At 40.0% G+C, this 72,089-nt stretch overlaps 3 protein-coding genes across 3 annotated transcripts; all 3 read right to left on the bottom strand.

Moving 5' to 3' along the window:
- Positions 1 to 2,723: 2,723 nt before the first annotated feature.
- Positions 2,724 to 14,836, bottom strand: LOC127228904 (glycine N-acyltransferase). Its single transcript, XM_051194009.1, has 6 exons — positions 14,744 to 14,836; positions 10,589 to 10,683; positions 7,994 to 8,101; positions 6,625 to 6,751; positions 3,966 to 4,137; positions 2,724 to 3,186 (listed from the first exon to the last, which is right to left on the bottom strand). The coding sequence occupies exons 2-6, from the start codon at positions 10,667 to 10,669 to the stop codon at positions 2,784 to 2,786; spliced, it is 891 nt and encodes a 296-aa protein (XP_051049966.1). The 5' UTR covers positions 10,670 to 10,683; positions 14,744 to 14,836; the 3' UTR covers positions 2,724 to 2,783.
- A 4,505-nt stretch (positions 14,837 to 19,341) lies between these two features.
- LOC127228905 (glycine N-acyltransferase-like protein) lies at positions 19,342 to 39,928 on the bottom strand. Its single transcript, XM_051194010.1, has 6 exons — positions 39,776 to 39,928; positions 31,405 to 31,500; positions 29,442 to 29,549; positions 24,185 to 24,311; positions 23,235 to 23,409; positions 19,342 to 20,242 (listed from the first exon to the last, which is right to left on the bottom strand). Exons 2-6 carry the CDS (start codon positions 31,480 to 31,482, stop codon positions 19,840 to 19,842), a joined length of 891 nt encoding a protein of 296 aa, XP_051049967.1. The 5' UTR covers positions 31,483 to 31,500; positions 39,776 to 39,928; the 3' UTR covers positions 19,342 to 19,839.
- A 10,433-nt stretch (positions 39,929 to 50,361) lies between these two features.
- Positions 50,362 to 58,394, bottom strand: LOC127228889 (serine protease FAM111A). The gene is made up of 2 exons (XM_051193996.1): positions 58,244 to 58,394; positions 50,362 to 56,216 (listed from the first exon to the last, which is right to left on the bottom strand). The coding sequence occupies exons 1-2, from the start codon at positions 58,322 to 58,324 to the stop codon at positions 54,462 to 54,464; spliced, it is 1,836 nt and encodes a 611-aa protein (XP_051049953.1). The 5' UTR covers positions 58,325 to 58,394; the 3' UTR covers positions 50,362 to 54,461.
- Between the last annotated feature and the right edge of the window lie 13,695 nt (positions 58,395 to 72,089).

Raw genomic sequence — 72,089 nt, 5'->3', positions numbered from 1 at the left:
CACACACACACACACACACACACACAAAGAGAGAGAGGGAGAGGGACTAGATAAAACAGAGATGGAACATGCTACTCGCACCCTATGGGTAGGGACCTGGCAAACAACTTAGCCTCCAGAATATGGGATCATACAGTGATACATGTTCAAGGTACCAAAACAGAGAAACCCTGCTCTCAATTGAGCCTCCAGGGTCGCGGATGTCAAAGTGTGGGTGTGTGTTCATATGGGTCTGTGGAAAGAAAACTCAAAGACACTTTAAGAATGGATTTTAGCCTTTGTGGTTGCAGAGGACTCCAGCTTCAAGGAACTGAAGTGCATTCCCTACCTCCAGGGTATTTTCATTTTTCTCTATATTTGCACTTTAGCCAGTTCATTCCTATAAGCTCAGAACAACTTAAATGAGACTTTTGAAAAGACAATGCCATGTGTAAACACTGAATTTGTACGTACCACAGTTTTCTGGACCAACTTTTGCATAGGCCTTTGTCTTCTTGGGAAAGTCCCAAACAAAGTTTACTTAAGGGGAAAAAAACTATCTGGTCAGTCAAAGGATAGATTAGACTAGATGCTAGCTCACCAGAGCTAGGGCAGGTGTCACTCAGAGGGTGTTTAGGGCTAGTTTCTATCACTGAAGTGCCAGACTAGAAGGATACAGCAACACTCTTGTGCCTTCACTTCCCAAGGAATTAAACCTCAGCCATTACATTGGACTTGGTGTAGGACTGGATCTCCATTTCTGTAACATAACACCACGGTAAAGATGAAAAGCAAGGATGTCATCTTCCTTGCAGGGTACTCTGCTATCCAGTGTTGCTACTGGGACAGAGAACTGTCTTAGCAAACATGTCCCAACATAGGAGCTCTTTCTGGCTGCTCCCATCAACATGCCTTCCCATGACATAACTGTTCTTACTAGAGTTCATAATGTCATATGAAGAGCTGTGACTGGTATATATTCACTCATAAGTGCATGTAAAGCCAAGCATAACCAGGCTACAATCCACAACCCCAGAGAAGCTAGGTAAAAGGGAGCCCTAAGAGAGACACACATGGAGGGCCCCAGGAAGGGAAAATCGTCGAGGTCTCCTGGGTAAACTGTGAGGGGGGCGAAAAGGGAGGGGATGGAGTATGGGAACATGAGGGATCAAGAAGTCTGAGTTGGAGGAGAGACAGAGCAGGAGGCCAATGAAAGAGACGTCTTGATAGAGGAAGCCATTATGGGGTTAGGGAGAAATCTAGTGCTAGAGAAATTCTCAGGAACCCAAAAGGATGACCCCAGCTAAGACTCCTAGCAATAGTGGAGAGTGGAGTGTCTGAATGGGCCTTTGCCTTTACTCTGATTAGTGACTGCCCTAATTTTCATCATAGAACCTACATACAGTAACTGTTGGAAGCAGATGCTGTGACCCACAGCCAAACACTGTGCTGAGCTCCTGGAGTTCAGGTGTATAGAGGGAGGAGAGATCATATGAACATGGGGGATCAAGACCATGATGGGGAAACCACAGAGACAGATGACCCAAGCTAGTGGGAGTTAATGAACTATGGACTGACAGCTGGGGAACCTGCCTGGGACCACACTAGACCCTCTGAATGTGGATGACAGTTATCTGACTTGATCTGTTAGGGGGCGCCCTGACAGTGGCACCAGGACCTAACTCAGAGGCATGAACTGGCTTTTTGGAGTCCATCCCTATGGTGGGATCCTTGCTCAGCTTTGATACAGTGGGGAGGGGCTTGACCTTACCTTAACTTGGTATCCCAGACTTGGTTAACTCTCCAAGGAAGGCCTTACCTTCCTTGTGTATGGAGGTGGTGTATGGAGGAGTGTATGGAGGTGGAAGGTGAAGGTGAGGGATGGGAGAAGGGGAGGGAGGGGGAACTGGGGTTGGTATATAAAATGAAAAATAATTGTTTTAATTAAAAAAAGAATAGATGTAACAGTAAATGTCCTGGCTGGGCTTTTCTGCCCTCAGTTCCTATCTAGATGTATCTATATTTTACTCTCCATACTTATCACCTGCTCTTCTTAGCATAAGCCATAAAGCTTATGCTTGTACAACCAACTACATACTCTATTTACTCTTTCAGGGTTACAATAGGCTGAGAAACCAAGCCTTTGAAAGTCACATTGCATCGTTTTTCTTGGGGCTAAGAAGGAGCTGGTAAAAACCTGTTAGGCTTTTCCTTAGTATCTTCCTTTGCTATTTTATATAGATTGTGTCTGATAAACTATATTATCCATGTATAATGTATTTAATATATATATATATATATATATATATATATATATATATATATATATATATATATATATGGCAGCCAACAGAGGGGTGGCTACTTTCTTAAGACCTGATGGGGAGAATACATTTGGTGATTACTGGCATAAAAGCCACAGAGAGAGGAATAATACACAATAGCCAGAAAGTAAGATTAGCAGAAGTCTCCAAGTTGAGCAGTAGGGCTTCCAGGCTTCCAAGGTAACCATTTGGAGCTTTGTACCATTGACAAGGGAGTGTCATATAGATCCCAGAGATGAGAAGGGACTCAATTACCGGAGTTCAGTGCAGGAGGACACTGGCCTGCTTGAAAACCAGTAATTTAAGAGGAGTCTAAGAGCAACGTGACAACAGGAACTATGAAAGATCTGTTAGCCATTCATCCTGCTTCCCCAGAATACAGACAACACCATTTCTTTGCATCTGCTTTCCATTTATTCTCTTTTTAGTCACCTCTACCCCTTGTCTGACATCCAATTACATCCGTGTGCAAGGCTATCTTCACACAGGCACACACTTCCATTGGTTCCAGGCACAGGGCATGCGGAAATGCTGCAGTGAATGGCTCATTTTTTGCATGATAGTATTGCTTTTGTCTGTGTGAGAATAAACAGGAAAGCCGTGTTTCCTCATAAGCTTGTCTTGTGAATAGACAACAAAGGAGACAAGACCTTGGGCCCGGTACTCAGGCATGGTGCCTCCCATTCGCATCTCTCCAGTTTGGTCCATTAGGGTCCAAGATGCAGGGGTTCCTTCAGGCCCCAGGACACAGGAACTTGGGAATTTCTTTATACAGCGTTCAATGAATCTCTGGCTCAATTCATTGCCACCAAAAAGCCAGAATTTATTCACCAAGGAAGCATGGGTGGTATCCAAGGATGAAAGTTTAAACATGTCTTGATTGCTATAGAGGGTCCAAGAAGAAAGCAAAGTCTGTGAGTATAAGGGTGCATGTTTGTTCTTACCTCTATTATCTTGAGGGGTGGAACATTGGTATCAACAGATGCAAAGTTTTGGAATATAGATGGGCTTACACTAGAAGGGCAGAAGGGCAGTGTGATTGGAGGAAATGAACAAGAATAATAAATGTCAAGCAGTGGACAGAGGATTTTATTCTTACAATGAGAACAAAGAGGAATATGGTCAGACTTATACTTTTATAGATTATCCTGTTCATTTTTTATTTTCTTTATTTAATGACTTTGTGTGGGGTGAATAGGAGGGTATGGATGTAAACTGGGGATCAGAGAAGAACCTGTGGAGATGGTTCTCCCCTTTAGCCATGTTGGTCCTGGGTATTGAATTCAGTAACTCAGTTTGTCAGTCTTGGCCATAAAAGCCCTTACTTGATGAACTATCTTGCTGACACTACTGGAATTCAAACTTTTAAAAGTTTATTATTTAATAATTCCATGGATACGTGTCACATATGTTAGTTTTAGGCATTCTTAACTACCTTCATCCTACCCTCCTCCCCACTCTATTAACCTCTTCTCAAAAAATTCCTCTCCTTTCATTTCTATTGTGTTTGTAGTGTGACCAATTGAACTTTACCAGAGTTGCTTGGATGAGCATGGGTGGGGTTCATCTACTGGAGTGTGGGCATCAAAGACCAGAGTAAGACCAAGGCCAGGCAGTGGGGGTTGTAAGACAAAGATGTGAGGTGCCTCTTATCAAACTCACATGGCCTTGAGCTTGACACCACCTGGCAATAAATTCTTTGTATCCAGCAGGGAAGGAAACAGGTTCTTGATTGTCTCCGCTGCTGCATAAAGGATGTTTTCTGAGTGGTTGACTTGGAAAGACTGAACTTTTGCAAGATTTTGTATCACTTCATTCAGGCTGGACTGGGAACCTAGATGAATTTATAAGGAAACATATAGTGAACTTCTGAGGAGAGAAGTAATGGTTAGATATCTCCTGGATGGGGATGCTCCAACAGAGTGGGAAGTATGAAACTTAAGATAAAAGCTTGGTTATGGTCATGCTGATGCTGCTGTATGTAGCCATATAGTCATGGCTGGCATAATGCTCTCTGTCTTACAAAAATGAAATCATGACAGGAGATGAATAATTCATAGTCATTTTGTGAGTAGATCAAGATTGGAACTAAGTTTTTTTTAAGCTGTATAATTGTGTAGTTTTGAAAATCAAAGAAGATGAGCTACAAAATATGATAGCCGGCATCTTCTGAGTCACATCTCCAATGTGGTGGATTATTGAAGCAATGGTTTAGAATTTAACCACAATTCCTTGCATCTGTTCCCTGGAATAGTTCCCTTCTATACTCTGTCTGATCAATGGGAATATAACCATATGCAAGGAGAGGCTTAGCAGTGTTAGGCCTTGGGATTTCTTTTTTTAAATCCTAGTTACCTTGAGACCAACTGCATATAAGGTAGCCTAGGCTAGCTGACCAGAGACACATTGTACCATCATTACCAACAACATCTGGCATCAACTGACAGAGCCATCATCTAAACAATTGAAGGAATATATGGTGAAACAACATGTACTGTTCTCCAATCAACATATGGTACATGAACAAATATAATAGAGACCAGTAATGAGCTGCTACAAAGCCCAAACTGAACTGTTAGTTCACTTCATTATGAGTTTTTTATTATAGCAAATGTTAACTGATCTATCCCTCTGTTCTAGTTTCATAGAGTTGTTACAAACACCATAATGAAACTCAGCTTGGGACAATGGGTTTATTTGGGTTACACTTCCAGGTCACAGTCCATCATTAAAGGAAATCAGGGGAGGAACTCAAGTCAGGAGCTATAGAACTGCTTGCTGTCTTACTCAGTCATTCACATTCAACTAGTTTTCTTATACAGTCCAGGACCAATTGTCTAGGGATAGTATTATCTATAGTGGTCTACCCCCCCATTAATTAGCAATCAAAACAATGCCCTACAGGCATGCTCTCCAAGCCAATCTGATCTTGGCAATTAACCAACAGAGGCAACTCTTCCCAGGTGACTACAGCTTGTGTCAAAGTTGGCAATTAGGGCTAGCTAGGACACCCAGGATTACATTTGGTTCTTCCTGTTCAAACTCCAATGTCTTATATTTTAAGAACTCCTATTAATTTGATAGGTATATCCAAAGACTATGATCTCAGAGAGGGCAAGACACTTCTTAAGGATCAGATGGAGAGGAGCAGATAGATACCAACTCAGGGAGTCTGACTCGAAGACCATTCTTATCATCAGGACAGTTGTTATTGGTAACCTGAGAGGTACCCTGTGACACTGTAAACTGTCAGTATCATTACAGACATGGGATTCCATAGGTGAAGCTGCAATCCTGCACCCACTTTTGCTAAGGATTCTTGATGGGAGATGTCATTCTGTATATGTTTCTCATACTGGTTAATAATAAAGCACTGTTGGCCAATAGGATAGGAAGATAGGAGGGACTAGGAGACAAGGAGGAAATAGGAAGTAGGAAGGAGGAGTCAAGATAGTCTGGAGAGAGCTGGACACCAGCCACCTCCCCGGTAAGAGAAGGCCATGTGAAAATACATAGATCAGCAGAAATAGGTTAATACTTAAGCCAGAGCTAGCCGATAAGAAAGTAGTAACTGGTCAACAGTATAATATCAAATACAGAGTCTCTATGTGTTATTTGGGGTTGGCGCAGCAGCAGGACAAGACCAGCGGCAGCAGGCAGAAAAACAGTACTCGTTACAGATTCCCACACATTTCTGGGACTAGGGATTATTGTAGTGGTTGGCCTCAGCTGTCAACTTCACAGGATTTATAACCATCTAGAAGATATACCTCTGGAAGAGTCTGGAAGAAGATGGCCTGAGGGAGGAAGACCAGCCCTTAAGTTGTTTTGCACCTTCCAAAGGGCAGGCCAGATGAAGAGAGCTGTGAGGAAAATTCAATGCCCCCAAATTGTCTATTGACTAGCCTCACTGCTGCCATCCTCTGCTGATATCAGATTTGGTCAATTGAGCCTACCAAAGTGAGCACAGTACGCATAACTCCCCAGGAAATGTCCAGTCTATCAGCAACAAACTGAGACTGCTAAAGTACACAGCTTTTTGGACCAGGTAGCTACCAAGTTCTCTGCCTCTCCAATGTGCATATAGCCATTATTGGTCTACATAGTCCCTTTTATGTAAACCAAGCTAATAAATGCCCTTTTATAATATATAAATATGCATGCATTCCATAGATTCTGTTTCTCTGAAGAACTGTATTTCATACTTTTCTCTTTATAGGTAGATTTAATGATGTCAATACATGGAACTTGGTGAGAGAAGAACATAGGAATCTTGTAAGGCAACACAGAAGGGACTGAACCCATTTCCCATTGCTCTTACTTTGAATCTGCAAATGCTGTTTCCAGTTGATGACATCTGGGGAGTTCAGGAATTTGTGACAGTTCTGGGGGTCTTTAGAGAAGATCTGGTAAGTGTTGGTGTAGTAATCAAGGTCATCTGCCATGTCCTGTTAGCATGGAGAGAGGAGAGATAATACTCACTGTTTATTGTCTATGATTGCAGTGATACTTCCATTATACTTTAACATTTTACATATTATTTTAACAGTTTATGTGTTTGGGTGTTTTCCTTGCATGAGTATCTATGTACCTCATGCATGCTTGAGCTTAGGGAGGCCAGAAGAGGGCATTGGAGCTTCTGGAACTGGAGTCACAGATGATAAGAACCATCATGTGCATCCTGGGGATTAAACCCAGGTCCTCTGGAAAAGCAGCCAGTGCTCTTAACCCCTGGGGCATCATAGAATGTGATTACACAAACTAAAATGGTTACAATGCCATTATGAGATTACTAAGCACACATATGTGTGTGCAAGCTCTGTGTGTGTGTGTGTGTGTAGTTACATGTGCAGGTCTAAGGAGAACCTTGGGTGTCCTTCCTGAGGTGCCATCCATCTTTTTCTCTTGAGGTCAGGTCTATCATTGGCCTGGAACATGCCTAACAAGCTAGCTGTCTGGTTAATGTACCTCAGAGATCCATTTCATTTCCTCAGCACTAAGGTTATAAGCATACAACATCATACATGATTTTTTTTCAAGCAGGCTAAGGAGTTCAAACTTTGGCCCTCATGCTTTCATACCAAGCACTTTACTCACTAAGGTCTGGCCCCAGCCTAGGAAATGTGTTTTGATGGGGATATTGCCATACATTTGGTTCATAACAAATTGAAATTGCCAATGTGTAACATATAGATATGTAAGCATGTACGAGTGACATGTAAAAACCTAGCTAATTAAAATATAAAGAAACTTTTGGTATGAACACTTTACATTTCTCACTATTTTCAGAATAAAATGTAATTAGCCACTATACTGTGAAATAGATCTCTTTAACTTATTCTTCTCTTTAAACTGTAATTTTGTATCTTTTCATGAGTATTACCCCAATTTCCCATACCATCCCAATCTCTAGAAACTACTATTATATTCTTGGCTGCTATGAGACCAACCCTTCTTTTTTAGATTATACTATAATTACAACATTTCCCCTTCCCTTTCCTCCCTTCAAAACCTCCCATATACTTCTCCCTTCTCTATTTCAAACTTAGAGCCTTTTCCCAATTAATTGTTAATACACATACATATGGATATGTATATACATGTGTATTCCCGAATATAACATGGGATAAGTTTTTTAGATTGTACATAAATGACCATAGAAGCCTATTTGTTCACACATGACTTCTTACCTGTTCCTGGGGGCGAACAACCACTGTGTTAAATTCAGGCCACTTGTCAACTAGGGCCTTTAGATTGAACGGGTTTCCATGGTTCATGTGATAGACAGTCCCATAAACCTGCAAGGAAGTGAGATGGTGAGTTTATTAAGAAGAATTAACCTTATTTGGTCAGGACAGAGATTTATTCCTATGAAATTGTGACAGTTGGTGAAGACAAAGAGCCAAGGAAGAAGCTAGGCCAAACAATCTCATGCAATACTTTTTTCCAACCTCAGTTGATGAAATTTTTGCCTTCAAATATGAACCATAACATATATAGTAAAATGAGTAAAATGTTCAGACCAAAAAAATGATTTCTTTATGACTATTCCAGACTTCAATTAATTAGGAGAAAATGTGTGTTTTATTAAGTGATTAAAGGGTTGGGTATTCTCTTATAAAATCTGAGAAGTTGAGAGAGCCACCTCACTTCACTTCATGGGCTCAACAATACTGCTGGGAAACACCCAGAGTTTTCTCAAAATGTTTGATATTCACTTTTAACATAAGGAATAGAGGAATTTACATTTTAAAATTTTGTATCACAGAGCATGTTAAAAAAAAAGGCTTTTAGCCTTCAGAATTTCTGAGAAAGTTGTTCAACATAAAAATGACTCAAGCTTGTTGTCCATAAAGTGTCAAATGATACAATTTCCAGGAAAAAACAAAATGCTTTCTGTCTGGAAGACTGCCTGGTTCTTGTGGATTACCAGGTTACATAGAAGGTCTTGGCTTATATCAGTGGGCTTTACTAAAATGGACTTTTTGTTGTAGTTTGATTTGAAGCAGATTTAATTGCATGTAAGTAATAGGACTGGATCCCTCATTAGCTTATTATTAATAAAATAAAACAATCTACAAATAAAAGAATGCCAATATTTTTCTTTATAAAAAGGGAGTAGCAAATCTGCTAGAGAAAGAAAGGACTGAATCTACTCATCTTAAATGCATTTTATAGAAAACGTCTTGTAGAGTGGCACAAATCTGGAAATATTTTTCCTAAAACGCATACATATGCATGCACACAAACACAAACATTCTTACATTCACACACACAGAGAGAGAGAGAGAGAAACTCTGTGTGTGTGTGTGTGTGTGTGTGTGTGTGTGTGTGTGTGTGTGTGTATCAGATAACTCTTAGAATTTAGTTCTTTCCTGACATCATGTGTGATCTGGAGACCAGACCCAGACTGTCAGGCATTCAGACAAGCACCTATCTCCTGAGCAGTCTTGCCTACCATAATGTCTAAATTACTTCTTTATATCTCCACATTCTATTTTTTTTTCTAGAGGTAAAGTCTCACTATATATCCCTAGCTGGCTGGGAACTCACTATGTAAACTGGTAGCCTTGAACTCACAGAGAACCGCCTGCCTCTTGACTTCCAAGTGCAGAGATTAAAGGTATGCACTACCACACCTGACTATCTCCATATTCTTAACTAATGACACAGATATAATGGTAAATATTGAAAATAAATATTGTAAATTAAATGGTAGAAAATATGAACTATGGATTGGCTCAAAATAATACTACACAGGGGCTGGGGCTGGGAAGATGGCTCGTCTCGATGGATAAAGCACTTACCACACAAGGGTGAGGACTTGAGTTCAGAGTTCTGATCCTCGGTACCCACCCAGAAGCTGAGAAGTGTAACATGATAAATAAAAAACCCACAGAGAGACATTGGGGTTCAAACCAAGTAGATTATCAGAAAAGCAAAGCAGCCAGCCACTAGCTCTCACCTTTAGCTCAAGCTGATAGGGCTGATCCACAAGTGCTTCACTAAGCCTCAGACTGCTGCCTCTCCTCAGTGTGTAAAGAGAATCCTGAGACTAAATGAGTGTCTTCCTATCCTCTATGTGACTGGAGAATGAATGCCTGATACTGACTACTGAAGATCCTGCTTCAACCTTTATAGTGCTGGGATTAAAGGCAGGTGATCCAAGCAAGGTGTTGAGATCATCTTTGTGTGAGCTGTTTCTCTTTAGGACTGGATCAATCTTGTGTAGATCCGGGTGGCCTTGAACTCACAGAGATTCGTCTACTGTTAATCCTGAGTCCTAGGATTAAAGGTGTGTACCACCACCTCTCAGTTTCTGGCTGCTGGAATTAAAGGTGTATATCACCACTGCCTAATCTCTATAGCTTGAGACTTACTTTGCTTTCTGAATCCTCGGGCAAGCTTAATAAATCATAAATAATGTATCACCACAGAGGAGTGCTAACAGCCTGATTGTAATGCCATTGCTTGGTATTACTGGGGAATTTCCTAGATAACCTGACTAGCTATACTAGCTGAATTGGTGAGCTCCAAGTTCAGCAAGAGACCCTGTCTCAGTATATAAGGTAAAGGGGGATCAAAGAAGACACAGAACATCAACCTCTGGCCTCTTCAAGCATGTGTATATTCTATTCATGCATGTATACAACACGACACGCATGCGTGTGCCCACATACATGTTCACACACACACACACACACACACACACACACACACACACGGAAAGTGAAGCATACACGTTAGGCTCTCTCTTTGCTGCCCTTAGATTTTCCTGAGATCACCTTTAAGGATTCCGGAAGATACTTCCTCAAAGATTTCTCCAGCATCTGCAGCATCTGTGCACCTTGCAGTTGAACAATCATGAGGACACTTTAGCCTAGAGAAATAATAAAGACAAAAACAGTTGTGTATAATTACCCAAACCTTCCTAGGCATACATGAGCTTTGATGTTCCAAGCCAGAGAAAGGCAACTGTGTACTTTTTAAAAACAGGGGAAAGATTTTCTGCTTCTGGGTAATAGTGTCTGGATTTATCTCCCCACCTAAAATAATCAGTTTTCATATTGTTCTAGTCTGATTTGGGTCATTGTGATAAAACACTCCAAACAAACGTAACTTAAGCAATGAAATGATTTGTTTCATCTTCCAAGTGGTAGTCAATAGCTGAGGAAAGTCAGGGCAGAAACTCAAGCAAGAACTTGAAGCAGAAACCATGGGAAAACACTGTTTGCTGGCTTACTAATAGGCTCATGCTTTCTTATCCAGCCCACAGAAGATGCTCTCCTTCATCAATCAACAATAAAGATAATTTACCATAGACATTCTCACAGCTCAATCTCATCTAGGCAATTTCTCCCTTAGATTGCTTTAGGCTGTGTGAAGTTGACAGTGAAGGGTAACTAGGACACATAAGTTGCCAAATGACAGTAAAGCTATGGTCTTTGAGAGAGGAAAGTAACCAGAGGCTAGAATGGTTTCACTGGCAAACATGGTCTACCATGTTCCAGCTCCTGGGATCCATACCCACAACCAATTTCCATCAGCTTAATTTGTGAAGGAGGTTTCCAGTTTGAGGCACTAGGTGATGGAGACAGAGGAGAGCAAAACATCTCAGCTTTGAGTATACAAAGATTGGAGATTGAGGAGGTCAAAGTAGTATGTGTATGAGAGAGAGAGAGAGAAAAAAACAGATACAGAGAGACAGAGAGAAAGAGAGACAGGCACAGAGACACAGAGACAGAGGGGAAAAAAGAGAGAAAGAAAGAAAACACCAGCTAAAACAGTAAACAAAAACCAACCTAGAATAAAAAATATTTTTTAAAAGACCAGTATAGTACTCATGGAAATGAAAACAATGCAACATTTGAAACAAAAAACACATGGTATGTGATCATCAGCAGATTAGACAGGGAGAAAGAAATACCAATCAAGACAGATTGTTGAAAGTATACACAGTGGAACACACAGGGGGAAAATCACAAGATCTTTATTGTTAGGATAGGGACTAGAAACATAGTTCAGCAATTAAGAACACTTGCTTCCTTTTTATAGAACCCAAATCCAAGTTTCCAGCACTCATCAGCTCACAATTGCCTGTAACTCCCAGCTCCAGGGGATCTGACACCTTTCCTTGACCTCCATGGAACCCACACACATGTGGCACATAAACAAACACATCTAAATAAAAATAAATAAATAAAAATTGATAAAATCAGTTATGAAACAGTCCAGATTCCATTTGTAGGAGGGAACACAACTGATGAGGAAATTCACCAGTGTAACCCTTACTATTAATAGAAAGCTAAAGTTATCAAGACAGAGTGACTTGGCATAAGGATAAACAAATAGATAAACGGAATAAAATCAAAAGTCCAGAATAGACTGGACAGTTGTTGTGTACCAAAGTTCCAAGGAAAAAGCCATGTCTATATTAAATACTCTACAAGGCTGGATGACTAATCAGAACTCTGTGGTTGTGGTGCGCTTAGAGCCAAAATCATCACTAGCTATCTTCAGAACCCTTAATTGCAACACAGTTCTCACCTTTGATTTGTATCTAAGATTCTTTTGATGTTTTAGATGTCAGGAAAACCTGTGGGATGTATTAACTTGGGAGACAACTAACATCTACCAACCTAAAAGCTAAGGTTGCCATCAAATATCATCTGAGACCTATAGCAGAAATGTCCCCCACTTTGCTGTGACCAACCTACCTGATGTTTCCATCAACTTAGAATTGCCTTAATTTATTTCCTTTGAGATGACAGCTGTGTTTTGCCAATGTGATCACTTAATCTTCTATGAAGACATCTAAGCTAATGCAGACCACTATTGTTCAGCAGGAAGGGTGCCTCGGGCAGTGATAAATTTCCTATTGTGGGTTTTAAGAAAGACTAAATCAATACTTGTTTCTGTCCCCTGGGTTGCTTATCTAATCAAAGATTTCTATTCTATTTTCCATACTTTGTTATCTTAGATTCTTTTCCTGTCACTATGATAAACTATCCAGACAAAAGTAACTTAAGGAAAAAAGGGTTCATTTGGGCTCACTGTTCAAGGCGCAGTCCATCATTTTGGGGAAGTCACAACAGTGGCAGCTTGAAGCAGTTGGTCTCATTGCAGCCACACTTAAGAAGCAGAGAAGGGAAAATAAATGCATAGTGGTCAGCTCTTTCTCCATATGTACGCGCTAGGATTCTCTGCCTGAGGGAAATGGCCCCATCCACAGTTAAGTCTTCCCCCATTAATTAACATCATCAAGATAATTTCCACAGGCATACTCCAAGACCTATCTCCCACATGATTCTAGATTCCACCAAGATGACAACACCAACCATCACATTTAAAAATTTGAGAAACATGGTTTAACAAGAAAGTAACATCAGACAAAGCCAGTAAATGGCCATAATGGAGTCAGACCAAGAGCAGAACAACAAACCTAACATCTTATTCAATAATCACAGATCTGTCATATCTGTAAAAGTAGCCCACAGCCTTGTGCCTTGCAGCATACTCAGTTCACATGCAGTTGTTACTTCTACAACTCTCCTGCTTCATTGATAGAATCACCCTGAATTCTGTCAGGGCACAAACTGGAGGCATAGACATTCCCTTGGTTGCTTCTCCAAAGCTCTAACCTCAAACTCTCACACACTTGCTGAGGCAGACCATGTTCCAGCATGGCTGGCAGTTCATCTTGTAGGGACAGAAGGCAAACCCAGTTTGATCAGATTTCATTTATGTTCCCAGTTGTCAAACGCTAGAAGTTTCCATCATATTTAGTCACTAAAGAATCAGGTCGAACTACTCACTTCCACATCCCAAACCTCAGCATTATCTCCTTTTCATGTGTTCCCTCAGCACTGCTGGTCCTATCAGGAGTTACATGAGAATAAAATGCCATGTATAGCTGTATGTTAAATCTGTGGTGTGCCAAATTGCTGAGTTTCTTGAATGGTGTAATTTAAAACCACTTTTTAAGATGTATAGAAACTAACCATCAAGCATGGTGCCCAATAAACAGGATAGATTCAAAGCTAGGTATAGTCAGATTTTCCAGAAAGCCTGACACAGGGTAGCCAGTAGCATTGAGCAACTTCTAAGTGAACTCTGAATTTGCTAACCCTGCCATACCAGGAATGGAAATTGATCTGATAAAAGCAATCTAAAAGTACAGAACAGAGCAGAATTTTACAAAGCTATGCAAACACAGATACATGTTAAGTAGGGCTAACTCCAGTGTTTGTGAATATAGAAAGGAAATGTAAATAGCGAAGCACAATAACTCTAAGGCATTAACCCCATGACTACAGGCATGATTACAGTGAATGTGGGTGTGGGGCAAAGTATTAAAGTACAATCAGAACATATAGGGAGTAAACTAGCTTCTAAGTAACATGCAATGAAAGAGTTTAAGAGAAAACTTAGGTAAATTAAAAATTAGACTGTGGTAGTAGTCTTCAGATGCAACCTTTGCTTGCTATCTGATTAATAAGTAACATCACTGTGCTGTGTATTCTTGTTACCTTTCTAACTTTATACTTAATAAGCCTCTTACTAGTGGTGGGCAGAGAAACCCATCTATCCTGTAATGCAACTGGAAAGACTGAGCACAGTGGTATAGTACCTCCACACAGTAGGTTCTGATTTCATCCACTTACAAAAACCACAAAAACCACAAAACATTTCCTCATTTACTAGAAGAAATATCTGAGAACCTTTCACTGTACTCGACAAACTAGCTTTTACAGAATAAGTTTCTCCAAGTGAAATTACTATTTTTCCCTGAGGTATTTTTTGGTATATGTCACTCATTATGATCACTTTGATATTATTTAATTGAGAAGAGGTGTAACACAGTTAAGACCCAGAGACAGATATTGGGGTTCAAGGTGAAGACCAGAGAAACAAAGCAGCCAACCCACTCTAGCTCTTACCTCTACCTCAGGCAGAAATGGGTAATTCTGTCTCCACAAATCCTAAGAGTACAATGCCTCCACCAAGCCTGACGGCAATCCTCTGAGTTCCTGTCTCCTATGCCTTTTACCCCTCTCTCCACCCAGCCATACCACTCCTGTCTCCACTCACCAGGGCTGATATTAAAGGTGTGTGATCCCAAGTGCTGAGATGACCTTTGAATGAGCTTATTCTCTTTTAGACTGGATCAATTTGGTGTAGCTCAGTGTGGCCTTGAACTAACAGATCCATCTGCTTCTATCTCCCAAGTCCAAGGGATTAAAGGTGTGTACCACTACTGCCTGGCCTCTATGGCTGTGGCTACCTTTGCATTCTGAACCTTCAGGCAAGCTTTATTAAATTATAAATAATATATTACCACAAGGAAGAAAATGTTCAAACACATTAATGACCTTGATGCTTTGTATATTTAAGGTATACCATGTGGTCTTATAGAACACAAACACACAGTGCATAGCATTATATTAAAGTTGTGGGGGCTGTGTATTTGTGTATGCTGACAGACTGAAGCAATTAACATAGTCCATTATGTCAATAGGTACTGAGATTTTGTTTGTTTTTTTGTTTGCATGGTTGATGAACACAGATGACACCATGGGCTGGGAAGATGAGTCAGCAGAGAGATGTGCTTACTACACAAGCCTGGTGAACAGCGATTGATCTCCAAAGCCCACATAAAGGTGGAAGGAGAGAATCAACTCTACAGAGTTGTCTATTGTTCTTCACAAAAGGACTATGGCCCACTTGTCTTCAATATAAGTAGATAGAAAGAGAGACGATAGATAGATAGATAGATAGATAGATAGATAGATAGATAGATGATAGGTAAACAGATAAATGATGGGTGAATGGATGGATAGTTGGATGGATGGATGGATAGATAGATAAATAGATGGATGGATAGATGATAGATAGATTTTAACAAACAGCTAAAAGCTACTCATTGCCCATGCATCCCACACAATCATTTTATGAACTAAAGTTCTTAAGTTGTTCATTTGGCTTCCAGACTCTTTTATCCAACAGATCTGCTACTTTGAGATAACTCCTCACCTGGAAAGCTGTCTCCACAAGCAGTCTTTGAAAAAATCGATTTCTGGGATGAGAACGTTCCTACTGATGCAGCAGGCTCAGTGGAAACCTGAAGAGTGAGTGGACTTTGGTGTGTCTTTTCTAGAAATTAACTGAGCTGAGGCTGGAAATGTGGACCTTGCACTAAGCACATTGACTAAAACTTCTTGTTGTTAGCTCTAGTGAAATCTAAACCTTCCCTCCTTCACTGATCTCATGCTGCAGGAATTGGCTCTGCAAGATGAGGCTAACATTTGCCCTCTTCCAAACATCACCTTGCTCTTTGCCCCACCTGCCACTAGTATGCCAAACAAAGGTACGGTAGGCCAGCAGAGCAGAAAGGGACAGTTAAGTAGGCAATACCCTCTTCCTTCCCATTTTTGCCATTAAAAATCAGCAACAGCACAAGACAGGAGGTCTAATTCATAGAGCTCAATATATCTCTTTTTTATGCACGACAGAAAGGGAAATGATTTGCCTGCAGTGTTAGAGCAGTAAGAAACCCATTTTCCATTGTCTTTTCTGCCAATGGAGACTGTGTTGGTGTTCTTGGCCTGTGCTTCCTCAAGAGGCCATATTGATGTCCATAGTCTGGCTTACCACCAAAGGCCATGTGGATGCCCTTGGTCTGTGCTGCTGCCTGAAGTCAGGTTGATGTTCACAGCCTGTGTTGCCACTGGAGGCCATGTCCATGGCCTGTACTGTGGCCAAGGGCCATAATAGTGCCTGTGGTCTATGCTAAGGTCAAGAGTTGTTTTGATGTCTGTGGTCTATGCTGTGGCCAAGAGTTATTTTGATGTCTGTAGTCTAAACTGCTGCCAGAGACTATGCTGAGGTTCATGGTCCATTCTGAAGGATGCTGGAGGTCATGTGGATGCCCTATGTTATCACCATAAACCATGTGGAAGTTCATATTCTATGCTGCCACTGACTGTAAATGTCAAGGAAACTTCTTTTGCAGTGGTATCTATGACTGTAGATTCACATTTGAGAATGAGAGACATTGAAGGCTTCTGTAACAATCTCTCCCCTCTACTCCCATCTATCTCCTCAAAAAGAAACAGTATAGACAGGAAGCAATTGAAGAGAACTCTTAATCTCATTTTATAGAGTCCATAGAAGTTTTATTCTTTTTTTAAAATTCCACAAAGGAGCTACATTATGATATTCCCATAATGTGTAAGATATATTTTGACTTTCCACAATAGTAAATGATATGTCAAATTTGCCTTCTCCTTTACCCTTGCTTATCTCCTCTCCCTTTACCCTCTTTCCTCATAATACCTCTCTTTCTTTACTCTCATATCTATCTTCTACATGACAGAAAATACTTGATACCTATGTCTGAGAGCCTGCCTGTTCCACTGATGACCCAACCCAGTTCTGTACATTTTCCTGCAAGTAATGCAATTTCATTCTTCTGTATCACTGAACAAAGCTCTGTTGTGTGTATATATAACACATTCCTTTTATCCATTCATTCACTGATGGCTACCTATTCTGATTCACACCTTGGCTATTGTGAATCATAGATATGAGGGCATCTCTGTAGTAAGCTTTGATTCTCTATGTCCCTAGTATGGATGGAACAAATGGTGTTGTTTTTTATTTCTTTCACAAGCATCCGCATTGATTTCTATGGTGGCTGAACTAGTTTAAGTTGCCACCAGCAGTGTATAAGGGTTCCTTCTCTGCTTCATTGTTGCCATTTTCTATTTTGAGCTCTTAAGGCTAGTAATTTTGACTGGAGTGAGAAGTAAACATGTTACAATTTTGATTTGAATTTTCCTGGTAGCAAAGGCTTTTCTTTCTAAACTGGCAACACATTAACATTTGATCCACCTTTCTAAGAACAGACAAGGCTCATTGAGAAGTTAGTTTTCAGTCTAAACTTTACTATGGGAAACAACTAAGGAAGAAAGTTTGACAGTCTCCAGATTCTTGTGATCAGTACCATTTTCCCAGATAGTCATGAGTTCTGCTAAGGAAAGAAAAGATGCTCAAACTAGGGGACCGGAGAAACGAGTAGCTATTACCTACACAGAAAGTCAAGAGTTTGTATGTTCTTTCAGTCAATGGACTGGCACTGTGTAAGATTGCACATATTTTTCTCTGTCTTCTTTTGGAATTCTTTGTTTTCTTGGCACATTAATTCTCATTCCCATTACTTGTAGTTTGAAGCCATTGTGATTAGCCTTGACTTTCTCTGCACTGAATTGTTTAGTTACCATCAACAGGGTAAACCCATGGATTCCATAAATCACAAAAGCTGACTACAAAAAAGGACTGGGGTCTTCCTTTACCCCAATTATAGAAACAGACCCCTCCACTTCTGTCTTCCTCAACCCACTTACTTAAACATGTGGCCAATCAAAAAAACAAAAATGTGTCCTCTCTCCTCTTTCTATGGACAAGTCTTAACTTATTTGATGCTTGGGAAGCAAATGTGTTGGGGTGGGTGTGAATGCAGTTTGAGACAGTGGGAGCAGATATGATCAATATATATATTGTATATATGAGTGCAATTCTCAAAGACTAAAAAAAAAACCTGTTGGAATGGATATGGAAAGGGGAAACTTTTTTTGCATGGTTGGTAGGACCATTGATTGGTACAGCTATTACGGAAAATTGTAAAGCTACTTTAGAAGAAATGAAAAAACAGAACTATCATGTTCTCTATAAGTCCTTCTTTGGGGCATATATACAACTTCATAAAGACAAACTCTCTGTGGAATTATTCATAAATTGCTAAGACAGGGAAATAACCTAAATGTCTGCTGATAGACAAATGGAAAAAGAAACTATGGCATGAAAAATGTATATCACAATGTAATAATGTTGTCCTTTACAAGAATAAGTTTTTACTATTTTCCATAAAGCGAATATTGGGTGATATACCAGGTGAGATAAGTTAGGCATAGAAAAACTAACACATAAATTCACTTATATATGAAATTTAAAGCAATTTTTAAAAATACAGAAATAGAGAACAAAATGCTAGTTACCAAGATTATGGATGAGGTGACAAAATTTCTCACATGTTAATAAGAAAATCTATAGGTCTTCTTATACCATGAATATCATAATAACATTGAGATTCAGTATGAGATTTTAAATAGTCTTTTGTTTATTATTTATTCTTATTTTATGCACATTAATGTTTTGCCTGCATGTATGTCTGTGTGTGCATGTCAGATCTTGAAGTTATAGACAGTTGTTAACTGCCATGTGGGTGCTGGGAATTGAATCAGGGTCCTCTGGAAGATCAGTCAGTGCTCTTAACTGCTGAGCCATCTCTCTAGCCCCGAGATTTTAGATACTCTTAATGTCAAATGAGAATATAGTAAATATGTGAGGTGATAGACATGCAAATTTGTTTCACTATAGAAAACATTGTTACTGTCTATTTCTATCCTCAAAGCCTCATGTTGTACACCTTTAACACAAAAAATAAATTTTCTTAAAAATTAGTCTTCCAGATACCATATCCAACTAGAATAATATATTTATTCATGTAATATTTAACATGGTTATTAAATAAAAATCAAAGGTCTACCAGTAAAGCAATCCACTCAAAGTGCCTGTTATGAAGAGCACTCAAGCTCCTAAACTAAGGAAATAGTATGAGAGAAAAGCATATAGTATTCACAAGTCAGCACCATACCCTGACACATGGGCATTAATTCACATGAGGATAGTAATGTGCAGCAGAATAGAAGTGTCACTGACATCCAGAGTGTATAACACTGAACAAAGCCAGTGGCTCGGGGGAGAGGTCTGGCCATGCTTCATCTGCTGGATCTAAGAGGCAATTTGAGGATAGGGACTGTAGTATACTGTTGGACATTCAGCCCATTCCTCCAAGAGGGCAAACAGTGCCCTCTTCTTTATTGATCATTACAATATGTATTTTCTCTATGTCTATCACTCACTCTTCCAGCTTTATTATAGCCTACCCAACACAGCCTAATATTCTGCACCAGAATTACAGAGGTACACAATTCCACTGATTCCAGTCACAGGGCATAGGAACATGCTGCAGAGTATGACTCATTTTCTGTATGGTTTTGTTCGCTCTGTCTGTATGATTATATACGGGATAGCCAAGTTCATCCATAACCAGGGTCTGAGTGTGAATGATATGAGAGATGAGACCTTGTGCCCGGTAATCAGGCACAGTGCCTGCCATTCGTATTTCCCCTGTTTGGTCCATGAGAGCCCAGGATACAGGGGTCCCTTCAGGTCCCTTAAGACATGAGCTAGGAAAGGTTTGGATACAGCGCTCAATGAATCTCTGGCTCCTCTCGTTGCCCCCAAAATACCAGAATTTATCCACCAAGGCAGCATGCATAACATCCAGCGATGAGAGCTTAAACATCTCTTGGTTGCTGTTGAAGAAAAAAAGAAAAACAGCAGTCCTAAATACCATGCACAGTGAAGTTTTTGTCCCTCCCCACAAACTCTGCTGTGAGCTGTGAGAACTGCGGTGATGGTATGCATCAACTCAGAAGTGTCTGGCTAGCCATGTGACAGTAAGCAGCTAACTTAATGCCCCTCTGTCCCCCTATTGTCCTCTTCAGAAGGGATGAGTTAATAGCTATTCAATCAGAAGACAGAAATTAGTGTTATTAAGAGGTCTTGTCTTATAAGTAACCAGGACTGGGCAACATAAGCAATTAATCTTCACAGAAACTCAGTGCTGTTCGCAACATAGCTGTGACCCATGTGTCCATAGGAAATAGAGCAGATGATGTCCCATAGATAAGAAAAATGAACAAATAAAAAATAAGTACTCAAAAGCACATGCTAGCAAGTAAAAAAGCAAGATTTTAGAAACATGGAATTGTGTGTGTGTGTGTGTGTGTGTGTGCACGCTTGCACATATATGTATATGTTTATATACATATACATACATATGATTGTTGGGTGGTTTTCTCAGTCTTATTCAGCCTCACTCACTGAACCCACAGATCATTCATTCACTAACTGTCCAATGATTCCCCTGTGATCTTCTCAATTCTATTACATCAGCACCAGGATAACAGGCACACAATCACATCTGGCTTCTTTTGGATATGCTAGGGATCTTAACTCAGATCTTCAGGCCTGCATGGAAGGCACTTTATAGACTAAACCTTCTTCCTAAACCTCATATTATGAAATCTTCAATACTGGTTTCTGAGAGTCCTTGGCTGCCATATTGAGGCAATTCAGGATCAAATAGAAGTTCAAAGGGTCAACAGTATGGCATATAGACAGTGCCTTCTATGGATACTAAAGTGTGAAGACTCCTGTAATGGGGTAAACACTTTTCTCAGGATGAATAACCAGATGTTCCAGACTCTGGTCACAACCATGCCTTTCATTATCCTCATCAGAGCCACTCCACCATCAGAGCCTATTTTTTGTTGTGAACCATAAAAAGGGGGGGAGTCTCCTAGTCTCCTGTCCTGACTGTCCCCTGACAAGTGGACCCAGTGCTGCTCAGGGTGGGAATGTGCTCTCTATGTTCTAATGCCCTTTGCAAAGAGAGCAAAGTGCTTTCAGGCACACTGAACCAGGGGCAAGGCGCCTGGGATTGAGCGCCTGCTCATCAAGTTCCCATCCCATCAGCTTTCAGTGCTGTTCTGTGCTACCCTGGAAATCAATGGAAGCAAACACTTTACCTAGATGTTCTTAACTGGAAAAAAATTTCTCTGTGAAGTGGATTGATTAAACACATAGTTACTAAGAACCAACATAAACTGACAAGCTAACATGGAAGGGGGAAAATCTCATTGGGCCATACCTATAAGGAAGCACAGGAAACTAACAATTGCTGAGAGCAGAAGAAACAGCCTTCTCCAGGGATGAGCCTCCTAATTGTTTATCCAACCCTATTGGTCAGCCATGTAATCATATTCATACAAGTAACATCAAACAGTCTGAGAATGTTGTAGTGTGTGTGTGTGTGAATCTATAAATTTGAGAAGGAGCAAGGGAGGCACAGGATAAAAATGGGGAAATGACATGATTATACTTTCATTTCTAAAACCAGAACTTATTATGTATTGGGTACTGTTCTGCCCATTGCCCATTGTGGATCTCTCTCTCTCTCTCTCTCTCTCTCTCTCTCTCTCTCTCTCTCTCTCTCTGTCTTTCTCTGTGTGTGTGTGTGTGTGTGTGTGTGTGTGTGTGTCTTTCTCTCTGAACAACACAAAAGGGATTCTTGCTCTTTTTTAAAAAAATACATTTATTTATTGATTGATGGGACACACAAGTGGAGGTCAGATGACACTCTGTGAGAGTGGGTTGTCTCCTTCCACCATGTGGGTGGGTCCCAAGGATTGAACTCAAGCAAATGCCTTTACCCACTGAGACATCTCACTCACTCACTCAATATTCTTACCTCTATGAATATCTAAACATTGTGAAAGGCTTTTAGCAACACACAAGTGAATATATTTTTAAAAATAAGCTGATTTAAGCTAATGAAAGTACAATAAAGGAAATAAAAATAGTTTTCATAACAATTGTGAGTGACTTTTGATGGGGTGTTCTGAAAAGAATTGCCAATATAAATAAAAATGAGACTATAAAAAACAATAGCAGGCATGCATGAGAATGAGAGAGAGAGAGAGAGAGAGAGAGAGAGAGAGAGAGAGAGAGAGAGAGAAAGAGAGAGAGAATGTGTGAAGGAAATTTTGGTCAAGGAAAAAGTAAATGCAGTGCCCCAGAGGCATGTGTGAACATATGAGGATCACGGAGCAGAAGGACAGAGCTGCTGGTGGGAGGGAAACAGGAACAAGATGATGGCCAATAAGGGGTGAGTGCTTGTCTTATGGAGACCAAAGTGAGTTTCAACTTCATTTAAAATGTGCTAATAATTAACTTGTGACTGGATTAGGGAATAGTTCAATCCTTTAAGTGCTTACTACACACAGAACATGAGGTCTTTGATATGATCCCCATAGACCATGCTTGTTAAAAACTGGCTATAGCAGTACAAGTCTGTAATCATTGCTCTGGTGAACAGGAGACAGGTGATTCCTGGACCTGGCTGGCCAAACAACCTGTCCTAATCAGACAAATTCCCATGAGAGTTCTCATCTCAAAAGGCAAACAAACAAAACCAGAAAATGGATGGTGCCCAAGGGAGACAGCGCCTGAAGTTATCCTCTGACCTACGTATGTGTGTGCACATACATACAAACACATCAACACATACATGTATGCACAGATAAAAAAACTGAAAACAATTACCAAACTGTTTGTGACATTTGAAGAGATAGATCACTCAGTCCATGTTATGTTTTTTAAATAATTCTCCTGTGTAGAGAAGTTATGGAGCTGCTGTAGTGAGAGTCTGGAGGGGAACAGAATATTATCAATCCAACTCACATGGGCCGGGGTCTACCAGATTTATTATGTAAGTTCTCTGTATCCACCATCAGGGACGGAACCAGTTTCTTTGCTGTTTGGGGCATCATGTAGAGAACACACTGTGTTCTCTTGACTTTGACCAGCTTAGCAGCTGCAAGGCCCATTATTGCTTCATGCAGGCTGGATTGTGAACCTAGAAGAGAGTGAAACAGGGAATAAGTAATTGCCCATCCAGGTCAGAGAAATAGTCTGAAGATGTATATAAGATTTAGTCAGAAAACCTTGCCTATGTATGGTTCCTATGTGTTCATCCTTAAGTTATTCCCTGAACATGTCTCTGGTGCTCAGCAGAATACTAAAAATCCTCTCTATGTCTCTATGAACAGGAGCATATTAAATAATAGCCAATCTTGTTTGAATTTGTTATATACCCAGGCTTTAATGTTATGCTAATTCAAACCTCTCATTGATTCTGTTTTAGGATCTTTCAGTATCAGAATTTTTACACATGAGAACACTGAGCAATAGCAAGGTCATTTGCTCAAAATTCACAACTTGCAGGCTGAGGTGGGGATTTCTCTGTGGCTTTAACTCCAGAGGGCACACCTAAAACCACACTAGATATAAACCTTGGTGTCCTGACAAGTGCTCCATGCCACAATAAGCTGTCCTTCTTGCTCCAGGAACAGAAGGTCAGAGGTCAAGCTCTGTCTCCCAATGAGTTGTCTTGAGGACTCCTGAATATGTCTTAAAAATACATTCAGCTAACCAATAACTCCCTAGTCACTGCTTCTATTGATGCCATAGCTTGTAATATTTGAAATTGGTTCCATCATAGAGGTAGTGGAAGCCAGACCAAGGAATGTGCATTAGGTTGGGATTCTGAAGTTTACAAAAAGAAAAAAAAATGATTTCAGGATGAAGTGTCCAGGGTGGAGAGCAGCTAGCACACACTCTTGTCCCCATACTTTGGATCTGCAGATGTTGTTTCCAGTTGATAGCCTCTGGTGTGCCAAGGAATTCCAAACAGTTCATAGGATCCTTAGAATAGAGTTGGTAAGTGTTGGTATGGGGATCAAGGTCATCTGCCATCTCCTATTTGGTTGGGCAATAGAGAATAAATACAATTGGTTATTCCGTATAATTTCAATATTTCTCATAACTTCATTACAATCTTTTTCCTATTATTTTAAAACTTAGTCTTTAAAATTTTTCATAGGTATGTGCAACACATTTGGTCATACTCACCCCCAAACCCTCCTCAAACTCCTCAAGACCACTCCCAATAGATCTCCTTTCCAATTTCACTTTCTCTTTTTTTAAAAAAAACAAAACATTAAGTTCAATTAGTGACATCCAAATATATATGGATTTGGGGTCACCCAATGGTCACTGCCCAAAAAGAAGTGGCTCTCCTTCTGGCAGCAGCCACTAGCATCAGTCAAGGCTGGGGGTTCAGGAACTCCTTTCCCATCCTTGCTTGAATCTTCAAACTCACTTATTAAACTTTAGCATGGATGTTTTCTTCAAACGTCAGCAGCACTTAATTATTAACATCATGAACCCAAGTCAAAAACTCCACTCTATTCATTGAATTTTTTTCATTAAACTCTATTAAACTTTATGTATAGGTACCATTACAATTTAAAGTCAACTGAAGAAAGTTTATGAAGCATACTCGGGAAAAAGAAGAAAAGTGATACTGTCAAAGACCCTATAAGTCTTCTTGTTCCAAACAGCCTTAAAACAATGTGCTTTTTTTTCTCTTGTTGTGTACAGAGTGTTGGTGCAGGGATGTGGGATGTGCATCGAGGTTAGAATACATCTTTGAGTGTCAGTCCTCATCTTCCACTTTATTCGACACAGGACTCTGTCAAATTTTCAGGAATTCTCTTGTCTCCAAATCCCACCTCTCTGTAAAAATGCTGGGATTCCAAACCTGCACTGCTGTATAGAGCTTCATGGACCTTCTAGGATATGAACCCAGGTCCTCAAACTTGCACAGCAAACTATCTCTTTGGTCCATAGACATACTTTTAACACAACAATATTGAAATTGCAAGCCAAACTTGGATTTGAACTTTTATTTATTTTTTTATTTTTATTTTTCACTTTATTTACCAACTTCAGTTCCCACTCCTTCCCCTTCTCCTGCCCCCCCCCCCGCCTCCTCCCTTCCCAACCCCATCTGTAGCACCATCTGCTGCCCCCCTCCTGCAACAGATCAAGTCAGATAACTGTCACCCACATTCAGAGGGTCTAGTTTGGTTCCATGCAGGTTCCCCAGCTGTCAGTCCATATACACAATAAAGCCATACAAAAACAAAATATGCCTTTAAACCATAAAGTACAAAGCACCACTCTTAAAAAAAAAAAAAAAACAAAAACAAAAACAAAAAACCATTCATTTCTGACAAAATCTCAAGGTTAATAAATGACAACTTGGAAATTTGCAGATAAAGGGAAGGACTGAAGGAAAAATATTCATCCAGGGCCAGCTAGCCAAAAAATATTGCACAGAAATGTCCTTGCAGATAGGCAAAACTACAACTGAAAATCCATCTAATCATGACATTTGAAAAACAGATGTTATTCACTTTTACATTTTAAGTAATTTAAAATTTAGTATGTTGTTTGGTGAGTTTTTCAATAAATGCTATTGTGTATGTTTAAGGTGCATGTGATATTTTGAAATACATACATAATAACAATAATATTTCATATACTGAAGCCATTTAGCAGACCTGTTATTTCACATAATTACTATTCTTTCTTTGGTAATAGTAGCAAGAAGTCAACTAATTTAGCAGCGTATAATACAGTAAAATTGCATATTGCACATTAGATCTTTGGGCTTGTTTAGTCTACATATCTGTTTATTGATGCCTTTGGCATGGACCTCATGGCTCATCACCATCAGTTACATGGGTTTTGGTTTTGTTCAGATATATAGAAAAACTTTTTCAGATATGTAGAAATTTTTAAATTTTTAAATTTTAAAATTCACATGTAAGTGAGATTATAATTTTTCTGCCCATTTACCTCACCACAATGTCTTTCAGGTTAATCTGTATTCTAGAAGAAAATAGGATATCTTTCTTTTATTGTTAATAATATTTCATTGTATACAGATATCAGTTTCCCATTCATCTGTCTGTGGGTTCCAGGGTTATTTCTTAGGCTTTATAAATAATTCTGCAACAAATATGGCTATATAGGTACTTACAGCACTGATTTGTTAAATATTTCTATATATGCCTAGAAAAGGGATTACAGTATCAAATAATGGTTCTATTTTTGTATTGAGGTACTTTCCTCCTATATGTGAACTATTAAGTCTTGTCAAAAAAGAGTATTAGTATCAAATAATTTGTTCTCATCCACTGACATGGCCATGTGTAGCTTTGATGAACCACAGCCTCTGGATTGCACGTGATAAACCAGCCTCGCACGATAGTGAGTCGCTTCACTTGACCATGGAATACAGTCTTTTTGATAAGTCATTGAACTGGCTTCCTAATATTTTATTGATTGTGTATTAATATTCATTATAGAAAATTACCAATGGTTTTCTTATCTTTTATGGCTTAATGTGAAGGTGATAGTGTCCTCATAAAATATATGTAGAAGAATTCTTCTAGGTCTATAATTTGTAATAAGCAGTAATAATCTAGGTATGGTGATACAGGTTGTAATCCAAGAATGTGGGAGGCTAATAGAGGAGGATCAAGAATTTGGGACAGCAAAGTGTTGGTGGTGCACACCTTTAATCCAAGAACTCAGGAGGCAGAGGCAGGCAAAACTCTGTGAGCTCAAAGCCAGCCTGGTCTACAGAGCTAATTCCAGGACAAGCTCCAAAACAATACAGAGAAACCCTGAAGAAGAAGAAAGAAGAAGAAGAAGAAGAAGAAGAAGAAGAAGAAGAAGAAGAAGAAGAAGAAGAAGAAGAAGAAGAAGAAGAAGAAGAAGAAGAATTAAATAAGATGGTGGTGATAATCTGGGACAGCCTGAGCTACAGAATGCTAGACGGAAAGATGCTATCTGAAAAACGTTAACAAAGCAAAATAGCAAAATAGAAAAATGAGTACTAGTTCTGACCCTTCTTGGGATGTTTCTTGTACTCAGTATTAAACCATTTTGTCCTATGCTTTGGCTTGTTTGGTTTTTGTGAATGTTTTCATACAATATATTTTGATTACATTCTTTCTCCTTCCAGGTTTTCCCCTAACTGCATGTTCGTTCTTTGTCTCAAAGGGAAAATAAAAGCCACACAGAAGAATGAAAATCAAAACAAATTAACAAGAACAAAATGAGACAACAATCCAAGTAGTGGTGGTGCATATCTTTAATCCTAGTATTTGAGAGGCAGAAGCAGATGAATCTCTGTGAGTTCCAGGCCAGCCTGTTCTACAGAGCTAGTTCCAGGACAGCCACACAAAGAAACCATGTCTCAAAAGAACTGAGAGAGACTGTGTGTGTGTGTGTGTGTGTGTGTGTGTGTGTGTGAGAGAGAGAGAGAGAGAGAGAGAGAGAGAGAGAGAGAGAGAGAGAGAACAATAATCAAATCCAAAAACAAAACAAAAGATGTGGAGCTTGTTTTGTATTGGTCAAGTACCAGGAGCCTGCCCTGGATGATATACCCACTGACATGTCATTGGAAAAAACTGATTTTTCCTTTCCCACCAAGTATCAATTTCAAGTGAGGTGGGACTTCGTGCTTCTCCTTCTCTGTGCTGGGGTTTTGATTGGTTTAAACTTGTACTGGTCTTGTGTGTGCTGTCACAGTCTCAGTGAGTTCATATGTGTATCAGCCTGGTTATGTATGAAAGATGCTGTTTCCTCGAAGTAATCCACCACTTCTGGCTCTTACAATCTCTCTGTGTTCTCTTTGAAGAGGTCATTTGGAGGTTGTCATTGCTTCTTGAGTTTCTATTTGCTATTGGTCTCTTCAGCCTTTCTATTTGCTTCTCATTCAATCTTTTTAAGATACATCTTATGTATACACTCTTGATTACCCAGCCTTGGGCATAGAAATATTCATATTAGTTCCTTATGACTCAGTTCATTTATGGTGTCTGCTGTAGTATCTTTGCATTAATTTTCACTTTATTCACTTGCATCTTCTCTTTTTTCCTTAAACTAGTTAAGAATTTGCAAATTTTGTTTATATTTTCAGAAAATTAACTTTTTTTTTTTATTCCTTCAGTAGATGTTGTATTATCTGGTCTATTTCTTTTCTGGTATTTGCTGTTTCTTTCCGCCATCTAATTTTGTATCTATTATGTTCTAGTATCTTGAGATGTAACTTAACTGTTTATACGGGATCATTATTCCCCACATAGAATTATTTTTGTTCTGAACTTCATTGAGAACTGCTTCTTTAATATGTGTTTTCAGAACACCATAGTCTAAAGTGATTCTAGATATGATTTCAATGTGCCTAAGTTTGCCCAGACTTGTTTAGTAGTTTAGTAGAGAGTGTTTTCACATGTACAAGAAACATGTTCTGCTGTTGTTTGAAGGCAACTCTGGTGTGCCAGGTCTGCTTTGTCTAAAATTTAATCCAAATAGAATGTTTTATTAACAATTTTATGCCTTGTTTCCTATCTACTCCTTGTTGAAGTGGGTTATTGATGTTTTTACAGTTATTGAATTGATATCTATTATTCTCATTGTGTTCATTAATATTGGCTTTATATGTTTCTAGTATTCAATCTAAGTGTATTTATATGTATAATGTAAGTATATGTATAATGATAATCCAATAATAGACATCTTGATCCATGTGAAAATTCTTGACTATATGTCTATCCATGAGCTATCTTTTTATACCTGTTCATATCCAGTGTGTTTTTGTATTTTAAGTGAGTATGGTCTCTTATATTGTGTCTTTGCTTCTTTTAATCATTTATCTTCTCTTCACCTTTACATTGAGCAACTTAATTTATGTACATTTGAGGTTATTATAAAATAAGAGTGTGTTACTGACTATTTATTAGTTATTTCTTCTTTTTTTGGTTTTGATCCCATGCTGTTTTCATCTCTTATCTCCCTTTGTGTATTTTTAGTTTAGAGTACATGTGCTTATCTTGTTTCCATCAAGCACAGGGACCCTGGCATCACCATAGTTTATCTCTGTTACCTTGTAGCCTACATATTTCTGGACATGTTAGACACACAGCAATTTTAAACCTAGAATTATATCCATTCCATGATACAGCTTACCTGCTCTTCAGGACGGACAATCACTGTATTAAAATCAGGCCACTTGTCCACCAGAGCCTTGAGTTTGAATGGGTTTCCCTGGTTCATGTGGAAGACAGTCCCATAAACCTAAATATTTCAACACACTTAAAGGTTAACTCATTACATAGGGACAGAAAAAAGCCTTGATTTTGTTACCAGAATAAAGTTGACTCCTATAAAATTCATGTGTTTAATCATATGATATCTAGCCCAATCTTCAAGTAATACTTTATTATTCTGAAGTAGGTAAATTTTTAAATAAAATCATGAAACTATTATAATACTTAAATATGAATATACTTTAGTCATCACTCAGTCTCACATCATAGAATTTTGTCCTATACATTTCAATTTTCTACCAATAAGCATATGCCCATATAATTATATAAACAATGGGATTTCCTAATGTATATGGATATCACATATACTGTACAAAGACATATCTCCATGTCAAAAACAGAAATTTACACAATAATGTTTTATAACTGCCTAATAATTAATATTTAGGATGAATTACAGTTGGCATGTGTGATAAACTATATTCACTGTTTAGAGAGAGAGTTTCTAACTACAATACACTCATCTTTCTGCTACCTTCAGTGAATACTGATTAGTAATGACTACAGAAATATTGACTTCTTGATTCTATTCACTTTGTATGCAAGCACACCAGCACCTGGAATTGTTTAGCTGCTGCAGTGTTGACCAATGAATTTTTTGATCAAAGATATTTAAACCTGACCATAAACTCTATTTTGAATAATACCTTCCCTGTCTCATCAGAAGAAGCAGTGACAGAATTACAGGAAGCTCATGTGTCTTAGTCTATGAATGACAGCTATAAAGGTTGTCAGGGCATCTGGGTAAGTTAATAGAATACTATAAAGTCCATATTTTTCATCCTCACAATCATTTTAATAACTGTACTAAATACATTTTCTTTCTGTTGTACAGAAGAATCCAGGTATACCAGTGGTTAACAAAAGAAAATGTAAACCCACAGGCGTCTCTATCTAATGCTTTGGGAACTTAGTGTTTGGTGTGGGTTTTTGTTTGTTTGGTCTGTTGGTTTGTTTTAGCTTGTTAGCTTGTGCTATTGTAAATGGTAACAACTTCAAGTTTTTTATTCCAGTTATTCATTTATTGCTAATGTATACAAATAGAATTAAGTTGTGCTACTTGTATATTGATCTTGAATCCTTTCACCTTGTTAAACTAATTTCCAAAAGATTTTTTTGTGGACTCTAGGCGACCATGACCTCTGAGAACACACTACGTTTTAATTCCTCCCCACCCCCTTCAATATGTGTTACTTTAAATTATCTTTCTTATATACTGGTTAGGTCACCAATGTTTCATTAAATAGGATTAGGGAGAGGGGATATCATTGGTTAGTGATCCATCTTTAGCAAAATATTTCATTTCTTTGCTATATAGAAAGATTTCAATTATATATCATGCCTACACACTTTTTTTTATCAAATTGAACAAATTCTTTTTACCTACTTTGCTGAATTTCATATTTATCAAGACAATTACATTCTGTCTCACATTTTTCTGTACCTATTAGTAAAGATCAAGCTAAGTGTGGTGGTATACTCCTGTAATGTAGGTACTTGGGGCTGAGGCAGGGTAATGATGAGCTAAAAGGCAGCTTGAAAACACCCACTGTTATATAAAACAATTCCTTTGTAAGCAAAAGATAATGCTCTTGAGTCAGCAAATATCACCTAGAGCCAATCATCACATCACCACTCACTATGGCATGGTCTAATGAGGCTTTGATTCCCTCTTCAGTTAAAATTGCACAATATGCCTCCCTTGCCTCAGGGTGATATCAACTAAATATCCTAGAACACAGGTCAGTAAATGTCCCTTCTCTTTACCACCTTTTCCTTAGACACTTCATAGTTCTTTTTCCACAAGAATGTTCCATGTTCACCTTTAAAGACTCAGGAAGGTGTTTCCTTAAGGACTTCTCCAACACCTGCAGCATCTGTGGATTTCGCAAATGGAGCATCTTGGCAGCTACTTTATCCTAAAGAAAGGATTAAGAAATGTCAAAGACATCTGTTATGAGGTGCTCTCATCTATATATGTGATAGTTTAAATAAGAATGGCCAGCATAGGCTCATATATTTGAATGCTTAGTCATCAGGGAATGGCACTACTTAAAAGGATTAGGAGGTGTGGCCTTGTTGGAGGAAGTATGACACTGGAGGAGGAATTTGGGGTTTTAGAAGCCTAAGCCAGGCCCAATAGCTTGTTCTTCCTCTTCCTGCAGTCTGTGGACTTGGTTGTAGAACTCTAAGTTGCTTCTCCAGCATCATGTCTGTCTACATAGCACCATGCTCCCTACTGTGATCACAATGAACTAAATCTCTGAAACTGTAAGCAAGACCCAATTAAATGTTTTCCTTTATAAGAGCTGCCATGTTATGGTTCTCTTCACAGCAATAGAACACTGACTAAGACAATATATGACAGGAAAGCTATACCCAGGATATCGCAACAATATGGTTACCAAAATAAAATGTGAACAAATGATAATGTCAACTGACATACCAGTATAGATAGAGGAATTCTCAGAAGGCTTCTTCCCTAGATGAAGCTCTACAGATAATCAATGGCTACTGAGAGAAGAGGAATCAGTCTTCTCCAGTAATGAGGTTCCTGATAAGTTATCCAATCCCAAGAGGTCAGTCAGTCCTAAACAGCTATGATAAACTCAGCAAGTTGTATTTGTAAATTTTCAAGTGTGTGTATGTGTATGTGCATACATGTAATAATAATCAAAGAGTAAAAGTCATGAATTTAGAAAGAGTTGGGATGGGGTACAGGAGTTGGAGGAAGGAGAGGGAGAGGAAATGATGGTGTAAATATAGTGCTCACATAAGTAATTTTCAAAAAATTCAAATAGAAGGGTCAAAGACTAAGAGCTAGAAGACAAGCAGATGCAATGGGCAGTTCTAGTTCATAACTTGAACTATATTCCTACTGTTCCACGGGTGCCTCCTATACTAAACTTTTCATTAAGTGGAAGAAGGGATAGGTGCTTCTGTGTGAAATGATTATGAACATAATTTTTCAAACTTTGAAAATATTTCTGAAGATTTTGCTATCATTTTTATAACATCTACAATTCTAGAAATAAAGGGTACATGAAATTAACAAATATGTTCAAAGCATATATGGGCAAATTTTGATAGGGGTATGTGGGGGGGTATACTAAGCAAGTACTCCACCATTAAGATACATACACTGATGAGTTCACTGAGTGACTTTTCTTGATACAAACACTTGTGGGTTTGAAACAAACTGAAAAGAATTAAGATGGATGGGTTATCTGTGTCATTGGCACGTGGTAAATGAGGTCATAGTAAATGAGATAGTAGTCTGTAAGAATACCACAAAGCACCCAGCTCTATGCTTGCTCATTGTCAACCTATCTTTTTGTTATTTTTTTCATTTTATTTTTTCAATCTATCTTAATACCTAAATGAAGCACATCATTTCTTGATGCGGGCAACAAAAATGAAAAACAATGGTGCTTCTTCTGAGCCCTTCCATGTGGATTATAATAATGCTGTAATAAACAATTACTAAAGTCGACAATGTGTTAGATTGCGAATTTTGCACATAGATAAAAAAATTAATAGGTAGATGGATGGATGGTTGAGTAGGTAGATAGTTGATAGATAGATAAATAGACGATAAATATTCTTTAACCTTGATGCATTTATTTTCTATGTAGAAGGATTATCAGTACTTTATAGTAAAACTCAGCAATTTTAAATTTAATACTTTTATGAGTTTTGGTAAATGTCTGAATTTGTTTAATTAGCTCTATAATAATATTGCAGACCATTTCCACACACAAAAAATGTTTGTTTCCATCAATCTCTTTATCTAACCCTCTGACCCAAGAAATCATCACTAGCTTTCAAACTCTTTAATTGTCCTTCAACAAAAACACCAATTAAAAAATTATTTAGTATATGCTTATATATTAAATAGATACTGGAATTGTGTTGCATTTTTATTATATGATATATTAAATATTTTTGACACTGGTTATTTTAATAATAAAATTCAAGTTTTTTATACTTCAACAGTAGATGTATTTATTTTTTTAATCAGTGGATAGAATTCATGTATGCATGAATCATATTTTCTTTATCCTTCAATCTTCTTTTGGACACTTGCCCTGTTACAGTTCATAGGCATAAAATTATTATGCTAGTAAAATTATATATTCATGAGAATGTTTTCATTTCCAGAACTACAAGGTATATGCTTGACTTTGTAATTGCTTGTTTTTTTTCCAAAGGGAATGAACAATCTTTCATAGTGATAGTATAACATGAAAGTCTCATTGGCTCTTCTCTAAAATAATCAACACATGTCTATGCAGCCATAATCAGGAACCATTGAAGCAGTAATCTGGAGCCTCAGCTCCTCATGGAAAAACCAATAGGGCTCATTGTTAAGGCAGATCAAAAGGCTAAGGCCAACAGATCAATTTTCCAAGGGATTGGCAATGCTGGATTTTACCCAAACAGTGTGAATCAGCAAAAAGAGTGGTTGAAGAAATCATCTTAATACAGATTAGGATGGATGAATGGGGAGGGGCAGAAGGGAGCTCAGGAAGATAGCAGGAAAAGAGGAAGGAGGTGAGGCTACAGTCTAGATGTAAATTAATTAGTTAGTTAATTAATTTTTTAAAAAAAAGAAATTTGTATTTGGTAAGCAGCCCACTAGAAGGATCATCCTCTCCATCTCACATGGGTCTTGCATGGGCCCTCCTTGTTCACCCAGGACAGTGATAAATACAGACCCTCAAAATCCCCATTTTTTGCTTCATAAATGATGAGCTGACCTCATTAGTCAATCAGAAAGTAACTATACAGATCAAATTTCTGTACTTACCTCTGCTCATCATGCAGCATCCTCTAACAGCTTCCACTAAAATAAGTCAAATGTTCCCTGATTCCTAATAGATACTGCTGCTCAGTCCATGTCACAAAGTTCTCTATGGCTCTACTTATTTCTTTGTCATAAACAACTAAACTGTTCATCCTCATCGATCTGTAAGAACAAAGTCTGTGTTAACCAACCTGACCCAACTTCAGTTAATACTGCCCTCATCACATGATTGAACTTTTGCCCACTCTCAGCCTGAGCCAACACTCCCACAGAGAAGCCTCCTCCTTGCCATGAGAACTCTCCAAAGGCTCGCTTTCTCTACTGTCTAAAAGAACATCTGCTTCCTACCTCTTTGCAGATCATAGGGTCTGACACATCTCTATTGCAATTCTTCCAACCTCCTGCAACTTGTTTTGCAATTATCCTGTATATAATAATTCTGTCCTTCCCTAAGCCTTGAATCATTTCTTAAAAAAAAAAAAAACTACAGTTTCACTGTAAGTTTACCTTGTGACTAGCACAAGAACCTGGGTGTCTGCCATGTTCATCCATTCATATAATAAACCATGGATGAAAACTTGGTGATTGTTTTTGTAAGGAGTCAACTTTTTGAGGTTGAATAAAACTATTTTGAAAGACCCTTCCTCCCATGAAGTTTTTTAATTAGAGTAATTTAAGTAGAGTAGATTTTGTGTTTGAGTATGTGTGTGTGTGTGTGTGTGTGTGTGTGTGTGTGTATGTGTGTGTAGACCAAAGATTGATAATGAGCATTTTCTGCAACTTTTCTCAATCTTATTTTTTTCTTTTCATATGTGTATGAGAACCCATGTGAGCACCATGTATGTGCATGTTCACATTTGTGTTTGTGTATGCTATGAGTACAAGCAGAAGTGTCCATGGGGACCACAGAACAACCTTGTTTGAGTCAAGGTTTTTTACATCTTCCTGTTGCATCTGCCGGGCTAGCCTCGTGAGCTTCTGGGGTCTCTTGTCTCCTCCCCTCATTTTCCATGCTAGGATTATAATACCTGCTTTGTGACTCCTGGGGACCTGAATTCTGGGCCTCCTGCTTGCATTGTAAGTACTTTATCCACTGATCCATTTCTCCAACTCCTGGACTTTGACATTTGTTTTTTGAGATAAGCTCTATAATGAAGTTTATCAATTCCGCTATGAGCCCCAGAGATCCCCCTGCTTTTCCCTTCCCTGCAATAGGATAGGCTCTGCTGTTGTTTCTGGCTTCTTACATGAAGACCTCATGCTTCTGCTGCAGGTTCTTAACCAATTGAACCCATCCTCTCTGTGTCATTTGTTTTTTAACTCTTTTCTCATGCAATACACCCCGACCACAGAATGTCTTGACCAGAACCACTGAAGTAGAGTCAGATCCAAAGGTAGGCTCAGGAGGATTCACTTAGTCTTGTACTCTTTTTCAGTGCTGATTACAGAGCCCAGGGCTTTATGTGTGAGTTCCATAGTAGAAATACATCTGCACCTCTTCAAAGTGATTTTTCTTTTAACCACTAAGTCCCGGTCTATTAATCATATCTATGGGAATGCTCCATGGAAATCTCTTTAACACAACATCATGCTGTAGTACCCCTGACTTTTCTTTATTTTATTATTTTAACACTATCTTCAATTCCTTGTTTTGAATTTCTAAGTAAGGTGGTTCAGTATAAGCTGGTAAAAGAGAGAATCAAAATAAGAAAAGATACCAAAGAAAGAGCTTTGGAAATTCACAGAAAGGATACCTGAGCAGTCAGAGATAAAGATGGATTACCATTGATTAGAAGCAAGCAGAACACTGCTAGAGATGCACAGATCCCTGGTGGAGAGAAAGAAGAAGCCTGTTGTAATACATTTATGATTTGATAAAGCTTGCCAGAAGGATCAGATTGCAAATCTAGCCATAGCCATAGAAGCTGGGCAGTAGTGACACACACCTTTAATCCCAGGACTCAGGAGACAGAGACTGATGGATCTCTGTGAGTTCAAGGCTACACATGGCTACATGAGAGTGAATCAGTCTAAAAAGAGAAACTGAATTTATGCCTTTAATCCCAATCCTAGAGAGGTGTATAAAAGACAGAAGCCCAGTGTCTCAAGCTGGATTCTGAGATTTAGTTTCCAGTCACTGTGAGAACAGGATCTCCCTATCCCTTGGTAGAGGTAAGAGCTACTAGCCGGCTGCTGCTTTGCATCTGATCTTTCACCTTGAACCCCAATATCTATCTCTGGGTTTTTATTATTTGTGTTACAGAAGCCACTTCCAAAAGGACCAGGTGGGATACAGGCAGTTCCATCTTGTGAACAAACTAGTAGTCCTCACTGGATTCAAATTCAGTTATGAGTCTGTAGGAGACAGAGACTTCCCTGTCAACGAGACTTGGAGAACAGTGTCTGGATGCCATCTTGAAAGAGAAGATACTGTCAAAAGTTGAGTTACTATGTGGACCTGTGGTAAGGGATGTGGATACTCAAACCTTGTGACAATGGAGTATAGTTGCCCTTCACTGCTGGGAACTCCTCTGCATACATCCTCAAATCGTTTATTCTTCTCATCCTAAATGCACACCACATTATCAGATAAAAATTGACATCTCTTCAGAGTAGCACAGTTCCTAAGAGAAAATTCTGAATCGCTTGAGTTGAGGTCTAGGTTTAACAAATTGACAGCTGGATGATTGCACAATTATATGACTTCTCTGTATCCCATGTTCCTCATGGATATGATAAGAGATAATCATAGTACGTGATCCCTACATTTTATAGTAATTTAACGAGTGCATGAGAACAATACCTGGAACACTGTAGTGATCTATAAATATTACCATTACTATCATGAGCTGACAGTGTAATATGTAATCAGATTGTGAATTTTTTGTATGTGTGTCAACATTTCAGGATTAGTAACTGGACAGACCTATGAGAACCATATACTCTACAGGATATTATTTCTCTGACTATAACCTTTTGGACTCCAGAAATACTACTTAGAAATCATGAATATAAAAAATTAAATATGAACATAGTTGAACAGATGTCCTTGTTGTATGAATGTGCATCTTTTTTAACAAGATCTCCCAAGAAAATTGGAAGCATGGAGGGAGGGGAGAGGGAGTTAGGAGAAAGAGACGGGGAGAATAGGAAGGGAGAGATGGGCATGAGGAACAGGAAGATTGAGACAGGGAAAGAATAGAGGATAACAAGAAGAGATACCATAATAGAGGGAGCCATTATAGGTTTAAAGAGAAATCTGGCACTAGGAAAATGCCCAGAGACCTACAAGGATAAACCCAACTAACAATCTAAGCATTAGTAAAGAGGCTACCTTAATGCCCTTCCATGATAATGAGATTGACAACTATCCTATACGCCCTGCTAGAGACTTCATCTAGTAGCTGATGGAAGCAGAAGCAGGCACCACAGCTAAACACTGAGCCAAACTCCTGGAATCCAGTTAGAGGCAGGGAGGAGTGATGAGCAAAGGGGTCAAGACCAGGCTGGAGAAACCCACAGAGACAGCTGACCTTAACAAAGAGGAGCTAATACACACTAGTCTGATTGCTGGGAAACCAACATAGGACTGACCCAGACCCCCTGAATATGGGTGCTAGTTAGGAGGACTGGGCAGTCTGTGGGGCCTCTAGTAATGGATCAGTATCTATCCCTAGTATATGAATGGACTTTGGGAGCCCATCCCACATAGAGGGATATTATTTCTCAGCCTAGACCCATGGGGGAGGGCCTAGGCCCTGCCCCAATGATATGACAGTCTTTGAAGACTCCAAATGGAAGGCCTCACTCTCCCTGGAGAGTAAAGAGGGGATGGGCTGGGGTTTAGTGGGGGTGATAGGAGAGGATGGAAAGGTGAGGGAACTGAGATTGACATGTAAAACAACTTTGTTTCAAATTTAAATTAAAAAAGCCAAAAATATAAATTTTTATTTAGTTGATGGCTGTCAAAGTCTATTAAATGAAAGAATTATGAAGTATTTATATTAATCCAATCAATTGCTCATTTTACTTGGTGTAAGGATTCATTCTTCATTCAACATGAATATTTATGACTTTCTTCAATCCATATGTTGAAATTCTAACAGCCACTATTTATACACTGAGCAGTGAGACTTTGGAACTAGGTCTCATGGACACTTCTTTTATGGACACACAAAGGCAGTGTCCCAGAATCAGAAAACATATTGCCTGATATTAGTACAGCACTTTGATCTTGCACCTTCCAGCATCCAGATCTGTCAAAAGTAAAGCTGCTGCTGTTTATGAGTGTGCTCTCTTACGGAATTTGGTTTGAGCAGCCCCAAGAGTCTAACACAAAGTAGCCAAGCGTTGAGGAGCATGGGGATTTTTACCAGACAGCATCTTTTTCAAGTCCCAGTAAGATGTACAATAGTGGAACAGTAGCATTCCAAGAGGTCAATTTGACATTTCCACTAGAAGCATCTCAGAAATTTCATGCAAACAAGAAGCAAAGTGGAGTTTTGTGCCAGAGTAGAGCAGGAATAATAGTGAGTATTGCCTAGCATATTAGGAACCAGCTTCAGCACATGTGCACTTGCACCCTGCCACAGAAACATGTTATCAACTAGTTCAGGGAAAAAGGGGGCAAACACACATTGGTGAGCTGCCAGTGCTGGCCATGGGTAAAGTCCTCTTGTAAATGGCATTTGGAAACTCCTTATGAAACCACTTCAATCTTTGGAATTTATCAAAAAAAAAAAAAACAATTCATGAATAAAATACAGACATGTCACCCTTTATGTGCATTCATATATATGACACAAAATGTTTTTAAATTAAAAGTCATTGATAATATAGTTGCATTATAGATAGGTTCTTAAATATAGTTTTTGTGGATTTGAATAAGTAGTTCACATTTTCTAAGTGTTCGCATATTTTTCATAGTGATTTTACACAGGGAGACTCACTTATATTAGTAGTCCAAAACATTCTGACTATCTTAGTATGTTACAAAATAATATTTGCATATACACACATACAAGCATGTATATATCTTGTCTCAAATAAATACCACCTGAACTAGCACACTTCCAACCTCAACTACATTTTCTCTCACAGATCTACAAATAGCAAGCTTTTAGTCTCTTCGGATTTACCAATTCATAATAAGACTTGCCTCCATTCAATCAAGAATTTCTTACAGATCCCATCAAATTGCTGTATATATGACAGCTGCCTAAGTTTCACTAAATGAAATCTTCCTTTCTCCCCAGACATACTTTTCATCACCTATTAGCACTAACAATTTCTATCCATGTTCAAAGGAATATTTTAATGCATCCCCGTCAGTAGAGAGCTAAAAGGAGCTGGAGAGTTCCCGAGAGTCAGCTTTTCTTTGCCCTCACCTGCAAAGCTGTCTCCTCTTCAGTCTCTACAGACGTCCGCCGGAAACACAGCAGCTGTAGGCTGTGGTGATGAGACTTTACCCCCAGAGTACATGGACTAAGCGGTGCTTTGATCCAGTTTCTAGGAAGCTGTTGAGCAGAAGTTCTTAGAACATGTGTACCACGCTATGTAAACTCAAACAGCATGAGATCAGGCCCCTCCCTTTGTAGTCCTTGTTCCAGAATCCTCTCCGTAACTAGGAAGTTAGCAGTGTACATTTGGGGATCTTTTCCAAAAGACTGAAAAACTTTCTGCTCCTAGAAATCCCACTGTCCCTTGAAAACTGAAGCCAGCCTACCAGGAGCTAGAGGATATGTGGGTATACACATGAAGCAGAATATTATTTGGCCATAAAGGCATACAAGTTTGATATGTGCTATAATATGGATTATTTTGACTACATTGTACTAAATGAAATTAGCTAGTTACAGGTGACAAATATCATTTAATCCCACTTAGGAAATCTATGTACAGTAGGCAAAGTCACAAGCACAGAAGGTAGAATAGAGGTTACCAAGAGCTTTGGAGGTGAAAAGTTGTTGTTTAGGAGATACAGAGTTCACTCTGGGAAATGGTGATATAGACAAGGGCATAGATATTGGGGATAGTTGCAAGATATTGTGAATATATTAACACTACTACAGTGCACACTTACAATAATTAAGACATGTTATGTAGACTTTACCACAATGTATGTTAGATATAAGTGAATATGTATGTATTCTGTAATCATACACACATGTATGTGTATGTGCATATATGCACATATTGCATGTATATAAAAAACAAAGAATAATCTATTCATTTTCTCAGATATCAGATTATATTCCTGTCTATGAATCTCTATCATTGTATTTTTTATTAGCTTCATACAAATACATTTTGGTTTTTTTCTCAGAATGGCTGAAGGTGATCATTGTTACTTAAATATAAAAGGTGTGAGTGTTCCTCTGCATATGAGGGAGTGCTCACACCCTTGCGTACACACATGGAAACCAAAGGTCAACACTGAGTGTCTTCCTTAATGGCTTTGTACCTTATTATTATTTTTTTAATCTAGAACTTTCCAACTTGGTGAGACTGGCTGGGCAGCAAGCTCCAGAGCTCCTCCTGTCTTCCTCTTCCCAGCACTGGGATAACAAACATGCATAGCTTGTGTTCAGAATTTAACTGGGTGCTGGTGATCAGAATTTAAATCCTCGTAATTACAAAGCAAACACTGTAACAGAAACCATCTCTCAAGTGTAAAGTCTTAGCTAAGCAACTTTAGCCAATGTTTTGCTGGTCAGTGTTTGAAAACTGCTCATCTTCGAAGTGTCAGGCAGGATCCAAAAACCAAAGGCTACAGAGCAATTTCCATGCTTCACTTGCCTTGTAGTTCTTAGCAGAGCAAAGTTTGGATAGTTTTCCAATTTACTTTACAAGGTATTATGAACACTATAAAAATCCCACTGAAGCATAAGCACAAACAAAAAACAAAAAACAAAAAAAAAACAAAAAAAAACCTTGAACTTGGTGCCTCTGGGTTCAAAATTTGATGCTGACACCCCCTTAGTGAAGCCATTGAACAAGCAAAAAGTCTAGGTATTGAGGTATCTGAGAACTTTGCAACTGGGTCTCAAAGGGAGGGGGAGGAGAAGACCGGAAAGGGAAGAGGAAGAAGGAAAAGAAAAACATATTTTTAGACTTATGCTTGCATAATAGTCAGAATTATGACATGGAAATTCCATGACTTATTCAATTATTTTTCTGGAAATTTATAATGCTTCCAAAGTCTTATTATTATTTAAAAAAAAATTAAAAGGACAACATGAGAGGCATTTGTATATGCTTGTCAATTTTTGTAGCTTTATTTTTTAATTAATAATTGACACAGGTACAATAGGTTTTATTGTACCATTTCCAGATAAAATTTACATGGATTCTGCTTGCCTGCCTCTCATTCCCCCTTGTCCCCTCACCCCTTCACTGTTCCCTTGCACAAACCCTCCATTTCACAATCATTTCACTTGTGCTTTTCCCCTGCTTCCTGGACGATTCCTTTCCCTTCCCATGCTCTCTTTTCTGATATCAGAGCCTATAATCACATTACTCTGTATATACATGCAATATGTGCATATATGCACATACACATACATGTGTGTAAGATTACATAATACATACAGACAGACATACTTTATAAGCTAGAATCTGCAAGATGAGAATACAGGCTTTCTGCCTAAACCTGGATTTTAGTTTTGCTAATTCCAATATTCATTCATTTTCCTGTAAGTTGCATGATTTCATTTTTCTTTACAGCTGAATAAAATTCCATTGTATATGTGTGCCACACTTTTATTATATACTCATCTGTTGGTTCCATCTAGGCTGGTTCTATTCCTTTTCTATTATGAATACAGCATCAATGAATGTGGACATGCAGGAACCTCTGTGTTAGGATATGCAGCACTTTGAATATATACTCAGGAGTAGCTTAGCTGCATTCCCTTGGTAACTAAGAATGCTAAACACTTTTTAAAAATCTTTGGTGTCCATTTGTGTTATTCTTTTGAGAATGTCTGTTCCTTCATTAGCCAATTTATTGGCTGGCCATTTGGGGGTTTAATTATTGCAGTTCTTTATATATTGTAGATGCCAATCTCCTGTCTGAGGTATAGCTGATATTCTTCCATTCATTCCAAAGGTTGCCTGTTCACTCTGTTGTCTGTTCCCTGCTCCGGGAACAAAGGGAGCAGATTCCCTGCCAGAGCCCAGTCCTTCCCCCTCCTCTCTCCATCTGCTCTGGCCTGTTGCTTCAATGACTGGAGTATACAAGCAGAGGCATCTGTAGATGCCACCACATCTAGGATGTTAGCCCTGGCTCCATTCTCTCTTCCTAGACTTCAGTTAGAGCCAGGGGATCCCTCTGGCTCCCCAAGTCTTACACCCAGGAGTACACATTGGGAAAGCTGGGTCCATAGAGGAAAACCAGGGCAGTAAGGTTAAAAGGGGCACATGTGGTAGCCCCAAGTGTGCTTGGGACAAAGCAAGGTCAGCCAAGGTGTGAGCAGCCAAGTGACTTCAGCAATGTCTTCCTTGCTAAGCATTGCTTGGGGGCTACAAAACCCTAGAGTTCCTGCACAAAGAGCCAATAGGGGTCTCTTGCTGCTAGGCTGAAGCTGTGTTTGCATAATCAGGACACCGGCCCTCAACACCTCTCCTTGACACCTGTTGTGAGATATCCACTCCGCCCATTGCACTGACTATGCCCATTGGGTGAGAGGTGACCAGGGAGTACTAGTACTGGGTCCCAACCCAAGCTATTGTTCTCTTGCTTCCTGGTCGGAGATAGAGAGCATCTTGGGACAGGAACCTGTGGCAGTCATCTGTTTCTGGTGTGATTTCTCCCCGAATAAACATCCATCAGCCTATTGTTTCCCAGATTATTATTTGCCACGCTATAGACACCAGTAAGAGAAACTGCCCATATCTCACTACCACGAGAGCCTGGGATAGACTAGGGATGCAGGCAGCTCACCCATGTTTTGACTTGAAGGGAGAGGTAGAAAATGTGGGGCTGAAGCCGGCTATTCTCCTGGCCAACTACCACGCTGCCACCGGCGCGGGGACGCGCGCACCATCGCCTGGATGTAGTGGCTCACGACCGGGCTGTAGGGACTCCAGCGACCGTGCTCGTTCAGCCATTCCCACACCACCAAGGCGGAGGACAGGAGCATGGCGAGCCCGGGGCTGTGGAGCAGCGCTGCCTGCCTCCCAGGCCGGGCCTCCTGCGTTTCCTCCTGCGCCGGCGCCTCCCGGCCTGGACCGCGCTCCCCCGCCCTGCTCCCCGCCGCCGCCGGCAGCCTCAGCTGCCGCCCATGTGGAAGTCTGCAGCCGTGCAGGCACGGGGACGCGGACCCCGGGGCCGCCCGCCTCCGATCGCACGCCGCCAGGCTCCGCCGCTGCCACCACTGCTTCTCGGAAGGATCCAGCGGCTTCATGCAAAGGCCGGGCCCTAAGCACTCGCTGCCCCGCCTTGCAAAGCCACCCCGGGGGCGCGTGGCCAGCCCGAGCGACGCTGCAGCCGCCTCGCACCAGTTGCGCCTCGGGCTCCGCGGGAGCCCGCGTGGATCGCACCACACGGTCACGCCCTCCACCGTCTCTCCGTTCTGAGCGCAGCGACCGGGGCAGCACAACTCACTCCCTGCAGCTCTGCTCAGTGGCTTCCAAAAGGAGTCGCCCCTCCCCGGCAGCGCCACAATTTTGCAGTGTCTGTCTGTCTGTTTTAAGCGTAGCGCGGGCCTAGTCCGCCACGCGTGCTTCAAGGCTCTGGTCTTACTCTTGATCGCTCATGCACTGGCACACCCACACTCACGCAGTCTCAAGCCCTCCTCATTCCGCCAGCTATTGCCTCATCCTGGCCTGCAATCTTTCCTTAGCTATCCATCAAGGATGCAGAAGCCACGCCCCTAGTCCCTAGCTCCAGCGCTCTAGAGCTTCTACGCTCCCTGCTGGTCAGAGTCCTCACGTGCAAGTCGAAAGCCACACACTTGTAACCATTGAGAGCCAATGCCAAGCGATGCATGCGTTTATGGCATACGTTTTATTCTATGTAAAATCAGAAGCGTCTGAGTTGTACTAGCCGCTTGAAAAATATGAAACAAAGACCCTATTTCCTATATCCACCGGATTTTGTATGTGTACATTTAGAAAGGTGGTTTAAAGGTGGTTTACCCCCGAACACTATTATCTATCAAACAAAAAGCTTAGTATGGGTTACTTCTTTTAGAGCTGTCCCACAGAACCTCCAAAACATTACAGGTATTCTCTCTATTATCTCTACGTTACTCTCCAGAACAGGATAGGGGTGTTGAGTAAGATGCCCCATTTAGGACTGAGAATTCCATTTATTCTTAACACTTGGACCAACCAAGAATGTGTCTCTGCATTAATTAATACCCACTTAAACAAAATAAAACAAAAACAAAAACTCTCCCTAGGTCTAGGGTCATAAACACGGTTATTTAGAAGGAATTTTGACCACAAGACTGTTTAGGAAATAGCAATGGCAGCTTCTGCCCTGGGACCTAGGACCTCCCCAGCTACTGATTTGGGGTCAGTTTTCCCGCGTGGTTGTGCCATTTCTCCCTCTCACTTAGCAATGTACTCAATCACCATCTAGTCTCTACCTTCTTCTCATGAGTAAAACTTAATTTTTAAGTATTGTATTATTATTATTATCATTATCATTGTGAGGAGGCACACACCATGGTGTGTGTGTGCAGAGGTTGAAGAAACGCATTGTAGAGTCAGTTCTCTTTCTCCATTATGCGGGTTCTGGGTATTTTACTCAGGTCATCTGGCTTGTGTGGCAAGCTCCATTAGCCACTGAGTCAACTTGTGAACACTGTTGCCAATATACTTTATTTTAGTGTTCCTAATAGTGGTGTAATGATACTTTCTTGTGCTTTTCATGTGCATGTATGCACATATCATATGTTGATGATAGTGATGTTTAACATTTTCCTAGGTGATAATTTTCATCTCTGTATCTTCTTTGTGAAATGTTAGCGCATGTATTTGGCTACTTTTAAAACTGAAGCTTGAGAACTTTAAAAAGTATCCCCAATAAAAATCTTTGGATACATGACTTGAAAATATCTCCTGTCAAGCTGTAGCTTTTTTTTTTCATCCTTCATAGGGTTTTTCACAACTGTCTGCCTTTTTCTGTCTCCATTTTCCATATTAAATGTAAGAATTTTTTGGCTGTCTTTCAGACTTGATACCTTTCCCTTTGTTCTTACAAGGTTTATGATTTTACAGTGTAGATCCATGATACATTTTAAATTAATTAAATGAAAAGTAACCCCTTCCCTTCTTCTGTTGTAGCTTTGAGGAGTTATGCTCCAGTGGGATTTATTGAAGTTTCCTCTGAATTTCTTTAGTCAAATTTCTTTGCCAAGTCAACTGTACGTGTTCCTATGAAACTATTTCCAGTTTCTCTACCCATTCCATATATTTATATGTTCATCCACCTACCCATCGTATATACTGATGATTTACAAACTCTGTTGATAAGCTATATTGGGTTATTGTAAAGAGGACTAAGTTAGAGTAAATGGCATTGTTTTAAAAATCAAATTCCTGTTATTCATTGCTGGTAAGTAGGAAATAAATGATTTTTTGTTAACTCTATAATTACTTTAATTTCCATTGTGTGCTGAATGTATGTATCTCTCCAGGACTCACATGTTGGTACCTAAGACTCGATGTAATATATTAAGAGGCTAGCTGTCATGGGTGACATTCGTACTCCCCAAATAGTCTGGCCCTTTTGTTCTTCCATATTGTGCCATGCAAGGATGGAACCCAAGGCACCATCTTAGAAGGACTGAGGATTCACCAGAGACAAAAATCTGTCCTTAGACCTTGGGCTTCCTAGCCTTCACAGCTGTAAGTAACGTGATTTCTACTGTTTGAACATAAGGCACACCAGAATCCACAAGGCTGCTCACAGTTGTAACTCCAACCCCAGGCATCTGATAACTCCCTACTGGCTTCATGGCTCCAGGCATGCACATGGTGCATAGACATACATACAGGCAAAACACCTATACTCATAAAAACAAAGAAAAGTTTAAAAGTACACCAGACTAATGCACTTTGTTATACCTGTAAGAATGAACTAAATCATTTATTCATTAGTCCAAGGGATTTTTTTGGTGACTGTTGTTCATTATTTAGAACTTGTCAAAAAGCTATGTAAACAACCATGTATTCCACAAAGATCCTTTCTCTTTCTTTTAAATCCATGTGTTATTTGTTTCTTTTTCTTGTATTACACCAGCTGGGTAATACTAAATTGGAGTGGTGGCAGTAAGCATTGAAAGACTTAAACTAGCAAAGAAATGAAATGAAGCCCAAATAATTGGAATGCTGGGTGGAATTTGCTAACCACTGGCCCTGAGATAGCAGGATACCAAGAATTCACACTGCCCCTCCTTTCCGTGAGTCAGCAGGTGGTAAATAGGGTCCTTAAGAAACAAAGAGATAGCTGCAACTCCCAGACAAGATTAATTAGCACACCCCCAGGCCCTAAGGTCTACTGACCCTAACAGCAGACTATCCGGCCTCAAAGGCTCAGTACTCAATGGACAGAAGTTCACACCCCCTCCCTAAGCTTGTGGGTTTTGCCTTTAAAAATGCCTGTGCCTGGGGAATGATGCTTCTCCCGCCTGTGTGCTGAGGGAGCCCGTTTGCGCAAATGTTTCCTGTTCATTAAAGTCTCTTGCGTGTTGCAGCAACTGGGCTGAACATTGAGTTCTTGGGGACACTGACTGAAACTGGGAGACTCCTCATTCTGAGGGTCTTACAGCATCACTGCCTTGTGTTTGGTCTCAACAGGAACACATTAGGTTTCCTACCATTAATTATCACAATAGAGGTAGAGTTTTTTAAGTTCTTTATCAACCTGAGAAATTAACCTCTATTTCTACTTGCTGAGTGTGCTTGTGAACTAGTGTTTAATTTTGCCAAATGTTTTCCTATATCCAGTGACATGATCACACATTCTTATTTCAGCTGCATCTCTCTGCTGCTACCCACTCCATTCACCTCACCCTTATGTAGCACTTCTCCCGAGACTGGCATCGTCCATGGTGTCACGACCAAAGTCTCCCTTTCTTGACTGTCTGAGACCCTGTTAGTCATGTTTTTCCGAGGCTGAAGTGGATGCAACTCTCAGTGAGCTATCAAATATGATCAAAAGAGTAATGGGAAAGGCTCAAATACATCACTTGAATGATAATCACATTTCTTCTCTCTCACTGACCCAAAATAGGTGTCATGGGTCCTTCTTCCTGGTGGGGTGTGGAAGATCTGATAGTCTCCCTCTACTGCCTCTGGATAAATATCCCTGTGTGCCTCTGGTATTCACATCTCCCGATTATCTGTGGGTTTGAAACTCTTTCCATCTGAAATGCATGTGTGCCAAGGCCTCTACTGTGTTCTCTTAGTGTAGTTGGAATGATAAAGAGAAAATCACCTTCAGCAAGGCAGCTAACTCCCATGATTTTTTGTTTTTTTGTAAAATCAATAACATTAAGACCATGCAGACTAAAATCTTAAACTATTTAAATTTAAATGTCAGGGACTTCTACATACTTCCTTTGTTACTGGATGTCTACTGAGTCATTCCCCAAAGGATAGTGAAGAAAGCCTGCAGTCTCCAGCTGTCAGTTTTGCCTATGGCTTCCTGTTTGGAAGGAATGTATTTCCTGGCAGTGTCCAACAGGGGGAGATGTTTGCTAGGAAATGGCCTCTGAGCAGGTTTGCAGGCTTGAGTCTCAGCACAGCTGGGCTTATCCACCCTCCTTTACAGATTCAGATTTTATTAGCCCACCCAAAGTGCCAGAGGATAATCCACATGTCCAAATGGAGCAGAGGTCAAACAAGGGGCTCCCTTCCACACTGAGTACTGAAGCGTTGAATCCACCCAAATGGTCCTGTTTTTTAGATTCCCTTTCTTTTCCTTCCCCATCGAAAATCTCACCTAAGCTCCACCAGTTGAATCTATTGCTTCCCTCCCACTAATAGAATCACAGAGAAAGTCAGAGGTGTAGTTCATACACTCCTCGGCAACCCAGGGAAATCAGAGTTGCTGGTAAGGGATAGCTACAGGGAGGGAGGGACTACAGAGGGGAGACAGAAAGAGGAAACTTGATTTTCAGCACATTTCCACACCAGCATCTGTTTCTCTTCAGGTAACTATTAATGCTACAGAAGACGTTGCTTCCCAGGTGTCCTCATGTCATGCCCACTGTTTCTATCAGGCTGAGCCGACTTTGACCACATCAATACTTTTTTCTCCTCTTTGGGAAGGGAAGGATATTGTGGCTTCATTAGATGAATCAAACCAATGATGCTGAGCCCCTCTCTGCATTCCTCCCAACATAAGCATACAATCATGTGGCCTCCAGAACCCCTTTGCAGTAGAAAGCTCTCAGAACTATGTCTTACTTCCCTGTCCCCCAAAAGCAGCAGAAAATGAGGTGGAGGAAGAATAGGTTCCAGGTTAGAAAAAGAAATCACCTAGATTTTTTTTCTTCAGTTTATATAACTGTCTTGCTTTAAATAGAATGGATTTCTGATGTTTGGGTTCACCCAAAGCTATGTAGCACGTGAGTTTCTTTTTACTCCTGACACTATTTATTTCCACACTAGTAGTTCATGTACTCGGTAGCCATAACTGTGTCCCTTTACTGTGGAGTCGTGGGGCTTGCTCTCCCAGTCACAGCCCATCCTTCCCTGCTCCTCTGCAGAGAAAAACTTGAGGAACAGTGAAGAAGCATGTGGATCACTAGTTTTACCCCTCCCTCCCATAGTCAGACTTACTAACACAGGACTTTGAGCCCCTTCCCTCCCACACTGCATTTGTTTCTTGGCAGACTTTGCACCCAGATCCCAGGGAATTTTCAGGTTCTGGAGTGCTCAATGCTGAGTATGTAATGGAAAGGACAGTGGCTTATACATTACAAGTTCGTGAGCTGGGGAGTTGGTTCCAGGGTTGAGTCTTTCTTCCAAAGGACTTGGGGTTTGATTCCCAGCAAACCCCATGACAGCTCACAGCCCTCCAACTATAATTCCAATTCCAGAGGATCTGATGAGCTCTTGTCTGGCATGGAGACAAATCACCCATACACATAAAACAAATCTAAAAGAAATTTCATAGATGGAAAGCTGAGAAGTTAGAGCGCAGCCTTGTTTCATCTCAGATGGGAATGAGTGTAGCAGACAACTCACTCAACCCTATGTGCAAATAAGGACTCAATCTGAGATGTTCCCCCAATTAATTTGAGGGAACAAATATGGAATCTTGTAGGAAGCATGGCTTAGAGTAAACATTGAAGAAACCAGGGTTGTCAATCATGTGGGCCTATTTTTAACAAAATGATTGATGCCTGGTTACCTGGAATGCTGGAGCAAAAGCGGTCAGAGAACCTGGTGATCCTTTACAACGCCATTAGAAGCCTCCACCTGAAACTTCTTTAGGGCCTAATGGTGGGCTTTGTCTCTCAGTGAATAGAACACATCGTTATGAAAGAGGCACCACATACTTTGCATCCTCCACCAGTAGAATCCTTTCTTGAGCTTATAAAATATTCTTCTTTTCTAGGCCTTAGTTTGAGCACTGTTTCCCAGTCAATGGAACCCATTCTTATGATAAAGGTCTCAGATACTATAAAATAAACTATGAGCAGGGTGTTTTGCAAGGGAATTTTTATATAACCATCTGTGAAGCTTTGTTATGAGAACTGCCACATGGAAACTTTACCCCCAAAATTCTTCTGTGTCTAAATGTGTAAGAAAATCAAATCATGGGGTCAGATTCTCTGGAAGTTTTGATCCCATCTGATTGACCAAGTCCAGCTGCACCCAGTTTTTATTCTAATATCTTTGAGGGTCATTTCCTTGTCCCAGTGGGAATACTTGTAGTGACCCCACGCCCCACACCACAATGGAATTTATGGCTGGTAAGAGTTAAGACATGTGTAGCTAAAGACAAACAGCTGTGGAAACCATATTTATTACTTTATAACATTGAGAATGTGTATTTGGAACAAACCAATGAGTATACCATACAAATAACCTTCTCTCCTGTTGCATCTAAATTTGCTTAACTCACTATAGATACAACACTTTTTAAGTTTTGGTCCCTCTGTGTAGCCTTTGGGAAAGATACACAGAGCAGAGGAAACAAAATCACACAATAGCACTAGGGGATATCTTGAAAATAAGGGGACTTGTAAAAGATCAATTCAATTGCTGGTGAATCCAATCTCCTAGCAATCTTCCCACACCATCTCACCCACTCCTTCCCCTTCCCTCAGATAATCTAAGACCTCTGGCTGCCTTCAGTACATACATTCTCCTTGATCTTGACAGTTGTGAGATTGCTTCCTGACTACTACTTTTCTTTTCAAGGGAATAAGGCTTGAGTGTCACACTGCTGAGTAACATTCTAGGCTACACAGTATCCTCCTGGCCCATTCCATGGTAAATGCCATGAAGTAGAAACCATCTCTTCCAGTGTTGCTCTCTATAACTCACGTCCAGGAGTGCTCAGGTACCCACATTGTATGGCAGACACCAGTTCCATCACCTGCTCAATGACTTCCACACCATTCCTTACAGGTTCATTCCAGATTCAAGTCTTATGCCAGAAAGCCAGAGCAGAAGAAAGGCAAGTGATTTTAGGGTCCTTTGGGGCTGAAAAATCCTGTGACCAGTAACCTGGCTGAGTTCTGGTCAGCAGAGAAGGAAGATACAGGTAGAAGGAAATGAAACAGTGCCATTGAAATCAGTTCACATTGCCAGGAAAGCCATAGGCTTCTTTCTCTTCACTCTCTTTGGCCCACAACTGCAGTTTCTATTCTCTGAACTTTTTCACATCTTTGCATCTGAGTCCCCCACAAGACCCGATTTGTAATTGATCTTCTTTTTCATGTTACTTTACTTAAATAGTGTAAGGATTAAGGTTTTTCTGCCCACCGCCTGGTCTTGTCCCGCCACCGCGCCAGCCCCAAATAACACACAGAGACTATTTGATATTATGCTGTTGGCCAGTTACTAGTTTCTTATCAGCTAGCTCTGTCTTAAGTATTAACCCATTTCTATGTATTTCCACGTGGTCTTACCGAGAGCGGAGGAACGGCGGTTCTGTTCTTTCCAGACTCTCCATCTTGACTCCTCCTTCCTACTGCTCTTTCCTCCTTATCTCCTAGTCCCTCCTATCTTCCTTTCCTATTGGCCAACAGTGCTTTATTCATTAACCAGTATGAGAAACATATATAGATAATGGCATCTCCCATCATCTCCTCTTTTCAGTCTAAATGAAAAGAAGGGCTTTAACCTTAACATAGCAAAATATATCACACTTATCAAGTAAGAATCAGGGTTAACAATATTTAGTCCATTAACATTTAGCAAGATTTGGAGAACATATTCCATCATCTATCCTATCTTTGTGTGTCTAAAGTCCTATCTGTAACTTATCTTTAAGCCTAACTAAGGAAAACTATAACCATAACTATCTGTCTTCAAATCCATCAAAGACCACAGAAGGATAATATATAAACTCTAGAAATGACAGAGACATCTAGCCTTGTCAGTCACCTGAAGTTCTTCTGTAATCTTCCATCTTCAGCCCATAGGCCATAGTGTGTCTGGCAGACTCTTCAGCAAAGCAGGAAACTTTAAACTGTCTTCTTGTGTTGGCAGTTTGTCAGTCACTTTTTTCTGTGTCTTGCATACTGTCTGACAGACTCTTCCATGAAGCAGGAACTCTGTAGCAATGTCTATCTTGAATCAGCAGTCACTTTCCTATGGGTCCTGCATGTCCAGTTTATATAGCACAAAGTCAAACAGTCCAGACAAGAGCAGTATCTTGTCCAAATTGGTAGTCTTGCCATATTGGAGGCAAACTCCATAACGTGTTTCTTTAATGTCCATCTTCCTTTCTGACGCAGGTGGTGTTGCCAGGAGCATTTATGTCTCACTGTCAAGAAAAACCCTAAACCATTTTAAATGCAATATTATGTGGGTCTTTGAAAGGTTTGAAGAATGCCTATCTATCTCAAATACATCTCTGCATATCTAGAAAACCTAACTCACCTATCTATAAGTTTTGACTATTATAGGTAACTATCTAAAATCTGTACTAAATTATTCATTACATTTTTAAATGAGCTTTATAAACACAATATCTAAACAAAAGGAGAAATATACATATCACAAAATTGACCTTAAATTGTATCAATAAATGAAAATCCATTCCAAAACAAAGTATTCATCTCTATACCATAATCCCCTTTTTACCTTTAAAAAGATATTGGTTGTGATCATTAACCAATTATTACCAACCCCATTTAAATGAAAACAAACATTTATAAACAATATTTGGGAATTTGGGCGTCGTTCTTTCCAAACTGCTTCCTGCTGGTAGGGGGCGCTGTCATGGGGATCCTAAGAAGACGCAGAAGTCCTGGCTGTAGTCTGTAAGGCTGCTTTGTCCAAGCTGTTTTGAACATTGGATCACCTGGGACACTGTTTCAGGGGGTCTAGCTTGCTCAAACCACATTAGTCTGGAAGGAATCCACAGCTTTTCATTTTCTGTGGAAACAAAAATAGAAATCCTTTTCCCCAGTAACTTGTCTTTGAACTTAAATTTTGGAGTCAAAGCATTTTTCAAATATATAAATTGGATTGATCCAGCAGTATTTGCTTTAACAGTTGCTGTTATTTCCTCAGTAGTCAAAAGATACAAAGACAATATAACACCATACAGTAACCAGATTCTCTCTGAGCTTTTATCTTTATGGGGCTTTATTATTACTCTGTTTCTTTTACTTTTTGTTTTTTTATTTTTTGAGACAGGGTTTCTCTGTGTAACTTTTATCTGTCCTGGAATTCACTCTGCATACCAGGTTTACTTTGCAAATCACAGAGATCTGCTTGAGTCTGTCTCCCGAGTGCTGGGATTAAAGGTGTGTACCACAACACCCAACTCCTCACTGTATTTTTAAAACCATTTTATTCCTTTTCTCTCCCAAGCTAACATATATTTTAGAAGACAATGTAAACCTTTAGAGGTTTTCTTAATATGAATCTGTCTTTACTGTAAATGTAAATCTTTTTCTGGCCACGAGTCCTTTATCTGGTAAACAACACTGCAAAACTGAAAGTCATAGATGTTTCTGCTGTGGTTTATCAAAGATGGTGGCAGCTATTTTACCTCCAGCACTGAGAGCTGTGGTCACTGCCTTGGTCTACGCTGCCATCCAGCCGCATGCTGCAGGCTTGGAGATGTAGTCACTGCCATTGCCAGCTCTCCTACACACCAATAAATTGTTAATAGTGCTTTTTTAAAAGCCTTGCATTTTTTTGCCGCTTATGCTGAGTCAGGAATCCTCCCTTAAAGGAGCCACGCAAATATCTGCTTGTCTCTCACAAAGCAGTCCAACTGAGAAAAATGCTGCTACCAAGAAACCTTACTTGACTCTGTTCTTTTGTTTCTAAAACCCTTTTTAAAGCTTTTGTTAAATTTTATGTATAAGTTCTTATTTGCCACGTGGGTGCCATATATAAGGAGTAAGGTTTTTCCTCCCACCACCACACCAGCCTCAAATAACACACAGAGACTCTGTATTTGATATTATTCTGTTGGCCAGGTGCTAGTTTCTTATCGGCTAGCTCTGTCTTAATTATTAACCCATTTCTATCTATTTCCATGTGGTCTTACTGGAGAGCAGGGGCCGGCAATTCTGTTCTCTCCCTTCTCTCCATCTTAACTCCTCCTTACTCCTTCCTCTTTCCTCCTTGTCTCCTAATCCCTCCTATCTTCCTTTCCTATTGGCCAACAGTGCTTTGTTCATTAACCAGTATGAGAAACATATTTATAGACTGACATTTCCCATCAAAATAGTTCAACTTAGATGTTTTTGTGTTGTTGTAAAAAAAAAAAAATCCTAGTGCACAGGAAGTAATCTAGTTCTTTTTTTTTCTTCTTTGTGAAATGAATCCTTTTAGAAAGTCCATAAAACATTATTGTCTATAGAATAACAATTCCATAGGCAATTCCCTTAAAGCTGGAAAATAGATTAAGTCCTCTTAGGACTGTGGGCTCAGCATTTCTTCATCCTGACAATTTCCAAAGATTTTATTATACCAATCTTCATTGTGTTTAATATCAGCAATAATGGATTCCATAGTAGAACCAAACTCAATAATATTGGAAACGCCACTTTGATACGGACAAGTGAAGCCAGCAGAGTGCATGGCCACCAGTGAAGCATTAGAATCAAACACTGGGGATCCAGATGACCCACCAAAAAAGGTGGTGTCATAGGTAACCACATGAGGGTTGTGAAGCATTTCATGGAAGCTTCTTTGGGTAAACATGTGGATAAAGGGCACATGGTAGCCTGCTGCCTGTCTTGCTTGAACATTTTCCTCACATTTTCTTCCTCGGTCACCTTGAGGGACCACTGTACAAGCATCAATAGATTTCCTTCCTCCATCTGGATGGCCAATGATATAAATCAACCCATTAAGTGGTGCAGGGCCTCTTCCATTATACAGTCCGGCAGGGACTTGTAGCCCATTTTCCTCCAGTTCCAGGACAGCATAGTCAAGTTCATTATTAGATATCTCAAACCAAGGTTTAACATTAAAAACATTGTCTTCTCTCAGTGGGAACTCTTCGTAATCAAAGATCACCTTTACACATTGACTAATTATGCTTGCCCACATACTTGGCTCTGTGCCTTCCCCCACGATGTCAGTTATCACATGCCGACAAGTGAAAATGTACAGTCCTTTAAAAACAAAGCAGGTGGCACAGCCCCCATTTCCATTATTATCCCACCACAGAAACCCAACTGAGTCACTGAACCGTGAAAGATGTTTGTACATTTTAACAAAAGTAGAGTTTTTTGTCAGCTTCCCAAAGTTCTCTTTGTGTATTTTGAATAAGGAAGCTTTCTTCTTTGTTTTTTCACTTTCTTCCTTGATGTATGCTGTGAGTGTTGCTTGTTGTTCTTTCAACATGGGGTATTCATTCACAATGCGCTCATCTACCTTAAGAAAGTTTCTGTTCTCTAACTCAGAATTCTGAGTGACAGACACTACCTTCAGGTTCTTTGTTTGCTCAGCCTCAACCTGAAAGAGCTTGCCACCTAACTCATCAACTGGCTGGTTGTTTTCTATGATGGTGTCCAGCTCACTAATGAGTTTCCAATGGTCACTCTCCGTGAAAAGAAACCTGCCATCCTTCCTCAAAGTATCCTTGATGGTCTCTCCTTTGAAGCCACAGACACAGAGTTTGTTGCCCTTTTTGTGAAGTTCTCCACACTTCACAATCCTTTTCCTCTTACTCCCAATTGCGTGAATGTAAAATAGTACGTAGCAGGTGGATGCTTGCTCCTGTGGTTCAAACAATCGTGTGATTTCTTTTGGCTCACTTTTACTTTGAGAGAATGTAATGTGCATATGGCTGCCTACTGGGAAACAGCAGAGGGGCATGCCAAGGTTTATGTACCCTTTGATCCCTTCTTTGCCACATACCAGCATTTCTTTGCCCTGATGATTTTTTATCTCTTCTTTCACAGCTTCAAGAGTGCTGAGTGCTGTATATAAGCTATCTGTCTCACTATGTATGAGCTCATGTTTCATGTTTTTGTTCTTCCTGTGGTTCACATCCAAGGTAAAACTAATTCTCTTTTTTGAGGGAAAAGTCTGATCTTGTTGAACTTTCTTAGATGAATGTGATCTTTGGTCCTGGGTGTTGGTTACATCTCTTGGCATTTTTTTAGAGTCTACTTTTACTTGAGAAATACTGGAATCTTCTTGATCTTCTTTGATGACCTAAAAAAAGTAAATAAATAAATGGTGGGTACTTTGTAACTGACAACTCTGGTCATATTTCCTTTTTTAGTACCAACTCACATAATTTCTGTGGGAAATTCAGGACCAACCTCAAAAGATCAATAAGTAAAATTAAACTAGAGTTCATCTTGGGATCCAAAATACTGCCTCAACTTCCTATCACATCAGTCAGAAAAGCTCCTCTTGTTACACACGATGAATTTTCTAACAAATACTAGGGCAGACACAAGTGTTATCCAAATACTCAAAGGTCTACCAGCTTCTCTCTAAGGTATTTCAAGCCATGTTTATTACTTCCAGCACAATATACATTTCATTTTATCCAAACATGAAGGTATACCGCAATAAGTTTAAGCTATTTACTTATCATTAATTTGTTTTTAAAAGGCTTATTTATTAGTGCTTTGTTGAGATAGAGTCTTGCTGTATAGTTAAGACTTCCCTGGAACTCAGTGTGTAGACCAGGTTTGCTTCAAACTCATAATTTTCATATTTTCTTAATATCATGATTCAGGCAGCATTTATCATGAAATGAATGGAAACTATTCCCTTTGTATTTTGTATTGGATTATACATTTCTTGTAAATTTTCATCATTTCCCATTTTTCTATAGAACTTTTGTTAAGAACCAGGAAAGGGGAAATAAGTGGACATAAATCAAATTCAGTAAATAGGAAAGTCTCAATGAAAACCAGAAGTGTCTGTGGCAATTATTGCTAACTATGTGCTTGACAGAACCTCAAATCACCTAGGAGATGGGCCTCTGGACACATCTGTGGGGTGTTATCTTGGTTAAATCAATTCCAGTGAGCACCAGCCTAAATCTGCTGGCAACATTTTCCTGGGTTAAATCCTGGACTGTTTAAGACAGCAAGGGGGAAGGGAGTATGCATTCACTGTTCTCTACTATTGACTGGTGATGCAACATAACTAACTCTCCCATGGTCCTACTGCTGTGACTTCCCTGACATGATAGACTGTAAGAAACTATGAGCCAAATAAACCCTTCATCTATTTAAATATTCCTGGATAAATATGGACTTTTTGTCAAATTTTTTCTTTCCCTTTTTGAGGCATTATATAGTTCACTCTGGTATCAAATTCATAATCTTCTATTCTCTGCCATTCAAATGCCAGGATAACAGCATTGTGCTATCATGCCTGGCCTGGCACGTTTGAAAGGAAAAGAGATGGCATGAGTTACTTGAGCATGCTGTTATGCAGTAGGACAGAAATAAACAGATCTCAACTTGTCATGGATTTTCTAACTATGTGGATACCTTGGTTTCTAGAATCTGGACATAAAGAAACAAGGAAATGGCTTTGACTTTGCATATCAAATGACTGATGTTTCTCAGCTGCCTGGATATAATAAAGTAACACTGTAGTGTCACAGGACAAAATTTTTTGTCATGACAGAGCCTCAGAGGAGAGGGCTCTCAATTTCTCAGCAAACTTGCCCACATCTTCATCACAGGTTCAAGAGATTCCATTCTCTTGTGTCTCCATAAACAAATTGGAACCTACCTTCCTCAATTGCCTATGAAGTTTATGGTAAGAATAAATATACAAAATACTTTGTAGGCTGTTGAGTGCCAAGAAAATACTGTTATGACTAAAGGGACCAATCATATTCAGACCTTTTAGTGCTATTAAATAATTATTAATTTTGTTTCACAGATTGTTATGATATATAACATTTGATTACTTACATAGTATTAACTTTGTTCCACAGGTTGAAATGACTTATTCCCTTTAATCTATTTTATTAATGTTTCAGATATGATCACAATGCCTTTTTATTAAACACTGCTCTGATATAGCTAAAAACTGATTACAATTCCTCATCTTCGCTGCCACTCACCAAAATAAATAAAGTGAAAGATCCTAGAGTATCACTGTCCCAATCAACAATGAGGCAAATTTTCTTGGCAGTCAATCCTATGTGACCCATGGTGGTTAAGATAGCTACTAGTATATCCCACAAGCAATATATGTAGACATACCTGAGAGAAAAAGTCATTGATTTTTGTGTTTTCCTTTGCATTGAATGGAATCTTCTGTGATCTGCGCCTCTTACAGCTCATGGTGACTTTGAGATGAAACACGTGGCTCAGCTGAAACGGTTGGGAATTTAGTTCAGTGGTAGAATGCTTGCCTACCAATTGCAAGGCTCTGGAACAATCCTCAGCTTAAAAAATAAAAAAAAAAAAAAGAAAGAAAGAAAGAAAAAGAAACAAGTGGTTCAAGTTATGGCAGTATCTGCATACAGACCAAAAGATGACCCATGTCCTATATCCCATCTTTCCCATTCAGCTCTGGCCTTGCTTGTCCCAGGATGGGAACCTTGTAAGCTTATCCACCAATAACAATCACCCAAATAACTAAAACAGAGCATCATGTGTCATGTTCTGTACCAAACACATAACAGAAATCACCCATACCAGTTAATTCCCACCACTACTATGTAAGGCAGGTTCTAAATAGATTTTGTTGAGGGAAACTATATGTGTGACAAGGGAGATGATATATCCAAACACACAGTTTGAAGTAAACAGAGAATTCATATGCACACACCCTGCAAAAGGTTTGCAGCTGAGAAACTCAAAACTGTGTTCTACATATAGTGTCATTAAACTCTGCTCTTTGTTTAAAAGAGATGGAGATGGTAAGCGCAGAAACATATGCAGGGAGAGAATGAGTAGCACCCTGAAAACAACACAGATTGGAAAGAAATATCAAAAAGAAATGCCCATGGGAGGCCCCACCCTCTGTGGAGTGGATGGGGAGTGGGATGGAGAGGAGGAGGACTGGAGGGAGAGGGAACTGGGATTGGTAAGTAAAGTAAGATTGTTTTTAATTTAAATAAAAAAATTAAAAAAAAAAAGAAATCTGGGAAGTTTATCCAAAATGACAATTAGGAACATTAGCTACTACTTTAGGCCTTATGTTTGAAGAAGTGCTATTTTCCCCTGCTGTCTCTGCAAAAAAGAAAGACTAGCTTAAACACAACACTGAACCACCAGTCTTGCTAAATATCACTAGAAGGACAAGCACCACAGAGAACAGCAAGTTCATCTGTCTTCAGTAAGTCACCATCAGAACAATCCTAGCATGTAGCAGACCATAACACTTCAGTTATAAAGATGCAGTCAAAAAGAGAGTGGAGAGGCAGTGACCTGCAAGGCCATCTTCTAAGTGCTTTCCACAAGCTGCCTCTCAGAATTATCCAAAGCTTGCATAGATGGGTATTATTATTCTCACTTCGCCCATAAAAGGGTTGAGTTCTTTCTAGAGAGGTAAAACTTCCAGTCAAAAATCACAAAACTTTTAGAGAGTTAAGCCAAAACCAAAAGGGTATGACATGGGTATTATTAGTCCCTATTGGACTAGTCTGTCCCTTTATTTTGTTTTGCTTCCCTTTTTCTATCACACAGCAAGTGGCTTGCTTGATATGGGACAGAGATTTTGGAAGAAACCTTTAAACAAGCATGCTTGGGTCTAGAGGAGGGGCATCCATACCCTAACTCTAGAGCCAGATTTTAATTCAAGTGGGCAGTGTAAAACAACAGTCTAATGCCACTCATACCTAAAAGACACCTTAGTCCTTGTAAAACTGAATCTCATAAGCTGAGATATAGATGGCTTAGAGAGAGGACATTTCTGAGTCCTGGCTATAGACAGAGGATGCTGCACTGGGAATTGAGAGAAGGACCCGCCAGTGAAGATGTGTACAGGGTGTGTGCATGTTGCAGCTGGCCTACTCCTTTGCTTTCTCCCACGTTTGCTCTGTTATAGCTTCTAGCTCCACTTGGCAGCACACTTACAGATCCTATGGTAACTTAAAAGACAAGACATTCACAAAAGTATGTATGTGAGTGAGAGAGTATGAGTGTGAGGGAGGCTAGACAAAAACAAACAGGGCTTGGAACAGAGAAATACAAAATGGGAAAAATCTCTTTCCATTTCCCCAGTGAGTCACTGTATTTGTTAAGGTCCCAAATAATATTAGGATGTAGGGTGCCATTGGGTGGCCCTTTGGATTCAATATCTAAGGGGTATTAAAGCCGAATTTGATTGCCAAAGCAAATAAATTTAGGCCCTTCAGGTCAGGTGTCAGGTGGAGAGGCTGGAGGTTTTCTAAGAGGCATCCCAAGAAGAAATGACAGTATGGAAGACAGGGAAAAGAAAATGTCACTGCAGCCTGTAGTCATAGGTATCAGCGGGATTCAGGGAGGACAAAGAGAACCAAGCCAATTAGTGGCTCATTACCACATCCAACAGGGGTCAGCGCTTGACCTGGCTATGCCAGCCTCCAGGGAGACTCAGTGCCTGGTACCAGGGCTTCCATAGAGGCAAGAAAGCAAGAGAAAAACCAAGCCATAGGGGGAGTCTCATCCACTGGAAAGGATTGGGGAACGGGGTCACAAAAGCCATAAGGGCCTAAAGGAGCTCAGTGGTTACAGGCAGCTCCAGGGAGAAACTGAAGAAGAGGACAGGAAGGGGCACACAAGCCCAGTTTGGCCAAAGGAAACTGCAGGAGTGCAACTCAACGGATTACGGGATGGGATCAGATGAAGAGGGCCAGCTGCAGCCTTAAGGGCTGTGCCTGGGGGTACCTCCACTTCCAAGAGTACTAACGGGGTGCTGGACACTCAACAGTCACTTCCTCTGCCTCAGGGAAACTTCATACCTACCAAAGGGAAAGTCTGTTGTGGGTGGACTGCAGATGAGGAATAGGGTCTCAGTGCAGCTTAGACCATGAGGGGAAATGCAGGCCCTAAGACTGTCTATCCGAATCACTACACCAAATGTAGGCATTACAGCTCGGATTGAAAGGTATCCTGGCAGCCAAGGAATACCGCAAAGTCACACAAGAGATTTTTTGGGAGAGGAAAAAAATAAAATAAAATAAAACAGGAGAATGGCTGCCTCTGCTCTATCGAGAAAGTGCAGCAAATTGAACAGAATACAGGGCTTATACAGAGCCTCTTGGGAAGGGAATGGAACTTTTCAGAGGGAAGATTGGTGGGATTTCACCTCCAGAGATTGGGCTTTTTACTCTGTAGAGTGGGGACAAGGTTCAGCAGTTAATGCAGCTAGAGTATTCTGTGGGTGGAACCTGGCAGTTACAGGGGAGAGGCTTGGCTCAAGTGGTTTACAGTTTTGGGTTGTTTTGTTTTGTTGTTGGTTGTGTTTTTCTTTAAAACAAATCTTGCTTTGTAGCCCAGGGAGACCTCAAATTGGCCATCCTCCAACTTCACCCTCCTCAGTGCTAGGAGATAAGTGAGTGCCATAGCACCAACTTAATTATGCATTTAAACTCTGTTTCCACCTAGAAAATTATCGGAAGAAAACACAAAGGTTGTCTGTAGATGGCCACCTCTGGCACTAAGTCAAGCACCAGATCATCCACCATCCTGAGGCTGCCTTCCTTTCATCCATGGTCCCACTGGGTCCACTGCTCGGGGTGAGTGTTTGGCCAGAGCTCAGGCACAACACCCCTACCCTTTCCTTGGAACATCCTGGGTCAACTCTGGCATACTGAACCCACCCCTCCACAAGGGACCATCTGGAGCCTGGCCTCACCTGACCTTTGGGATCCTTCCCTCCTTCTGCCTGAGTACTTGAGACCATCCTGAGCCTGCCTTCCTCTTATCATTGGCCCTGCAGTGGCCTCTGCTTGAGAGACCTCCACAAGAGCTAGGATCATCCACAGTTACTGACATAGAAGTCCTGACCCACCTACACCAACTGAGAGATCAGGGGGGAGAGAGAGAGATTCTACCTACACCCACTGGAAGAAGCAATGGGAAGACAACAAAACAAGAAAACACCCAACAATAGAAAGACCAGTATGACACCACCAGAATCTAGGGACTCTATACCAATCAGACCTGAACACACCAAAGCAGATGAAGCAGAAGAGAATGACCTAACAAATAACTTCAAGAAAATGATAGAGGCCCTCGAAGATGACATGAGAAAATCCCTTCAAGAAAAAGAAGAAAAAACAAACAGAAAATTGGAAGAAATAGAAGGTAAGACCAAGACAAAAAAAAAAGAAGCAAGACATAAACAAATCTCTTAAAGAAAGTAAGGAAAGCCAAGAAAAAAAAAAAAAATCAAGCAGACGAAGGAAACAGTTCAAGACCTGAAAACTGAAACAGAAACAATAACAAAAACAAACTGAGGGAATGCTGGAAACAGAAAGACTGGGGTGACAATTGGGAACTACAGACGCAACCATAACCAACAGAATATAAAAGATCAAAGAGAGAATCTCAGGTGCTGAAGATAAACTAGAGAAAATAGATTCATTGACCAAAGAAAAACTTAAGTCCAACAAATCCATAAAACAAAACATCCAGGAAATGTGGGACATTGTGAAAAGGCCAAACTTAAGAATAATAGGCATAGAAGAAGGCAAAGAAGCCCAGCTCAAAGGTGCAGAAAAGATAATTAACAAAATCATTCAAGAAAACTTTTCCAATCTGAAGAACATCACTTTGAAAGTACAAGAAGCATACAGAACACCAAATAGACCTGACCCCCCCCAAAAAAATTCCCTTGCCACATAATAATCAAATCACCTAACAAAGAAAATAAAGACAGAATATTAAGAGCAACAAAAGAGAAAGGCTAGGTAACATATAAAGGCAGACTTATCAAAATTACACCTGACTTCTCCATGGAAACTCTGAAATCCAGAAGGTCCTGGATAGATGTTCTACAAGTACTAAGAAACCACAGATGCCAGCCCAGGCTACTATACCCAGCAAAAACTCTCAATCACTATAAATAGGAAAAAAAAAAAAACCATATTCCATGACAAAACCAGGTTTTCACAATACATATCGGAGAATCCAGCCATACAAAAGTTCTGAAAGGAAAACTCCAACCCAAGGAAGTTAACTACACTCACAAAGACAAAAGAAAAAGCAGGGCAAATATACTCACAATACCACTACAAACCACAAAACTAAAACAAACAAGAATTAACAATCAATGGTCTTTACTTTCCCTCAATATTAATGATTTTAATTCATCTATAAAAAGACACAGGCTAATAGAATGGATACGAAGACATAACTCATCCTTCTGCCACATACAAGAAAGACATCTAAGCTTCAAAGACAGATACTACCTCAGAGTAAAGGGTTGGGAAAAGATCTTACAACCAAATGGACCCAAGAAGTAAGCAGATGTAGCTATCCTAATATCTAAAAAGTTAGACTTCTAACCAACATTAATCAAAAGAGATGAAGACGGTCATTTTGTATTCATTGCAGGAGAAATCCATCAACACAAAGTCTCAATTCTGAACATCTATGCCCCAAATACAAAGGCACCCACAAAATAAACAAACAAAACAAAAAACAAAAAAAGCCATTACTAAAATTCAAATCTCACATAAAACCTCACACACTCATAGTGGGAGACTTCAACAACACAGTCTCGACACTAGACAGGACCACCAGACAGAAACTTAACCAAGAAATAAAAGAACTAACAGAAGTTATGTACCAATTGGGTTTAACAGACATCTACAGAACATTCCATCCAAACACAAAAAAATATACCTTCTTCTCAGCAATACATGGAACCTTCTCTAAAACTGACCACATACTAGGCAACATAGCAAACCTCAACAGATACAAAAGGAATTAGAATAGCCTGCAAACTCATGGAAACTGAACAATGCACAATTGCACCATTCCTGAGTCAAGGAAGAAATAAAGAAAGAAATTAAAGACTTCCTAGAATCCAATGAAAATGATGACACAACATACCAAACTTATGGGACACTTTGAAAACAGTGCTACAAGGAGAGTTCATTGCACTAAGTGCCCATATGAAGAAAACAGAGGACAGTCACATTACAGAATTAACAGCACAACTAAAAGCTCTAGAACAAAAAGAAGCAAACTCACCACGTAGATGCCAGGAAATAATCAATTTGAGGGCTGAAATAAAGTAGAAATTAGGGAAACAATACAAAGAATCAATGTAACAAAGAGTTGGTTCTTCCAGAAAATGAACAAGATAGATAAACCTTTATCCAAACTAAACAAAAAGCAGAGAGAGAACATGCAAATCAGCAAAACGAGAAAAGAAAAGGAGGACATAACAATGGACATTGAGGAAATCCAGAGACGTTTCAGGTCATACTTTGAAAACCTATACTCTACAAAATTTGAAAATTTAATGGAAAAGAACAAATTTTTGGATAGGTATCACTTAACCAAAATTAAATCAAGAACAGATAAGCAATTTAAATAGACCTATAACCTCTTATCAAATAGAAGCAGATATTAAAATCAGTTTGACTCCCTCTTTTTTTTGCTCTCTCTCTCTCTCTCTCTCTCTGCATCTCTACTAACCAAAAAAAAAAAAAAAAAAAAAAGCCCAAAGCCAAATGGCTTCAGTGCAGAATTCTACCAGAAATTCAAATAAGAGCTAATACGAATACTCCTTGAATTGTTCCACACAATAGAAGCAGAAGGGTCATTGCTAAACTCTTTTTATGAGGCTACAATTACCGTGGTACCCAAGCCATATAATGACACAACTAAGAAAGAGAACTACAGACCAATATCCCTTGTGAACACTGATGCAAAAATAATAAAACACTGGCAAATCGAATCCAAGAACATATCAGAGAAATCATCCATCTTGATCAAGTAGGCTTCATCCCAGGGATGCAGGGATGGTTCAACATATGAAAATCTATCACTGTAATCCACCATATAAACAATCTGAAAAAAGAAAAACCATATGATCATCTCACTAGATGCTGAAAAAGCCTTTGATAAAATCCAACTCCTGTTGTTGTGGTCTGTCAAGTTCTCTTGGCCTTAGCCAAATCTGGGTGTACCAACGTCGCTGTGAGACCTAGGGTGACTGTTCAGGTGGCTTGCTGTTTCTGTCCTTGCTGCACCTTTTGGAAGTTGTCCATCCGCATTTCCTGTCTACTCTAGTATTGTTAATTTCCTTCTCAGGTATTGATGAAGTTGAAGATTAAACTATCACAACTATTATTCTCTCTTCCTAGTTAGATATATTAGGTACTAGACTTACGTTTTCCAGCTTAGGACAACTCTATTGTAAACTCCATTATGCCCTCACCCTAGGACTAGATATGTAGGTCATTTTGTTCTCGATTTTCCTTTTCTTAGAGCACACTTGTTATTCACTGTTTTGTATATAGTTTTGTATTAAGCCTAAATCTTTTCTTTAGACTAAAAGGGGAATTGTAGTGAGGTAGTCCTTCTGTAGCACTGATCACGCCCATTGGGGGGTGGAGCAATGGGCGGAGAGGACCTGAGGAAGGAGGTCGGAGGGGCCCAGGAAGGCGCTCTCTCTTTCTGGCATGACTCGGACAGGAGAGGATCGGGTTGAATTTCCTGGTGTTCATCTGTCTAGGTTGTAAGTTATTTCTCCCTGAATAAACATCTATTCGGCCTATTTGTTTATCCTGATCCTTATTTACCGTAATAAACTCCCTTTCATGATAAAGGTCTTGGAAAGAACAGGGATAACAGAAACATACTTAAACATAATAAAAGCAATATACAGCAAACCAACAGCCAACATAAAAGTAAATGGAGAGAAACTTAATGTCATTCCTCTAAAATCAGGAAAAAGACAAGGCTGTCCACTCTCTCCATACCTCTTCAATATTGTACTTAAGTTATAGATAGAGCAATAAGACAACAAAAGGAGATCAAGGGGATACAAATTGGAAAGGAATAAGTCAAACTATCTCTATTTGCAGATGACAATAAGTAACCCTAAAAACTCTACCAGGGAACACCTACAGCTGATAAGCACCTCCAGCAAAGTGGCAGGATACAGGATTAACTAAAAAAAAAAAAAATAAGTAGCCCTACTATATACAGACAATAAAGGGTATGAGAAAGAAATCAGAGAAACATCACCCTATAGACACAAACAACATAAAATATCTTTGGGTAAAGCTAATCAAACAAGTGAAAGACCTATATAGCAAGAACTTTGTGTCTTTAAAGAGAGAAATTAAAGAAGATACCAGAAAAGGGAAAGATCTCCCATGCTCTTGGAGAGGTAGGATCAACATAGTAAAAATGGCAATATTGCTAAAAAGCAATCTACAGATTCAATGCAATCCCCATCAAAATTCCAGCACAATTCTTCACTGACCTTGAAAGGATAATATTTAACTGTATACAGAAAAACAAAAGACCCAGGACAGCCAAAACAATGCTGTACAATAAAGGAATTTCAGGAGGCATCACCTCCCTGACTTCAAGCTCTATTATAGAGCTATAGTCCTGAGAACAGCTTGGTATTGGCACAAAAATAGACAGGTAGACCAATGGAATCAAATTGAAAATCCTGATATTAATCCACACACCTAAATACCTGATTTTTGACAAAACAGCTAAAATTATACACTGGAAGGAAAAAGCATCTTTAACAAATGGTGCTGACATAATTGGATGTTGGTGTATAGAAGACTGCAGATAGATCCATGTCTATCGCCATGCACAAAACTTAAGTTCAAATGGATCAAGGACCTTAACATAAATCCAGCCACACTGATCCTCTTAAAAAAGAAAGTGGGAATTACTGAACCTCTTAGAAGAGAAAGTGAGAAGTACGCTTGAACGAATTGGCAAGGAGACCACACAGACACTGAGATCGACAATTAATAAATGGGACCTCCTCAAACTAAGAAGCTTCTGTAAGGCAAAGGACACAGTCAACAAGACAAAACGGCAGCCTACTGAGTAGGAAAAGATCTTCATCAATCCCACATCTGACAGAGGGCTGATCTCCAAAATATACAAAGAACTCAAGAAACTAGTTACTAAAACACCAAATAATACAATTAAAGTGTGGGGTGCAGAACTGAGTAGAGAATTCTCAATGGAGAAATCCAAAATGGCCGAAAGACACTTAAGAAAATGCTCAACATCCTTAGTCATAAGAGAAATGCAAATCAAGGCAACTCTGAGATACCATCTTCCTCCTGTCAGAATGGCTAAAATCAGAAATGAAGGGAGATGTCATTCTGTAAATAGTTTTCTCTTATTGGTTAATGAATAAAGCACTGTTGGCCAATAGGAAAGCAAGATAGACAGGACTAGGACACTAGGAGGAGAGAGGAAGTAGTGGGGAGGAGATAGAAGATGGAGGACTGAGAAACAAGAATGCTGGGGCCTCTCTCCAGTAAGATGAGACCATGTGGAAACTTAGATTAATAGAAATGGGTTAATATTTAAGACAGAGCTAGCCAATAAGAAATGCTAGTAGCAGACCAACAGAATTATATCTAATACAGTGTCTCTATGAGTTATTTGGGGCTGGCGTGGCAGTGGGACCAGACCGGCCAGCGGGAAAAACTATTCATAACACAGAAACATCAATGACAGATTATGCTGGGAAGGATAAGAAGAGAGGGGAACATTCCTCCACTGCTGGTGGGAGTGCAAACTTGTAGAGCTATTGTGGAGATCAGTATGGCGGTTCCTCAGGAAAATGGGAATCAGTCTTCCACAGTGTAGTGGGATATTCACTTTGTCTCCTTCTGTGGCACTGACCACGCCCATTGGGGGGTGGAGCCATGGGCGGAAGTGACCTGGGGAAGGAGGTCAGAGGGGGCCAGGAAAGGTTTCTCTTTCTGGCGTGACTCGGACAGGAGAGGATCGGGTTGAATTTCCTGGTGTTCATCTGTCTAGGTTGTAAGTTATTTCTCCCTGAATAAACATCTATTCGGCCTATTTGTTTATCCTGATCCTTATTTACCACAATACCACAGGACCTGGTAATTCCACTCTTAAGCATATACCCAAATGATCCATATCCATGCAACAAAGACATCTGTTCAACTATGTTCGTAGCAGCATTATTTGTAATAGTCAGAACCTGGAAGCAACCTAGATGCCCATCAACTGAAGAATGGATAAAGATGTGGCACATTTACACAATGGAATACTAGTCAGTGGGGAGAAACAAAACAAAACATGGAATCTTAAAATGCACAGGCAAATGGCTAGAACTTGAAGAAACCATTCTGAGTGAGGTAACCCAGTCACAAAAATTGGAACATGGTATATACTCACTCATATATGGATTTTAGACATAGAGCAAAGGATCATCAGCCTACAATTCACACCACCAGAGGAACTAGGAAACAAGGAGGACCCTAAGAGAGTTCTACAAGGTCCCTCACAGAAGGGGAAAGGGACAAGATCTCCTGAGCATATGGGGGGGGTGCACTAAGTGGAAAGGGAATTAGGAGAAAGAGAAAGGGAGAAGGGGAGGGGAGAGGTAAATATGAGGGACCAGGTGTAGGAATGGAGGATAGCAAGAAAAGAGATATCATAATAGAGGGAGCCATTATAGGTTTGAAGAGAAATCTGACTCTAGAGAAAAGCCCAAAGACCAACAAGGATGACCCAAACTAACAATCTGAGCAATAGTGGAGAGGCTACCTTAAATGCCCTTCCCTGATAATGAGATTGATAACTACCTTATATGCCATTCTAGAGCCCTCATCTAGTAGCTGATGGAAACAGAAGCAGAGACCCACAGCTAAACACTGAGCCGAACTATTGGAATTCAGTTGCAGCGAGGTAGGAGTGATAAGAAAATGGAGTCAAAACCAGGCTACAGAAACCCACCGAGACAGGTGACCTGAACAAGGGGGAGCTCATGTGATAGGTGGGAAACCAGCATTGTACCGACTCAGACCCCCTAAATGTGGGTCTCAGAAGGCCTGGGCAATCTAAGAGGCCTCTGATAATGGAACCAGGATGTTATCCCTGGTGCACAAAAGGACTTTGAGAGCACATTCACCATGAAGGGACTCCCTTAGCCTAGAAGCAGGATGGAGGGTCTAGTCCCCACCCCCAAATGACTTGACAGATTTTGGCAATCCCTCCTGGAAGGCCTCACCCTCCCTGTGGAGTGAGTGGAGAACTGGATGGGGGTGTTGGGAAGATGGGAGGGAGAGGGAACTGGGACCAATATGTAAAATAAGAAAATATAATTTTTTTTTTTTAAAAAAAGTCGATTGCTGAGTATTTGCTAGGCACATTTTTGACAAGAAGAAGTTAATCTTAAATGGGGCTTTTTACTCACCGGCGTTTTCCACATGGGCTTACTTTCCCGCTGAGCTGAAATCCCGCGTCTTTCTGAAAAAAACAGAACCAGACTATCACTTGACGTCTTTGTTCACCGGGTGGAGAGATTGCGGATTGGTGCTTTCGCTAACCACCAACCGGCTAGCGCCAGTCAGAACCTGGGTGTACTGACCGGTCTGGGCGAGGCCAAGGAACCGGGAATGGGTGGAGTGTTACCACCCAGCTTCAGAAAGCTGAGCAAGTTCAGGGATTTCCCGCAGGCAGCAGAGTTCCCGCCCACCCGCAGTGGGTACTGCAGTGCCAGCAAGGGCTGCAGGCAGTGGATGAGAGAGGAGGAGGGAGGTTGGAGGGCCCACATCCCTACTGCGGACCAGCTTCAGTATTTGAACAACAAGGAAGAAGCTGCAAATCTTTGGCAAAGACAGATATGGGTCTTTTCCGTTTAGATGCGCCTCCCATCTGGCCGTGGCTTCTCAGTGCAGGCAAGTCGTGGGCCCTGTCTGTTGGCTTTCTGTAGATATGCCTTGGAAACTGCTGTGAACTAGAGAGAAATAGGACTGTGCTCCTGTCTTTTCTTTCCTGGCATCAGAGGTGCCTTTCTTGTGCTGCCTGATGTTCAGTGTTCAGCAACTGTTGTTCCATGGGTCTTGCATTGTCCATTTTTGAACTTTAATTATTTGAGGTGAAAAGGTAAATCATTTCTATCATTTCCATCTTGTCCATGGAAGTTAGTTACACTATATTGATATTTCTTAAAATTTCTCTAATTCCTTTTGAACTGCACTGTTACCTGATTTTTGGTCAAAAGGGTGGAATTTGAGTCTGTCTCTGGTGCTGCAAGGAAACAAGATGCTCTAAACCTTCCAAAGAATTATAAGTTATAAATACTGAAGACTCCCTTAAGAGTTAATCCAATTGACCTTCTAATCACCTGAAAAAAAAAAAAAGTCCCTCAAAAAGTAACCAGAATCATGATACAATGGGAGATGGAAAGAATAACCAGTCCTTTAAGGAGATACATGCCTAGAGACTCTAGAAATTCTCCTCTGAGTACAATGGCTTCTATTAAGCCTGTCCACTTTATTGTGCTCTGACTCAGAAACACTTCCCTTTTTCAGACACAGGGCCACATTCTGTAAGCCAGCTTTCCCCCACACTCTAGACACTACACTCAGAGAGGAGCCAAGTCCAATTGCAGCTGCTCACAGACTTCCGTTGCTGATCTGGAATTTCTGGATCTCTCACTCAGAAACCACAGCTTCCTCTTTTCATGTCATCAGTCCTAGCCACCTGCTACTCAATGTCCAGTTTACTTGCTCTGCTTTTTCTTTAAAACACCCATAAAATAACCCTTTTGAGTCTGTGTTTAAATTATTTTATCTAGGAGACTAACACCAGCAAAAGGCAACTTGCATTCCCTGGTAACAGATATATTCCTTTCTCTTGTGCTGTTTAAAATAGGGTTGAGGCAATCACACAGCATCTGTGAAAAGGGTTCTAAAGATAACCAGGTAACTAGTGAACAATACATGTTTTTAATCACTAGAAATACACAAGGACAAAAAAACAATATGTTTCCTGAGAAAATGTTATATGCCTGCGGATTGTATATGTGTTATTTTACTTTTATATTAAAAAAAATCATTCCATTTTATATGCTTAAGAGGGCATGCCACAGCATACGTGTAGAGGAGAGAGGACAAGGTGATTCTCTCCATCTACTATGTGGATTTTGGGACTAAAACTGAGGTCTAAGGACTTGGCAGCAAGCATCTTTTATATATATATATATATATATATCAAAGTCCAATTAAATGAAAACAAACATTTATACACAATATTTGGGAATTTGGGCGTCGTTCTTTCCAAACTACTTCCTGCTGATAAGGGGCGCTGATATGGGGGATTCGAAGAAGATTCAGAAATCCTGGCTGTAGTCTATAAAGCTGCTTTGTCCAGCTGTTTTGAATGTAGGATCACCTTGTTCTCTGTTTCAGGTGGTCTGGCGTGTTCAAACCACATTAGTCTGGAAGGAATCCACATCCATTAGTCTGGAAGGAAACAAAAATAGAAATCCTTTTCCCCAGTAACTTGTCCTTCAACTTAAATTTTGGAGTCAAAGCATTTTTTTTTAATTTAATTTATTATTTTACTTGTCCATCCCAGTTCCCTTTCCCTCCCTCCCTCACTCCCTCCCTCCTTCTCTCCCTTTTACCCTCTCTGCCCTCTCATATGCACTCTAACCACCCTCCCCTCCCATCCCCCCACCCCAATTCCCTATGTAGGGGAATGCCATCCAGTTGGGGTCATGTAGATGTGACAGGTCCTGTGAAGTAGAGACTAGGGCTTCTCTTATCCCTCCATGGGGGATATGTTCGCAAAGTCCTTTTGTGCACCAGGGATACATCCTGGCTCCACTGTCTGAGGTCTCTTAGACTGCTCAGCCCTTCTGGCTGAGACCCATATTCAGGGGGGCCTGAGTCAGTCCCATGCTGGCATCCCAGCTATCAGTCTAGTGGCCGTTAGCTCCTCCTTGTTCAGGTAAGCTGTCTGTATGTGTTTCTGCCACATGGTCTTATCCTCTCCATCTGCATCTGGGTTCTAGTTCGACTCAGTGTTTATGTATGGGTGTTTGATCCTGTTTCCAACAGGCATTAGTTGAGGGCTCCATGGAGAAGTTAGTTGTTGATCTCACTCTCCGGGAAGGGCATTTATGATAGCC

The sequence above is a fragment of the Phodopus roborovskii genome, unplaced genomic scaffold (assembly GCF_943737965.1).
Source record: "Phodopus roborovskii unplaced genomic scaffold, PHOROB, whole genome shotgun sequence".
In the NCBI taxonomy this organism is placed as follows: Eukaryota; Metazoa; Chordata; class Mammalia; order Rodentia; family Cricetidae; genus Phodopus; species Phodopus roborovskii.
Note: the sequence above shows the minus strand (reverse complement) of the source record. Positions and strands in the feature narration are given on the sequence as shown.

What these genes read in the sequence shown, in the direction of transcription:
- LOC127228904 (XM_051194009.1), bottom strand. Translation starts at nt 10,669, where the DNA reads ATGATTGTTCAACTGCAAGGTGCACAGATGCTGCAGATGCTGGAGAAA. An exon ending in TTGTTCGCCCCCAGGAACAG is followed by an intron (nt 6,752 to 7,993) that starts GTAAGAAGTCAT and finishes CCATGCTAACAG; the next exon opens with GACATGGCAGATGACCTTGA. An exon ending in GGTGTCAAGCTCAAGGCCAT is followed by an intron (nt 3,187 to 3,965) that starts GTGAGTTTGATA and finishes GACCCTCTATAG; the next exon opens with CAATCAAGACATGTTTAAAC.
- LOC127228905 (XM_051194010.1), bottom strand. Translation starts at nt 31,482, where the DNA reads ATGCTCCATTTGCGAAATCCACAGATGCTGCAGGTGTTGGAGAAGTCC. An exon ending in ACCTTCCTGAGTCTTTAAAG is followed by an intron (nt 29,550 to 31,404) that starts GTGAACATGGAA and finishes TGAAATATTTAG; the next exon opens with GTTTATGGGACTGTCTTCCA. An exon ending in TTGTCCGTCCTGAAGAGCAG is followed by an intron (nt 24,312 to 29,441) that starts GTAAGCTGTATC and finishes CCAACCAAATAG; the next exon opens with GAGATGGCAGATGACCTTGA.
- LOC127228889 (XM_051193996.1), bottom strand. Translation starts at nt 58,324, where the DNA reads ATGAGCTGTAAGAGGCGCAGATCACAGAAGATTCCATTCAATGCAAAG. An exon ending in TCAATGACTTTTTCTCTCAG is followed by an intron (nt 56,217 to 58,243) that starts GTATGTCTACAT and finishes TACTTTTTTTAG; the next exon opens with GTCATCAAAGAAGATCAAGA.